Source organism: Musa acuminata, chromosome BXJ2-6, assembly GCF_036884655.1.
Source record: "Musa acuminata AAA Group cultivar baxijiao chromosome BXJ2-6, Cavendish_Baxijiao_AAA, whole genome shotgun sequence".
In the NCBI taxonomy this organism is placed as follows: Eukaryota; Viridiplantae; Streptophyta; class Magnoliopsida; order Zingiberales; family Musaceae; genus Musa; species Musa acuminata.
In genome coordinates this window covers 10,677,578-10,738,525 of record NC_088343.1, presented here as the reverse complement: position 1 = coordinate 10,738,525, position 60,948 = coordinate 10,677,578, and the positions used below count along the sequence as shown (strand labels likewise).

General features: G+C 41.5%; 5 protein-coding genes across 6 annotated transcripts; 3 read left to right on the top strand and 2 right to left on the bottom strand.

Moving 5' to 3' along the window:
- Nucleotides 1–5,254: 5,254 nt before the first annotated feature.
- On the top strand, nt 5,255–7,273 carry LOC135613489 (beta-fructofuranosidase, insoluble isoenzyme 3-like). Its single transcript, XM_065110523.1, has 5 exons — nt 5,255–6,139; nt 6,215–6,373; nt 6,468–6,709; nt 6,901–6,994; nt 7,070–7,273. Exons 1-5 carry the CDS (start codon nt 5,378–5,380, stop codon nt 7,262–7,264), a joined length of 1,452 nt encoding a protein of 483 aa, XP_064966595.1. The 5' UTR covers nt 5,255–5,377; the 3' UTR covers nt 7,265–7,273.
- A 4,994-nt stretch (nt 7,274–12,267) lies between these two features.
- Nucleotides 12,268–21,882, bottom strand: LOC135614760 (isocitrate dehydrogenase [NAD] catalytic subunit 5, mitochondrial-like). 2 transcript variants are annotated; one of them, XM_065112463.1, is made up of 9 exons: nt 21,724–21,882; nt 21,264–21,460; nt 14,661–14,981; nt 14,398–14,559; nt 14,236–14,310; nt 13,645–13,754; nt 13,497–13,569; nt 13,039–13,260; nt 12,268–12,525 (listed from the first exon to the last, which is right to left on the bottom strand). In XM_065112463.1, exons 2-8 carry the CDS (start codon nt 21,432–21,434, stop codon nt 13,069–13,071), a joined length of 1,104 nt encoding a protein of 367 aa, XP_064968535.1. In that variant the 5' UTR covers nt 21,435–21,460; nt 21,724–21,882; the 3' UTR covers nt 12,268–12,525; nt 13,039–13,068. The 2 variants fall into 2 exon arrangements, with proteins under 2 accessions (XP_064968535.1, XP_064968534.1); XM_065112462.1 differs by lacking the exon at nt 12,268–12,525 and having other exon boundaries at nt 12,851–13,260.
- An 11,017-nt stretch (nt 21,883–32,899) lies between these two features.
- Nucleotides 32,900–34,317, top strand: LOC103974593 (1-aminocyclopropane-1-carboxylate oxidase). Its single transcript, XM_009389450.3, has 3 exons — nt 32,900–33,072; nt 33,149–33,384; nt 33,464–34,317. Exons 1-3 carry the CDS (start codon nt 32,974–32,976, stop codon nt 34,062–34,064), a joined length of 936 nt encoding a protein of 311 aa, XP_009387725.2. The 5' UTR covers nt 32,900–32,973; the 3' UTR covers nt 34,065–34,317.
- Nucleotides 34,318–34,833: 516 nt separating this feature from the next.
- Nucleotides 34,834–36,131, top strand: LOC135614759 (1-aminocyclopropane-1-carboxylate oxidase-like). The gene is made up of 3 exons (XM_065112461.1): nt 34,834–35,014; nt 35,115–35,350; nt 35,443–36,131. The coding sequence occupies exons 1-3, from the start codon at nt 34,913–34,915 to the stop codon at nt 36,026–36,028; spliced, it is 924 nt and encodes a 307-aa protein (XP_064968533.1). The 5' UTR covers nt 34,834–34,912; the 3' UTR covers nt 36,029–36,131.
- A 14,038-nt stretch (nt 36,132–50,169) lies between these two features.
- Nucleotides 50,170–51,813, bottom strand: LOC135613487 (1-aminocyclopropane-1-carboxylate oxidase-like). Its single transcript, XM_065110521.1, has 2 exons — nt 51,635–51,813; nt 50,170–51,534 (listed from the first exon to the last, which is right to left on the bottom strand). Exons 1-2 carry the CDS (start codon nt 51,734–51,736, stop codon nt 51,307–51,309), a joined length of 330 nt encoding a protein of 109 aa, XP_064966593.1. The 5' UTR covers nt 51,737–51,813; the 3' UTR covers nt 50,170–51,306.
- Nucleotides 51,814–60,948: the final 9,135 nt, after the last annotated feature.

Below are 60,948 nucleotides of genomic sequence, written 5' to 3'. Positions count from 1 at the left end.
TTAGGATGGTCATTAGTACTTTAGAAATAAAATTTTAATTTAAAAATTCAATCGATAAATTCGTATCAAAAATATATTTAATTTAGAATGTGAGTAAGAATAATGAGCAACCAAATCAGTTAGTAATAGTAAGAAAAAGTATAAAAAAATATAAATTGATTTAAATTAGTTTAATCGTCCTAACCTACGTCTACTCTCGATTCCTCTTTATCCTCGAGGCCACCAACTTTCACTACTGATCTTCTTTTTAAAGGATAAAAATCAACTACCCTTGTTACAACTCTTTTTTCTTTTCACGGGTTTAGGAAAGAACATTCACACATCTTTTTTACAAGAAGACCTCACACCTCCCTTAGAATTACTTCTAAACTTAAGAAGGAAGAGGCTCAACGCTTTTTAATAGAGTTTATATAGTTAAAATCATAAGTTTTCATACTTTGCCAAGTAGTCACCGGTGGAGTATTTATAGACTCCAAATGGTTTAAAAAATAAAGGCAAAATTTTAAATCCTCAGGTTTTCGAGTACTAGCGATACTACCGCCTGACAAAGCCTGAGAACTAGGGCTATGGCGGTACCATCACCTGCCTAAATGGTACTACCACTTGATAGTCTAGCGGTACTATCAGTTGATAGCCTGGGAACTCGGGCTCTAGCGGTACCATCACTTGGGCTTGGCGATACCACCGCCCAACCCAACCTCGTGTCACTAAATTAGCCTTTCAACTTGCCCAATTTGACCCTAGTTCAAGCCTAATAAACTCCTAATCAACTTGACATGGTTACACCCAAAACCAACTCAATTAAACTATAAACAACTCTAATTATGATCATGAAGCCTTCAACACGTTGTCTGGTATGTTATCTGTTCATGTGGCACTTCGTCCAAACCTCCGACACATCGTTCTTTCCTTTAACGTATTGCCCAATCCATCAATATATTGACCTCCCACAACATCTAATCTTCTTGGCGTAATACCCGATCCTTCCAACCCGATGTCCGAAATCATGGTACGAAGTCCATCTTTTGGCATATCGACCAATACTCCGGTATAACGTCCAATCTCTGACATGATGCTCTCCGGTCCAACGTCTAATTCTACTACTTCAACGATTTGTCATTCGATGGTTCCAGTCCATGATCGATGTTTTTCTTGCATCACTTATATTAAATGTTTATTAGTTTATAAATTTATCAATTGATTTCATCATCAAAATTCAGAATTCAACAATCTCTCCCTTTTTTATGATGATAACTAATTGATGCTTTAGTTTTAACTAAACTTCCCCTATCTATATGTCATTTTGAAATTAACTATTGAAAAATCTTGGGGAGTGACATCACATGCGCAGCGGAATAACAGAAGAATAAAATCCCCAAATTCCTAAAGTTGTGCTCATTGTCGTGCGAAGATTGATGCACAAAAATTACGAATTTAAAACTGCGTATAAGATAGATTATGTTACCTAGGGAGATCGTATATCTTTAAATCCCTGCAGATCTCTAGGAGAGGTTGAAGAAAGTCAAGTGTCATCCTCTCTAGCGGTGATCCACATAGCAGGGTTGTGACGATGCTCTTCAAAACTCTAGGCCTGCTTTGGGGTAGAGAGGGGGAGGAGAATAGGAGAGGCAACCAAAAAGCTCTAGCCTATGAACCACTAATTCTCTCATTTTTACAAAGGTCCCCTGTCAACTTAACCCCAATGGATTCAGCCCTATTGGGTATTGGATCTCTATCCAACTATCTAAGTCTCTTAAATTAGTGGATCTCTATCCAATAATCTCTCATGGGCTATTATTGGATCTCACTCATAGGATCCAATAATTCATGGGCTTATTGGATATCCAATAAGATAGGGGCTCCGGCGGATATCTCATATCCGAACTTCTACTCATCGTAATGCCTACAATATGTGTGTGACCCTCTAAGCCCAATATCGAGCTGGCTATGAGTCATACTTATCAGAACTCCTTTTGGCTCAGTGAATTATTATCTCGATAATAATTCACTTGACTCATCGACTACGGACATATTATGCCACTACGCCGCAGTTCCCAGAGGATACAAGGAATCCAATCCATTTGACCCGTCTGTCCTCAGTAACCGTGTTTCTATAGTCCCTTATCCATCTAATATCCTAGAGACCGTATACTGAGCATGGTGTTATCAGACTCATATGGTTTCTACTCGCATCTCGCTCTAATCGAATTCTCCCGGATAACTTTTTCTCTCTCAATCTGAATGACCCTAGCCAGAGATTTGTCTGAGCAAGAATACATGAGATATTGCTCTCATGACACTGAGAGTGGATAATCCTCTATCGATACTTAATAGTTCTCATAAGGTTGACTGCCACTCCCAATGACCAGTTGTGCTAGATCTGGGACATCCAAACCAATAAGTCCCGTATCGAAGAGTGGAGCACTCATACATGATATCCTTGGTGTCTCAAGTCTAAGAACCGGATATAGCACTGGGACTACAGAATTGTTGTCTGATAATAAAGTATCATCAACCATTCAACATTCTGTAAGCGGATCAGTTAGTGAACTCGTTCTCCAATGAGTACATGTTTTGTATCCCTAGTTTCCCCACATAAGCAGCTATGAGATTAGCTGCATCTATCATATGGATGGGTATACAACACACCAGTCTATTTGGTTATCTTGATGTCCCTCTCGAGTAATCTATTACCGGAGTTATTTATGATCTATGTTTAAAGGCAGATTGGTCTCATTATCGTAATCTCAAAATGATCCGATTTCCGTTGCACAGATCCAACGATATCACAATATATATGCATATATGCAACACGTAATATAAAGTGATAAATACCAAAATATAATAAGCAAAAAGACTGTGTCATCACTCACGTGATTGGCTTGCAGGACACCTATGACTAGCAATCTCCTACTTGACCTAAAGTTAATCACCTATGTATTTGATCCACATCAAACCCCTGTGACACTCAAAGATAATTTAAGATAACGACTTTGCCAATGGATCTGCAATGTTATCTTCGGATGGAACTCTTTCCACTCCTATATCTCTTCGGGTTATGATCTCTCTAATTAAGAGGCCCCTCCTCATAACACTTTTGACGAGACCTGGGTTCCTTCACTTGAGCAATCCCCCAATTATTGTCATAATATGAGAGAATCTGCTCCTCGTTGCTTGGCATGACTCCTAAATCTGTAATGAACTTCTTAATTCATACTCCATCTTTTGCTGCCTATATTGTAGCAATATACTCCGCCTCTATGGTCAAGCCAACAGTAGTATCTTGCTTGAAACTCTTTTAGCATACTGCTCCTCTATTTAAGGTGTACATATATCCCAAATTCGATTGGCTATCATCGAGATCGAATTGAAAACTCGAGTCTGTGTAGCCTTGAACCATGAGGCTACTACCTCCATATACTAGTAAAAGATCATTAGTCTTTCTCAAGTACTTATGGATATACTTTATTACTTTCTAGTTCTCCAAGCATGGATCTGCCTGATACCTGCTCGTGACATTTAAAGCATGCGCTATAACACGCTTGGTACATAGCATGACTTATATGATAGACCATATTGTTGAGGCATAGGGTATCCTATCCATGTTCGCCCTTTCTTCATGAGTCTTTGGGAATATACTCCTAGAAAGCGATAAATCATGTTTCATCAGTACGAGACCTCTCTTTGAATTTTTAATGCCAAACTTTTTGACAATGGTGTCTATGTACCTAGATTGACACGACGATCTTGTGTAGGGGGATAGTCGAGGGAGGTGGTTCATCGGGTACGGTCTAACTCTCATATGGTGGAGTTGGGTTGGAAAAATGGGTTGTCCTTGCTATTGGATGGTCTCTTGGTCGTATCTCCGGATGGCGTCGAGGGTTCTGCAAAACTGATTTGCGTCGGTGGCGTCCTGGCTCAACCTTATGATGCTTAAGTCAGAGAGACGAAGAGGGAGGTTAACAATGCAAGTGAGAGACCGAAGAGCTCTTGCTCGCTTGCCCTAGCTTGGCCCGGGACTTGACTTTTATACTTGGGCGCTGGATGGAGTAGACGGGACTTTGTTAAATCCCTCCTTACCCTACGTGGCAGAGGCATTTAATGCGGGCGACTTACCAGCATGTGTCACTAAGGGTGGCACTTGGGGATTGTCGAGGTGACACCTTTGATCTGGCTTCCTTGCTTCTTTGGGTCAAGTAGAGCATAATCCCTTCGTCATTCGTCTAGAAGGGAAGGTTGGTGAAGTCGAGTCACGTCGTCGACCATTAATACGGAGTCATGTTCTCTTTCTCATCTATGGGATCAAAGAGGAGTGGGTCTCATGGGCTTATTTCGGGAAGTTAAGGCAGGCTACGTGATATCTTACTCGCGACCGTAGGGAATAGGTGGTTTCCAAACTTTTACTTAGGTGTTACTTCCCGTGGTGGTGAGGGGAGTTAGGGAGTGCCGGGAGTATCCTTGAAAATGCTAGATTTTTGGTGAAGCTGCACATATTTCTGAATCATCAAGTCCTAAACATGGAAAATGATGGAACGTCCGTACCTTATTTTATGGAAGGAACTCTATATTTATAAACAGACAACTCCTGCTACCAAAAAAAGGCCACACCACTTTTAATCATGATTATATTATCCGTTTCCATAACTGATAAGATTAGGAAGATAATTTTCTTCCTCGAACATTTTGATCCACACAAGAAAAAGTAGTTATCCTTTTTCATCTGCCTATATAAACTCCTTTGCATCCTCCTATCGGTCATATTCTTTTATCGGCGTTTTCTTTTTTCACTTGGTTTTAATAATGGGATCTTCAGGTATATCGCTGGCTGTGGCTTGTGTGGTTTGTTGGTGCTTCTGTTCCATGGAGGCATCTCATGTGGTGTATGAAGACCTGCAATCCATATCACCTACCTTGGTCAACGATGAACTGAAGCCCGTATACCATTTCCGTCCCCCAAGACATTGGATCAACGGTAGTTTCTCAACTCTTCACGTCGTTTTGTCGCTCTCCGATGAAACAAACCGTCCTTCGTATAAAAAAAAAGAAAATATTTCAGCATTATTGTTTTGCACCGTTTACTCACCACGTTTCTTTTCCTTTCCGAACGTCGTCACCATCGACACCTTCACCGGCCGTGGCAAGCAGATCCAAATGGTAAGTTCCTCCTATAACCCCATCCGCGTTCGACGTGCAAAATACAACTTCTCCTCCTCCCCCTCCCCCTTCCCGTTCCCGTAATGAAGGCTCAAACCAACCCTACTCCACGATTGTTTCAGGGCCTCTGTACTACAAGGGCATCTACCACCTGTTCTACCAGTACAACCCCTACGGCTCGGTGTGGGGCAACATCGTGTGGGCCCACTCGGTCTCGGCCGACATGATCAACTGGAAGGCGCTCGACCCTGCGATCTACCCGTCCCAGCCATTCGACATCTACGGGTGCTGGTCCGGCTCCGCAACCATCCTCCCCGGCGACAAGCCCGTGATAGTGTACACCGGCATCGACCCTCAGAAACGACAGATCCAAAACATCGCCTTCCCCAGCAACTTATCCGATCCCTACCTGCGCGAATGGACTAAGCCGGACCACAACCCCGTGATCGACCCGTCGGATTCCGCCGTCAACGCGAGCGCGTTCCGTGATCCGACCACGGCGTGGTATACGCCCCACGACCAGCACTGGTCTCTGGTGATAGGCACCAGGAGAGGGAGCAGGGGCGTGGCCGTCTTGTACAAGAGCAAGGATTTCGTCAAGTGGACCAAGGCGCGCCACCCGCTGCACTCGGCCAAGGGCACCGGGATGTGGGAGTGCCCGGACGTGTACCCGGTGGCCTTGGAGGGGAACCAAGGGTTGGACACCGGCGAAGTGGGTGCTGGGGTCAAGCACGTCTTTAAGGTTAGCCTGGACGAGACGCGATTCGACTACTACACGTTGGGCACGTACTACCCTAAGGCCGATAAGTACATACCGGATGCTAACTCTACGGATAATCGTAATGGGCTGAGGTATGACTATGGCAACTTTTATGCGTCCAAGTCGTTCTACGATCCTGCGAAGAAACGGAGGATTTTGTGGGGGTGGGCCAATGAATCGGACAGTGCTAATGCCGACAAGGACAAGGGTTGGGCGGGAGTTCAGGTGAGTCTTCTTCTAACATTCGAGTTCAGGTGGTTCGTGCTTACTCGTCCTACGATGACCGACTTTTGCACGTAGGCGATTCCAAGAGCTGTGTGGCTCGATAGCAACGGTAGGCAACTCGTTCAATGGCCGATCGAGGAGTTGGAAACGCTCAGACACAAGCACGGGTCCGTCAAGAACAGAAACATCCCGAGTGGTACTTCTTTTGAAGTCAAGAACATACTGACAGCGCAGGCAAGTTGGTGACTTGAGATTATTATAATCTCAATATACTTCCTTGTCAGATTTGAAGATTTTTCTATCTTAATTTCTTGACTCGCTACCACAGGCTGATGTGGAGGTAACATTCGAGGTTGGAAGCCTAGAAAATGCCGAGGCATTCGATCCACTTTATGCCACTGATGCTCAAGCACTGTGTGCCAAAATGACGGCAAAAACAAAGGGTGGGGTTGGCCCATTTGGACTCCTGGTTTTGGCTTCAGCCGACCAAGAAGAGGCTACTGCTGTCTTCTTCAGGATCTTCAAAGCTCAAGACAAGCACGTGGTCCTCATGTGCCATGATCCTACTAGGTTTGTTTCATTTATGCCGATAATTTTTCCATCTATTATGTGCCCACAAAAAAGATTTATACTAAACTCATCAATGTGTTTGCATATACCGTGGCATAAACTTATGAAGTTGAATCATATGATAGTAGTATCTGATCTTTGGTTGTCGGACACTGAATTCATTCATTCATTCATTCATTTTGTATGAACAGGTCATCTAAGAGGGAAATGATATACAAACCTACTTTTGCCGGCTTTGTCGATGTCGATATCGAAAAGACAAACAAGATATCTCTTAGAAGCTTGGTATGTTGGAATTTAGGCATCGCATTTTTCTTTTTCTTTTTATAGGTTTATTCATCTCGCTTTGTTCTGTTAAAGATTGATCACTCGGTGGTGGAGAGCTTTGGGGAAGGAGGCAAGACTTGCATCACGTCAAGAGTTTATCCCAGCATAGCCATCGGACAACAAGCTCATATGTTCGTGTTCAACAATGGTGCAGAAGACGTGAAGGTTTCAGAACTAAATGCATGGGAGATGAAAGCACCAGAAATGAATGACGACATTATCTTTTGAAATGACAACTTTCTCTTCTAATTAATTTGGCTCTCTTTACTCTCTCTTATAAGGAAGTAGTCGCTTTCTCTTACTCTCTCTTGCTATATATATATATATATATATATATATGGGCCTTGAAATAATCTCAAAGCCTGGTTTAGCTCGGCCCGGTCCAATAACCATTCCTGGGTCCCGTGTCGTCGACAGTTCCAATTTGTCATCGTGGTCCAAAGCAACGCGGATCGAGATTTGATTAAACATCAAATTAAGAAATGAGGAATAAGCAGTGACATTTAGGTTGCTATGAGGCAGTATAAATTTGATGAGCAAGCTGGAGACGCGTCATCGATAATTTATTCACCAACTGTATGATGTTATCCTGCGCGCACAGCACCCAACCATACTTTCATTCGTGACATCAATCATCAAACTACTGATTCTTGTGCGACCAAGAACTTCACATGTTTCCTCACGCCACCCTACGTGACATAAAGGCCTCAAATCGGATGTCATCAACTCTTACGCTATAGTATAAAATCGCTAGTCGGCCTCCGGTCAAAGGGGAGGCGCAAAAACAAAAAGGAAAAAGAAAAGCAATCCCTCTCATTACTAAGTTACTTGACGGAGTGGCCACAGTCGGGGACCACCCGACGAAGGCCATTTTTACAAGAAGACGACCCCTCGTTGACGGCGAGAGTCTCGGCACGAGGAGTGCCCGTCGCCCGACAGTGTGGAGTTGTTAATCAGTCCTGATCCCGACCAATGTCAACCAGCACTCTCTTCCGAGGGTCCGACCACCTCTTCATCCATATCATCCCACAATAGGCTCCCGACCTCGATCCGCGGACCTAGTCGTGCAGGCTCATCGACCATGGCATATTTGTTCACTGACAGGTTGCATGGCTGAAATCTAGCACATATTTCAACCAAACTGTTAATTATTCCTTCTCCACGGATTTGATTATAATCCGTATACATAAATATCATATGCGCATTTGATACGAACAAGTGAAGAATATATTCAGGCTAATAACTATCATATGCTCATTTCATAACATATAGCTTCATGAGTTAATGCATAACTCGGACCTACCACATCATGTATATATCTGACCGCTTGGAGAATTTGGCTTCGCCAGTGTACTCAGCATTGTTAATTTCTCAAACGAAGATCACCTGTCTCGCTCAGGTAAGGAACACAAGAAAGAGGGAGCGAGATCACTACACCTCTCCCATATAAATACCCACCTCCGTTACGATTTCTCATCTCTCTCTCTCTCCCTCGTCATTTGATCGCTGCCTCCTACGCTTCCTCTAGTCATTCTTTGTCAGCATCTCAAGACTCCTAGGTTCGATCCCCTCCTCATCTTTGTCGAATTTTTTCTTGCTTCGTTTGATGGATTCTCTTCTGATTTATGATTGTCGAGTCTTGGTCATGTTTGTGGATTCTATACATCAAAGTGAGTTTTCTTCTTTTTCTGGCTAGTTTACCGAGTTCAGGTTGAAGGTTGGGTGCAAAGGCAAAGGATCACATTGCTCGGTCTTGGAGGCCGACGACTTCGAATAGGAGGTCGTTCGACGATCGATCATTCGGTGAGATCTCGATGACGACAAATCTCAGGTCGGTCAGTAGCTATGGGAGCATGTACTCCTCTGGCGCAGGGCAATCATTGCTGGACATGCCAACCTCATCGGATCGGGATTCGTTGATGCCACAAGTGATGGTTTGATCGATAGTTTTCTTTCGGGCACTGCTTTGATGGAGGTTCTCGATTGTGATAAAGTACAACACGTTGCCCGCATGTTGCCCCTGTCATGATGGTGAGTAAGAAATAAAATTTTAATTTAAAAATTCAATCGATAAATTCGTATCGAAAATACATTTAATTTAGAATGTGAGTAAGAATAATGAATAATCAAATCAATTAGTATTAGTAAGAAAAAGTATAAAAAAATTTAAATCGATTTATATTAGTTTGATCGTCCTAACCTACGCCTACTCTCGATTCCTCTTTCCTCGAGGCCGTCAACTTTCACTACTAATCTTCTTTTCAACGGACAAAAATCAACTACCCTTGTTACAACACTTTTTTCTTTTCACAGGTTTAGGAAAGAACCTTCACATATCTTTTTTACAAGAAGACCTCACACTTCCCTTAGAATGACTTCTAAACTTAAGGAGGAAGAGGCTCAACACTTTTTAATAGAGTTTATACACTTAAAATCATAAGTTTTCATACTTTGCCAAGTAATCACGAGTGGAGTATTTATAGACTCCAAATGGTTTAAAAAATAAAGGTAAAATTTTAAATCCTCGGGTTTTCGAGTACTAGCGGTACTACCGCCTAACAAAGCCTGTGAACTAGGGTTATGGCGGTACCATCGCCTGCATAGATGGTACTACCACTTGACAGTCTAGTGATACCATCGCTTGATAGCTTGAGAACTCGGGCTCTAGTAGTACCATCATTTGGGCTTGACGGTACCACCGCTCAACCCAACCCCTTGTCACTAAATTAGCCTTTCAATTGGCCCAATTTGACCCTAGTTCAAGCCTACTAGACTCTTAATCAATTTGGCATGGTTACACCCAAAACCAACTCAATTAAACTATAAACAACTCTAATTACAATCATGAAGCCTTCAACACATTGTCCGTTATGTTATCTGTTCATCTGGCACTTCGTCCAAACCTCCGGCACATCGTTCTTTCCTTTAGCGTATTGCCCAATCCATCGATATATTGACCTCCCACAATATTCAATCTTCTTGGCGTAATACCCGATCCTTCCAGCCCGATGTCCGAACTCATGGTACGAAGTCCATCTTTTGGTATGTCGATCAATCCTCCGGCCTAACGTCCAATCTCTAACATGATGCTCTCCGATCTAACGTTTGATTCTCTTACTTCAACGATTTGTCATTCGATGGTTCAAGTCCGAAGTTTTTCCTGCATCACTTATCTTAAATGCTTATTAGTTTATAAATTCATCAATTGATTTCATTATCAAAATTCAGGATTCAACAATATCTCCCTTTTTTATGATGATAACCAATTGATGATGTAGTTTTAACTAAACTCCCCCTATCTATATGTCATTTTGTAATTAACTGTTGGGAAATCTTTGGGGGGCGATATCACATGCGCTGCGGAATAACAGAAGAATAAAGTCTCCAAATTCTCAAAGTTGTGTTCATTATCGTGCGAAGATTGGTACGCAAAAATCATGAATTTAAAATTGTGTATAAGAAAAATTATGTTACATAGGAAGATCGTATATCTTTAAATCTCTGCATATCTCTAGGAGAGGGTGAAGGAGGTTAAGCGCCCTCTTCTCTAGCGGTGATCCACGTAGCAATGATGAATCACTAGTTCTCTCCTATTTATAAAAGTCCACAACGACCATAAAATAAATCAAAAATTTAATACAAGATAGAGCGATCAATAAAGTAAATCAAGAATCCATCAAAGATAAAGCGATTCACAAAGTAAATCACCATGGTTAGATCGTTCATTTCATGAAAGGCAAAATTAATTCGAAGATAATAAAATTGCATTGCGTACCGGAATGGGATGACAGACGGTTGTCTTGAGAAGCTCCCCGTTGGCCTCTAAAGTTTCCCGCCAAAAATAAGTAAATCAAGATTATAAATCCAAGCGGAAGAGATAGAGAGAGGGAGAAGGCGGAGGAAGGAGGATCCGGTGGAGAGAAGTAAGAAATGGATTGAAAGGGAAAGAGACAGAATGACAATTACGGGGCACAAAAGCATGGCTATGGGCCTTGCTGCGTTATCGAAATGATCTCAAAGCCTCGCTTAACTCTGCCCGGCCCAATAACCATTCCTGGGTCTCAAAGTACGTGTCGTCGACAATGCCAGTTACGTGTAAGCTCCTACTCTTTGACGGCCTCATCATCGGAGAAGCATGGAGATGTCCGTATGCATACCTTCTGGATGACTTGGAACAATTCTTCAACGCGTTCGCAACAAGTATATGTTTTGACTTCGATCAGCTGATCCAAAGGAAAATGTTGCAAGTCAACATGAGACATTTGAGCTGGTTGACATGACTAATTAAAAAAGGTGTCAAAGTCAGATACCAACTTAAATCTCCACCTTATTCCTATTGACAGGTAACGTGCGTCTCGCTCCACTCATCTTTCTCTGCGCTTAGAACTCTCAAGCGCTAAGGTTACTAGCTTCGATCAATTTCCTATATGTTTCAATGACATTGGTGTTCGTCAAATCCACTTAAAAGTCAACCACCTGCTCGTTGAATCTACTGAGATCAAGCGTGTGGGCCCTCGGTTGCTTTGCTTCTCTCGTTTCCAGTACTGGTGTGGGTCAGCTCACTAGATTTGTATATCGTGGAGGGACCCTATCTCTCTATCTCTCTCTCTCCCTATATATATATATATATATATATATATATATACATTATGTATGTATGTTATCATGACTCTTCTTCACTCTCGTCTCCTCTGCTAAAACAGAGATGGCCGCAGAGAGAAGCTCTTCTTCATCCGAGACGAAGGAAAGGCAGAGATTACCGCCTCGAAGAGGGCAAATAAAGCGTCGGATTATTGCTTGGCTCCTTCATAGCATCATCTGCATCGCTAAACGTACGGTCCTCTATGCCTTCTGCCAAGGAGAGGCTTCCGTGAGCTCCGCTCTCTAGCTCTGTTTGCTCTGGCCGCAACACAACTTCCATCGGTCACCACTCTGTTTTAGTGTTTCTAGCTATATTACGATGTTTTCTCTGGTACAATTTGGTAATACTTTTGTTCCGATCGTAATGGATGTGCTTTTTTGCTTCGAGTGTTGGGCTCCATCTTGCCTCCAATTGTCAAGATGGAAGCACACTAAACTCTGCTAATCGATATGTTAATGGAAGCACACGAAGAAGAAGTCGAGTTCACCTGTAATGTCAATCTGGTGACAGAGAAAACATATCGATTAGCAGAGCATTTCCAAATCATGATGGCGCGTTAGGATGACGAAGATGTCAATTAACATGGAGATGGAAGAAAAATTCTCTGAAATAAACTCGTCAAAAGCACGTCTGTGGTTGAGCATATCCCTCACCATTCTAAACCAAAATGACTGTCGTTGTTTATTAGCTTGACAAACTCCCGGGACAGAAATCGACCCATATGCTCCTGTGATTCACCATTGGTCGTCGGGACAGAAATCGAACCATGGCGTGGAGGGAGTCGTCGCGAGAAGCCCCTCTATTGCTTTTCCACGCTTCAACAAACGCTATTTTGATTGGTACCATCCTGGCATCAACAAGAAAGACATTGTCAAAGAGGCATTGCTGCTCTTCCAACACACAGAATGCATCATGTATGCTAGTAGGAGCTATTCATATGCCCACATAATTTGGCATTGCACCATAATGAATTAAAAGTCATGTGAACCCAACATTCCTCAGTCTCATATATGTATCATCATAAAGGAATTGTTTCTCACGACAACGTAACTAATAGCAGTTCCTGTTGTCGAGCATACTCCATCTATCCACAAGAGAAAACACAGCTCAAGCTTTTAAAATGTAGTCACTTGCGCTTCATGCATAAAATGCAAAATGTGTTGACAAAAATATGTAGAAGTAGTCGCAAGTGCAACGTGCTGTATGCCTTTAGTTAATTATTACATGTATTGCTTCAATCGAAGAAATTGGGAATAAATAGACGAGGAAAAACTCCAAGAGCATTATTCATGTGATTGCAACTTAATATACTAGTGTGGGCAATCTACAACCGACTCAAACTAGCAATTACTATGTATACCAGTTATCCGGGTGTGCTGCCACAAACTTTCTAAAGATGATCGCATACTGCCTTTGTAAAATCTGTAGTTGACGAATTCCCACCAAGATCAACCGTTCGATACTTTCCTTCTGAAATGGTATTAAGTATAGCATTGTGGATTTGGTCAGCTTTGTCAGTAAGCCTCAAGTGGCGCAACATCATAACAGAACTCAGCAAGAGAGCAGTTGGGTTTGCAAGATTCTGGATACACAAATTCCAAAACAGATCAAACAAAAGCAGGAAGGCATCATACTGCAAAACAGGGCATAAAAATAACCTACGAGTTACCATGCAAAAATATACACACCAACAATAAACAAACCAAATCATATAAACTAATGAAAATAAATGCACGCTATATGATCTGTTGTTCAGAATTCTGATCGATTCACTAAAGGTCAGAATGCATACAACTGAATATAGAGAAAATCATTTACCTTTCCAGCTATATCAGGGGCTGACCCATGTACGGCTTCTGCTAGAGCGATGCCACCTTCACCAATGTTGCAACTAGAAATAAAAAGGTCATAGAGTTAATTATTTTACCTTGTGAATTATAAATTGTTAAAAGCAAATCACATTTACCTAGGAGTTAAGCCCAGCCCTCCAATCAGTCCTGCACAAAGGTCACTGATTATATCTCCATAGAGATTGGGCATCACCAGTACATCGAAGAGAGTAGGATTTTTCACAAGCTGTCACATTGATGCAGGAAAATGCTCATCAATTACAATATGGCATTACACTAAAATTACACAAGTTTTTAACTCTAAATATTTATTACATCTAACATGGATCATGAGGGATCTGAACCAATAGAATGTTGGCTAACATGTGATTTCCAGATAAGCGCTAGCCAAACTCATCATTTTTTACTTCTGAACTCTTGACTCACAGAATTAGAGAGGATTGTACTAAGGTAAGTTTAGTCACTTATATGATTAAATTTCAGGTTTTGGCAAATCCTATTGCTTTACTGAAAATTAGGCACTAAGATGTTTAAGGTCAGTAAACCAACTGGTCACAAGTCTCAAGTTACCCGTGAAATATGCTCGACTTTATGATGCTCTCTGGCTGACATATTTGATGAAAACATCTTGGAAGATGATGGTGATGATTTGATGATATGGTCATAAAAAATTTCAGTCAAAGATTTAAAGCCTAATCAAAACATACCATCATACAACAGTTGTCAATGATGACTTCCTCGTAAGTTATCTCAGGGTACTTCTCTGCAACCTCACGGCAACACTGCAGATATATCAACGAAGCTTATAAATTGTAGCATATACATTAAGGACATTTAACCACTATATGTGTATTTAGGTATAGATATACCTTCAGAAAAAGACCATCAGTCTTCCTCATGATGTTGGCCTTGTGTATGGCAGACACTCGCTGGCGGCCATTTGCTTTGGCATAATGGAAAGCATATTCTGCGACCCTTAAACTTGCTTGACGAGTAATGATCTTCAGACTTTCTACAACACCTCTCACCACCTGGAGTAATGTGCAGAAAACTACATCAGATAACCAATATATGCAAAACTTACCACGAAAAAAGGACAATGAATAACACACATTTCCTAGAAAAGGCTTACCTGGTGTTCAAGGCCACTATACTCTCCTTCTGTATTTTCACGAATTGTCACAAGATTTACATCATCATATCGAGTTTTATAGCCAGGAAGGCTGTAGCAAGGTCTAACATTGGCATAGAGACCAAGTTCTTTCCTCAAGGTAAGGTTCAGTGACCGGTGACCCTTTCCAATGGGAGTAGCCATAGGGCCTTTCAAGCCAACGCCGTTTCTTCGCACTGATTCCAGACTTTCCCATGTTAAAAAGCTCTCTGTTCTAGGATCGACCTTGTCACCCACAAAATGTTCCTCCCATTCTATTGGAACTTGTGCTGCATTGAACACCTGTACTAACAAAATTTATTAATATGATACTGAAAATGGTCATGAAACTTAAGCATCAAACTCATGCTTTCTTCCATTTATTGTCTTTTTCATTTTCCTCCCAAATTATCTTATTTGACATCAAGACGTTGCAAATGAAATGCTCACAACAAAAGGGTTGAAACTAACATCACAATAATTCATGTTTTGATCCAAATCATATCAATTTCTTTTTTATCAAATTCATATCAATTGCCTGCCCGAAATGTAGACGATCTCATCCATCTAGAATTCATGACAGGAAGTACAAAAGTTGGGAACATTATTTAGCTTCACCATCTAATTGTAGCATAGGGACATTTCAATATATTTCTGAAAAAACACACCTTGTGATGCAGAATGAAAACAAAATTAAAAATATCACTAGAAAGGATTCTAGCAAACTGACCTTAAAATGGAGGACTAGAGAAATCAATTCCTTATAGTGGAGAAGACCTTTACAATACTTGAAGATATTATTTCTTGATGATTCCATAAGCTTAAAGAAGGTTTTTATTTATACTAGTTCTAGGTCTTAAAAACTAGCTAACTAACAATGTGGGATAATTGAAAGAAACATAAAAATTTTCAATGTGGGATAATTGAAAAAAATAAAAATGATAAGTGAGCAACTTTAGGCTTTTTGAAAAAAGTCTTCTTTTGCTTGTTCCATATTAATCCTCGCCACTTAAGAAAAACTTGCCCTCGAGTTTATGTCAGGATACTATGGATTCTCATTTAGAAAGTAGTAATACAAATGTATAACATTGAAAATTTTTGAGATCCCCCAATTATCTGGTAAATCAATCACATAGGCATTGTTATTGATTTTCTTTAAGGCCTTCTAGGGACCAGACTTCTTCAGCTTCAATTTGTTGTAAGTGCCTATAGGAAATCTCTCTTTTGCAAGCTCACCATAACCATATCTCCTTCCTTGAATACCTTCTCTCTCCTATGCTTATCAGTTGCTTCCTTGTACCTGACATTAGTAACTTCCAACTTCTTCACTTCAGCTTGGGTTGATTGTACTTACTCAGCCATGTTGTTAGTTGTTACACTAATCCTAGGAGTCTTTGATAGGTGAACTAAATCCAAAGCATGCTTTGGCATTTTCTTGTAAACAACAGAAAATAATGACGCTTTGATAGAACTATGCACTGTTATAGGCAAATTCAACTTATGCGAGTGCGAAATCCCATTGTCTTGGTTTGTCACCACAAATACAACAAATCAAGTTTCCCAGAGTCCTATTAGTTACCTCTGTTTGACCATCAATTTGTGGGTCAGTTGTGCTACTGAACTTCAAACTTGCGTCAAATATTTTTCACAAGATCAGCTAAAAATGATATAGAAATTTAGAATCTCTATCAGAAGTGATTGATTTTGGTACCCCTTATAGGCATATGACTTCTTGAAAGAATAGCTTGGCAATTTATATCACATCGGGAGTCTTCTTACATGGTTTGAAATGGGCCATCTTGGAGAACCAATCCACAACCACAAACACAGAATCAAATCCCCTCTAAGTTCTTGGCAATCTCAATACAAAATCCATGGATAAATCCTTCCAAATATCTCCTGGAACTGGTAATGGCATATATAAACTAGTGTTCTACAACTAGCCTTTTGCAGTTTGACAAGTCAAATATTTTCTTCAAAATTACCAACATCCTTTTTTAATTGTGGCCAAAAGTACCTCTCCTCGACACTTGCTATTGTTTTGTCTCAAAGTCCTCTATGTAAATCTTGAATATTTTTTCTCATAAGGATATCCTCGGAATGCACAACTGGTCACCTTTGAATAAGTAATCATCATAGATATGATTGGACAAAACAAAAGGCATAACTAACCATTCATATGAGCCTTCTCTTGTCTTGAATGTAGTCTTCCATTCATCTCCAGAACTTATGCGAATTTGATAATATCCGCTACAGAGATCAATCTTTGAGAATATCTTGGAGCCTTGTAGTTAATCCAACACATCTTCTAGTTGAGGTATGGGAATACCTGACCTTGATTTTGTTGATGGCTCTAGTATCTACGCACATCCTTTAGCTTCCATCTTTTTTAGGTGTGAACAAAGCTCATACAGCGCATGGGCCCATACTTTCTCGAATATGTCCATCCACATCAACTCTTCTACCTTCTCCTTCAGCATCTCATTCTCTTTTGGGTTCATCGAATAGTGAGGTAAATTTGGTAGACATGCTCTTCGAGCCAAATCAATTTGGTGTTGAATATCTCTCACGGGTGGAAGTCCATCTGGTAATTCTTTAAATTTAGGGATGATCTCTTTAAATTCTTCCAATATCAATTTTAGTTCGTTTGGAATCTTTGATTCAGGCGGTTCTTCTCCCTTCACAATAAGAGCATAGTATACTCTTGTTTCTTTAGAACAAGCAATAAATTCTTGCACAAAGTTAAAGATAAATAAGAAAGACATCCCCTCCACTTCATAAGTGTTGGATTCATCTCCCTTTTTGTTAGTCAGTAGAATGCCAATTTTTTTCCCGTTATACTAGAATATGCAAATATTCTTTCTTCCAAATTGGGTTGCATTCACATTATACTGCCATAGCCTTCCAAGTAGCACATGGCATACATCCATGTCAACTATCTCATATAACTTCCTCCTTAAACCTTTTCCCAATTGAGAGAGGAACTATACAGATCTCAGTTACAATGATAGTTGGGCCTTCTTTAATACACCCTAGCTTGTATGGTGTTGGATGACCTTCCATCTGTAAATTTAAGTGTCTCATTAATGATTTGGATACAATATTGTCACAGCTTTTATTGTCTATGATCAATGCATAGACTTTGTTATTAACACTGCATCAAGAATAGAAGATTTTCTTATGCTGAGATGGATCTTCTTGCCTTAAGGTAATAATCTTTTTACAACACATGCCACATGTTCCTTTTTTTCCTCTGCTATTTCAGCACTATCAATATCATCAATCGCATCGTTTTGGGCATCTTCTTCTTAGGTCAATTTTGTGATCTGTAAGGTTGACAGTCTTATAAGCATGACACTCTTTGGTTGAAACACTTCCCAAATAAGGGTCGAGCATATGGACTGTTTGTGGTAATCGATATATGCTTCGATTGCCGTATTGTTTTTTCAATATTTGTGCCTTGATTTGTAGGTTATATTGACTCAGTCATAACTTGCTTTTCTTTGTTAAGAATAGGCTGCGTCGTCAAAGTAGAGAATTTCCAGGTAGCAATTGGAGGTCAAGTCAACAGCATTTCAGCCTTTAATGTCATATTGTGAGCTTCATCTACTGTTCAAATCGGAGTTAGAGACATTCCATCTTTAATTGCAAATTTCAGTCCGTTGACATACCTTGTTGTTTGCTGGTCTTGTGACTTTGACAAGTTATATCTAGCTGAAAGGCGTAAAAATTCATCAATATACCCGGTTCCAAATTGAGTGCCTTGGATGCAGTTTTGATACTGTTGAAACAACAGTTGTTTATAGTCTAAGGGTAGGAATCTTCCTTTGAGAAGTTGCTTCACCTTTCGCTATGTTTGTACTAGTGCCTTTCCTTATCCTTTTTTTGTCATTCTGTAATGTATCCCACCAAGCTGCTGTACTTCCTTTCATCTTGTATACAACAAACTTGACTAGTTTTTAATCAGGAACATCCATCACCTCGAAGTCCTCTAGTTCATAACTCTAGTCAAGAAAAACCTCAATGCTGAGGTGGCCATTAAAACTGAGGAGGTCTACTTTGAGGTGGTAATGCTCAAATATCCTATCTCGTCTGGGTGATGCTTGATGTTTATTATATCTTTTACTGTCATCTTCTGAGTCATCATCATATACTATTAGTTGTTATGGGTGGATAGTACCACGTTGGTTGAAGTGTCGAGATTGAGTTGCCCATGCACCTCTTCATTGGTTGGTTTTATGATAGTCCACAATTCCTTCTTTTTCGTCTGACTTATCTTCATAGGTCGGTTGCCTACGTTGGATTGGAGACCCGTTGATGATTAGGATGGTCATTAGCATCAACTCAAGCACAATTGATCCTACCATCATCACGAACCTCTATTGGCACCAAAACCCAAGTTAGTGAGCATGTCACAAATCTCTAAAAGTTCTCGGGTCATCCTTGCTTCTTGTGCTTTTAACGTCGCCCAGAGGGCTCGCATTCCCCGATCATTATTGTTAGGGTTGTTGCCATTGCTTCCATCATGAAGGTCGTCATTGTCGAAATTTCCATTGTCATCATCGATAATGTTGTCATCGTTGTTACCATTATTGCCACTAGACCTCATCTTGATGGGCTATAGGGTTATACTTAGCAAATTAAGTTTCTAATACATAAAATCCACTATAAGTGGCAAGTGTAGAGCATACTTTTTAATTTCCTACCTACAAACCTATTATGCTAACATCAAAAGCAAGACTCTAATACCGACGCAGAACAAAATCAAAATAAAAAAAATACTACTAGAAAGGATTTTAGCAAACTAACCTTATAAGGAAGGATGAGAGAAATCATCTCCTTCTAGTACATAAAACCTTTACAATACTTGAAGATATTGTTTCTTGATGATTCCATAGGTTTAGAGGAGGCCTTTATTTATACTAGTTCTAAGCATTAAAAACCAGATAGCTAAAAATGTGGGATAATTGAAAGAAACATAAAAATTAACAATGTAGGATAATTAAAAGAAAATTAAAAGTCATAAGTGGGCAACTTTAGGCTCTTTGAAAATAGTCTTCTTTTGCTTGTTCCACGTTACCTTGGCAATTCCAACAAGCTTCAAAGTGTACGGGATTTGGAGATCCATCAAGACATCCAAATAAGCAAAATTTCTTCACCAAAATATGAGCAAACCCTTAAAAACAAAATGAATTTACTATGAAACACATCTAAGGCTGGTGATTGCAGAACATACGAATTCTTAGACTCTTTACCCACATATTCCCTCCTTTAGGCTTCCTTCACTTTTCACCTAGCTCACAAATATAACCAAAAGATTGTAAATGGAATATTCTAATATGGCTCCAATAATTCACAATATTGCCAATCCTTGAGAAAGTTATACTTGTTGCGATTTCTGTTCCTAGGCCATATTTATGGTTCCCTATATTGAGCATCATCTATTCTCGATTATGATTTTACACTCAGGCATGTCATGGCCAGATTTGCGAATGAAGATAAATAACAGTCTGGGAGAGAACCAGATCAAATGTGTACATTGATAACTTCTTACTTGTCTTCCAATAGCTCTAGGGACATTATACATGTGGAATATCTTCAACTTATTCTTTAATAATCAACCAAATAAGTATTGACACTAAAATCATTGCACCTCAGTATGCTCAAGCATCTATTCTTGGTTTTCAGTATTGACATTAAGAAAGAATTTGCAAAACATGCTCAAGAAATTAAGAAAAATAAGGAAATGATAAATGAAAATTTGGAAAGTGTAATTTCTTCGTATCCTCCACCAACAGAATCATATCTTGAAGATATATCTTTTTCATTAGATTTATAATATTTTTCTCTATGTTGTAATCAAAACAAAAAAGTTTAATAATCAAAATTCACAAAAATAAAAGTTTAAAACTCAACAGAAGCATAGTGTCAGAAAGGCTAATACAGTTTGTGTCATATTGGAATATCTGACACAAAAAAGATTTATAGTTCTTGTTAGACAAATTATATGTACATATTACTTATTACAATTTCCGTTAATTCAATTAGCCAATGTATCGTATACTTCGGTGAAGTAATCACCCCAAGTCACTAAAAATAACATTTCATGTAACAGACAAATTCAAGCATAAAACATACATATCCAAGCATCCAACTCAATATCCATACTTATGCTACCACCATTTCTGGATCTTCATGTGGTTGTAAAAGTGACATACACTCATTTCCAGCTTAATTATATACATTGGAACCTACACCTCTTTCAACAGGAAATATTGCTTTTAAAATTACATTAAAAGAAAGAAGAAAAAAAAGATACTCTGCATAGCATCCGAAAAAATAGAACTGTTGTGGTGTTCCTTGTTTTTGTTTCCACCCAATCAATTTGGAAGGGAAACAATGCCAACTTAACTAAACGCAATACAACTTATCAATTTAGCGTAGACAAAGTAAAATAGATGTAAAAAATATAAATCAAGTAATGCTCGAAAAATGTGAGATTTAAAATAACGTAGAATTAAAGCATACGGTCCAAAAAGTGAAGTCAACAGAAGAAAAGGAATGGCAAGCTTCATAGAAACAGACATGCTTAACAGAGTCTGCGATCTCAGGCCCAATTCCATCACCGGGGAAGAGAGTGGCACGGATGGGTTCGCTGGGGGAAGCAGCAGCGGAGAAAGATCTTTCAAAAGCAGGAAAAATCCTGCTGGAAATCTGGTTGATCGAAGCCCTTTGAAGGAGGCGTCCAAGCGCCATTGACGAAGACGGCTCAGCAGCTCAATCTGCGACGACAAGCAACCATCGTTAGGACTCCACCAAGAATCAGATCAATAAGAAGAGAAGAAACGAATTCGAATCAAAAGCAAGTGGGGGTTTGGAGCAATGCGCCATCGGACGATGAAAGGGAACTCATGCGTACAAGAAAATTTCCAGATCAACACCAACCCGCAGCACATAAAACAAGAAACCAACAGAAACCCTAGACCTGAACTGATCGAAGAAAAAGAAATCAAGAAAATTGAGATAGGGTTCCTAGATGATTGACCGATCCGCAGCAGCTTTGCGTCCAAAGAAGGAATTTCGATGCCAGAAGATGGGACGAGAAATGAAAAGTGGGAAGGTTCTTTGTGCTCCAAGATTATTCTGCGCCGCTGCCACCTACGGGGAGGAGGAGAACTAGAAGGCCGGTAAAAAAAGAGGCCCATCGTCCATCCAACGGTCCCGATCGGTCGATCAAGCAGCTCTATTATTCTGGAATCAACTACAAATATAAATATACGTCAGATTGGCGTTTAGAAAGAACAGGCAACGTATTCCGTCCGTAAACAACTAAAAGACGATGCCATGTTAGGGTTGACTTTAATTGAGTGGCAAAATCGTATGCATCAATTAAATGCAAATAACGTTATATTTATCTTTCTGAATTATATATATATATATATATATATATATTCACAAGGCTCCAATAAACATTTTTTATAATTAATCTCTAAACATATTTTTTTTAATAAAAATAAAACTATTAAACATACATCAATATAATAAGAATAATAATAATAATAATAATAATAACAAGCCCATTAATCTGTGGATTTAACTTTGATTGTTGAGCCCATTAACAATACTTCAGTGAAGGACGTTCATTGGAATCGTCCACCAATTATTCCCTCATCTCGAATTGAGATCTTTCTTAGTTGATAAGACAAATATTATGGTCATCATGACGCATTCTGCTTGTCGAACAATTTTAGCTGTAGAAGCGTTCTATTTTTTGCATCAGCGACACCATATAATTTGTACACCTTTATATAAAATAAAATATTTTAAAAATTAAAAAAATTCATTACATCAAATACCGTATATCTTGTCAACTCGAACTAAAATCTATACGGATCTCTTATGCAACAATACATCAAATGGCCTATCACTTATGCAATAATATATTACAAAGTGTGAAATAGAATATTGCTTAAGTAAAATTCACCCATCTGGATCGGCTGGTTCTGGACCTGCATAGAAAGAAGGCTTGCTTTAAGCACCTGACAAAGACCATATATACATCACAAGCAGTTTCTTTATGGGACTTGATGATTATGTACAGCAACACTTAGTTCTAACTAAAGACGATGAACCTGTTAATGTCGCTACTTAGAATTCATGCAAAAAGATTTCAAGAACTAGGCAGATAAGGAATATCTTAGTAGCAACGGCAGATGTGATCGAACCATATAAAGGTTAAAGAAAATGCACAAATTGATATTTTAAATTTCAAAATTTAAAGACTGCAGGAGAACTTCCAGGTGGAAAGAATTCAAAGATAAACATATTAACTATAAATTCTTCAAAATAAAATGCACTCAAATATATAACTAGAGGTCATAAGATTGCCATGAATTATTTTCACCTTTAAAGAAGATGTGAACAATAAGGAGAAGATAATAACTCACTGCCTGTTTGCTAAACTCGATTGATCTTCCATGTTCAAATCTTTGCCAACAGAACTAGGCTACAACAATTTACATTCACTTTTATGGTCATCCCAAAACCACCAAACTCATGATGTTAGGGTCATTGGTCACACATTCAAGATTTTATCAGAAACACCTAAATTTATATCTACAACCAGGCTGTTAACTCTGCATCTATTTTTAGCCTCCTCCCTAGATTATCATTATGCTACAGACTTGTTTAATTTTTCTTTTGCCAAAACCTACTTGGGATTCGTAATGTCTGATTGTGTGAATATCAAGACTCCATTTCATATGCTCAACCTTTACTATAAAATCAACCACTTATAAACAATATACTATTAGTATCATTATGTAATCCTTATAAGAAATCAACAAGAAGACATGTAAAATCTTTATAGACCTACAACCATATGCTCATTGTTGTTAAAATTCAACTGGTTTATTGACGTGGCACTGATACTAGGTGATGTCAGGTACAGAATTTTCAAAAGAGACAAGTCAAAATAATTATACTTTGTTTGACTGATTTCTATAACAGAATCTAGATTTCAGAAAAGTTGTCATTGACCAAATTATCAATCAGGCATAGCATGTATTTCTACAGACCATCAACTCCGTAGATACCCGAAAATGCTCTTCGATCCTGTAGCAGATTTTATGTACCAAGGCAGGAGTCTCTTCTGTTCCAGTGTTGTATCTAAAAGATCAACAGGCCTTGTTTCTGTTGTGGAATTGCATGGAATCGTGTGGTAACCTGGACTGGAATGGTTGGATTTTGAATCTGCCTTCAATCTACCAAATTTGTTGCCGTTCAGCCCCAAGTATTATTCTTGCTGAACGGTCTAGGTTGTAATATCCAGACCTTGTTATGAAAGGACCAAGTGATTCTTCCATACATCTCAATGCATACAGAACAAGAGAACTGCACAAGTCTTTTAGGAAAAGGCACTTATTGTGAACATTAACCCACCTTTTGGAATAGTTCTACATCAAATTCTTTCACCCAATCGAACTGACAACATGTTTTTTTCATTCACAGGACTGTCTAACTACCACATCAGGCAAATCATAAGAGGTAAAGTGCTTTCTAGCAACATCTGGATGTTAGTCAATGATAAGTTTTACAAGGAAGCATAAATATATACCCTACCTGCAGCTAATAGATGGAGTTCAGAAGTAACCTCTCTAGAATGTATAAAAGCCTAAAGCACAACGGTCGCAGAAAAAGGGAACACTTAGATAAGGTCTAAGAGCCCAAAACATGTGAGCTGTCAGTTTGAAAGATATCTGTATGAACATAAACAACCAATCCTCCATAATTTATTCAAGAAGATAATCAAGCATATGATAGGTGGATGTTCATCCATGTTTGAACTTGGTCTGAATTGTTCCGGTACAGTCAACTAAACTAGAACATAGGACATTACGAGTCATGGAAATGTAAATGATATATTTGAAAACATTTAACATGGAAAACATATTTATATATACACATGTAAGTGTGTACATTCATATATCAGGATGTGTGAATATGCAAGGAATCAAATTCAGTTGCATCAGTATATACAAACAGGTATCTATTGGTCTGACCTAGTAGGTCTGGCCACAGACCATATAGGTTTATACTTGTCAATATTCATTTTTTTCTTTTTTTCTTAGTGATACTGAATGACATCGGTCAGTATACCACCTTACCAAAGCTGAAATCAAGGGGAGATCTAAATACCTTTGTATATGTATATGTACATATTATGACCAAGGGTGTCAGGTCAACTCACAAGGATGGCCAGCTCACAACATCTGTTGAATGTGTATAAATGCAATCAGAATTTGGAGGAGCACAATGCAAATATCTGGAAATATTTAGGTAAATTAAGGCAGAGCTAATATTGAAAAGATCAAACAGATAAGTAAATACTGATTCCATGATGTGTCACTAGACAAACTTCCCGATTTGATCATTCTCCATCCAGGTTGGAAGGCAGGACTAAGCAACAAAATGAAGAAAAGGAATTATGATAGTGAATCATGAACCTGATGAAGGAAAGGCTCGAACATAATCACAAGTCTTGGTGACAGCTATCACACAGGGTGTTCTAGGGCAACAAAGTTTCCATAAAAATGAAGTTATTGCATCAAAACAATGAAGTATATTAAACAATACGAAAGTAGAAAAGCTAAAAGGAGTAGTGTTGAACTAGATAGGGAGAAGAGATAGAGCTATCACACAAAGGAAGAGTAGGATAAGACAAAATATTCAAAGTTTCACTCAAAAACTCTCTATAATTCCAAAAACTCTCTATATCTTCAAAAGCTCTCTATGTTTCATGACCCAACACATGGGTTTATATAGTCCTCATAGATACATTACATTCATTACATTTAATATGAATCACTCTTTTCCAAATGACTTTTTAAGAACCAATAGTCGATTTGGTTTATCCTTCTATAAGCATTTAATACGTTTCATCTCTTGATACAATGAACCTCTTTATGATACCTTGACAAGTTTACTTCCAACATTCTCCCCCCTTAAACTTGTTTCATCTTGCCAAGTTTCTTTCGAAGATGTTGAAATATTTCAAATTTAAGACATTTTGTGAGTATATTAGTCATTTATTCACTTGTCTTGATAATCTAGCTCTAACTTTAACCTCGTCATTACCTTCCACGAGTTCAGCATTATTGATGCCTTCAGCACATGCAACAACATTATCATGGGTGTCAAAAGTAACAAATCCAAAATCTTTCCTCTCTGCAGCTGGCATATTACGAGCAAGCTCTACTTTCTCGATTATGTCATATTTCTTCAGGTAATCCTTTACAAGAACCTCATCCCATACAGCAGGCAATCTAAGCAATGCCATGATTTCATCATCTGGCTCAATAAAAGAATCTGCAAGGGCAATCTTAGCAATGCTATCAACTCCAAATACTACATCTATCTTCTGCAAGCACATATAATCATCCATTGCTTTAGAGCATGATAAGAAATCCAGAAACGCAAAACCACGGTTCATTCCTATATTGTTGGTATCTTCAACCAAGGTCAAATCTTTCATATTTTTAACCAAGAATTGAAATTTCATATCGTACCGGAGTTTCGAGATTCGCTCAATATTGTACGGTACTATATACCAAGCGGTATATTTCAATATACTACTCGGTATATATATATATATATATATATATATATATATATATATATTAAAAAAAAACGTTTTCGCTGTGACGTCACCTCTCTTCTCCTCGCGACGCCGAGGAACGCCGAGGACTCTTCTCCCACACGGATGAGAAGTCGCCGACAGACAAGGAGGGAGAGCGACGCCGATCTCCAGGTTCTCCTCTTCTTCTCCCTTTTCTTTCTTCCCCTTCTCCCTCTTCTTTCTTCTCCCTTGGTCACCGCCCGATTTAAGACAATAACGGGGCGGAAACAGCCCCAATTAAAGGTATCACCCGGTAACATGCGGTCCGTGTACGGACCGGTACGTATCGCCCGGTACAAGTAGTTTATTCGAAATTAAAAACCTTGTTTTTAACTCCATAGTTTTTTAGTTTCTCCATAAAATGTTCCCTTGTCCATGACTTGCAAATATTACCCACAAAGAGTGCCACTGTCTTGACTTGGAGCAACACCACACTACTAACCTCTCACCGCAGGATTCTTGAGCTTTGAAATAGCACGATTTTTTTCATTCATAGCTTGTCATCATTTTTCTTCTCTACAAGCTTCTTTGAAGGTTAATGAATCATGTCCTGCAAAAAGACAAAATAAAGAAAGCTCATCATTGTTAGTATCAATCCTTCAAGTCATATCATATAGCTCTTGAATCGTTCTTGTCCTTCTTACAATCGGAATTCTTGAATCATGTGACCTAGCCAATCTAGGTGATAATTCAGGCAAAGACTCTTTGGTGCTTGCTTGTATTCTATCATCCTCTTCTGAAGCTATAGCTTTCTTATACTACTCATCATTTTTTAAGTTCAAAATCTGTTGTTCATCAAATTAAACATCTCTTAATATCACAATCTTATTTGTGTCAGGATTGTAGCGTTTATAACCATTGGAATTCTTAACATTAACTAACAAGATGCATTTCTGACTTTTATCCTTATGTTTAGTTCTCTTTTCTTCTGGTATCTTGACAAATGCAACATTTCCGAAAATTCTCAAAAGATCGACTCTTGATTTCTGTAAGCTCTATACTTCTTGTGGTGTAACATTACCAAATTACTTTGTCGGAAACCTATTAAGCAAATAAATTGCATAAGCAACAACATCTCCCCAAAATTCTTTACGAATTCTTCTTTCCTTTAACATGTATCGAACATATTAAGTATAGTCCTATTTTTTCTTTTCGAGACACCATTTTGTTGAGGTGTATATGACATGGTGAATTGATGTAAAATTTTATTATTTCTACAAAAACTTTCAAATTCATTTGATATATATTCACCACTCCTATCTATTCTTACAATCACTTTGTCTTTGAACCAAATTCTAAAATTCTTTGAATTTATTTAAAGCTTCTTTCTTTTCCTTTAACTCGTAAACCCAAGTTTTGCCAATATAATCATCAGTGAAGGTAAGAAAATACATATTTCCTCCAAGTGAAACTAGACTGATAGGGCCACAAACATTCGAGTGTACTATATTTAATCGATGTTATGCTCTTCTTGTTTTTCTTAATTTGAATGACTTTCTTTCTTGCTTGCCCATGGCACATACTTCACATAACTTTGATGGACAATCAATTCTTGGTAATTCTGTCACTATATTATTTCTATAAAAGTTTTAAAGTCTCAAAATTTGAGTGAGCATATCTAAAATGCCATAATGTAGAATTGTCCTCAATATTAGTTTTAAAACAATTTGACTTATCAAAAATGCATAAATGTAAAGGAAACAATCTATTCTCCATCATTTTCACGTGTGAGATTACTGTTTTATCCTTATCATGAATTGAAAGAGTCCTATCTTTCATCTTAATATCATAACATTTTTTCAAGCAATTGCCCTAAGATCATAATATTATTTTTTATATTAAGAACATAATATACATCTAATGCATAATTCTTTGTCATTATTAAGTCCAAGAAAAAATTTACCTTTACCTCTTACTAGTTTTTGAGACAGATCACTAAATGTAATGTTGCCGAAATAACATATTTATTTCGGAAAATAGTTCTTTGATGCCACACAAGTGATTTGAAGCTACTGTATCTAGATACTATGTCATAGACTAATCTTTGTTCAAATTATCATAAGTCATTAACAAAATATGATTTTTGTTCTTCTCTTTTTTTTCAACAAAATTTATCTTATCACCTTGATTGTTCGGATTATACTAACATTCAAAGTTGTAGTGCCCATACCTTCTGTAAACATAATATTGTATTTCAGATCTTTTATAATTTTTGTCACATCCATTGCCTCGATCATGTCCTGGATCATAATCTCGGCCTCTTTAACTATAATTTTCTCCATCACCTTCATTGTTTGAGATTCTTGATTGGTCTGATTTCTGCCACCTCTTCTTCTTTGTCCACGACCTTTTCCTCTTTGAGATTTTGATTCACATTTGTTTTCAAGAGTAAGTTTGGATTGTAGTGCTTGCTCTGTAAATTTTTCTTCTCTTTTTGTAAGCTGTTGTTCAAGAACTTGAAGAGAACTCATTAGTTGTTCTGAAGATATTTGTTCTAAATATTTAGACTCTTCAATTGCTACAGCAATAAAATCAAACTTTGGATCTAGAGATCTTAGTTTCACCATTTAGTCTCATTTGATGAATAAAAGAAACGATTTTTGATAAGTAATCATGAATAAATTCAAAAGTACCTTGCTGTAATTTTTCAAACTCAGCTCGTAAAACTTGTAGACGAAGTTTTTTTACCTTGTCCACACTACTGAATACTTTTTAAAATATTTCTCAAGCCTCTTTTAAATTATTTGTTGGAGCGATGATCTCGAATATTATATCATTAAGCCCTTGATAAATCATGAACAAAGCTTTTTTCTCCTTCTTTCTTTTATCTTTGAGTTGATTTCTTACTTCTGCATTCATTGCTCCTTCTGTTGGACTTGGTTCAACAAATCCATATTCTACAAACTTTTATACATCTTAAGAGCCTAAAAGAACCTTCATTTGGATGCACCATATATCATAATTTTCTTTTATCAATATAGGGATCTAGAGTTGGATGTTGCTTGAGGAAGAGGTCATAACTTAACTTGAGCTCTGATACTAATGTTCAATTAGATAGAGAGAAGAGATAGAGCTATCACACAAAGGAAGAGTAGCACAAGACAAAATATTTTATGTTTAACTCAAAAACTCTCTACAACTTCAAAAACTCTCTATATATTCAAAAACTCTCTATGTTTCATGACCCAACACACGGGGTTTTTACAATTCTCATAGATACATTGCATTCATTATATTTAATATAAATCACTCTTTTCCAAGAGACTCTTTTAAGAACCAATAGTCAATTTGGTTTATCCTTCTATAGGCATTTAATGTGTTTCGTCTCCTAATACAATAAACCTCTTTATGATATCTTGACAAGTTTAATTCCAATAAGTAGTCTGTTCCATCATGAGTATCTCAGTCTGCTTGGTAATTGGAGGACATTTTTTTTGTTTCTCTTCTCCATCCAGATTCGAGCCCTTTGCCTACCACGATGTAGGTAGTAACACTTCTAACAAGGTGGAGGAATCCAGATGATTTGGAGTACACTTGACACCTCCAACAATAAGATGAAATTTTGCCATTGCATGATGATATTGCACACCACCATAATGATGCAATCCAACATCATGAGAAGAATATGTCATCAGGAAATGACTTGTGGAAGTCAAGTGAAGCTATAACGAAGCAACATATCAGAATACTATTACAGATAAACTTACATACCGATGGTATTGAGTTCCGGATGAAGTAAATGGTAATACCTTTAAAGGCTAGTAGTGCTAGTCAGCTCTAGTCAGATTTCACCCTGCATGGAGAGCTTACATGCCTGTGAAACATACACTAAGCAACCCAGTTTGAAATCCATCTAGTATAAAAATTACCAAAAAGTTGTGACTCCACACACATTTAAATATATATTAAGGGTAGCATATAAAGGATCAGAATTTTAAAACCCCAGCATCCATCTCCTATCTTTCCCTCTCCTCTGCCCCCATTTCACCTCCTTTCTATCAGCATGCATGTCTGATTTTGCATACTCATACTGAATGCATCTTACTATACTTATCTGTTGAAGAATTAATAGCAGACAAGATGTTAACATTAGTAACTACTTATGTTACTTCATTTACATAAAGGTTTCAAATACTAAGGATCATTACCAGTTCATATCAGTACCAATAGGTATCTATTCTTTTGTCTGATGATACCAAATGGCGCATATAGGAATTCCGTTCCGTACAACAATAATGTATCATTCCAACCAAAACTATTATCAGGCAGAGATTTAAACCTTTAATTTAATGTACATATTAAAGGTATCGTCTCGCTTTCTCTATCTTTTCGTAAAGAAGGAACGAGGAAATCTTACTCATCGTTGATGGCGATGAATGTTGAGACGATCTCGACCCTGGAGTGGTGCACTCGATCATATCGAGGGCTTTCTTTGGGTTCTTGGAGGTCTTAGTGTCCCCTTATCCGTATTCACAGAAGATCGAGCGAAAAATCTTCCTTCTTATGGACGGCCGTGGCGAACGTTGCGGAAATCCCCGGAACGCTGCAATTGATCGTTGCGGGTTTCCTTCCGATTCTTGGAGGCCTTCGTCTTCTTCCATCTCCAAAAGAACGAGCGACCAATCGACCGATGGTGGTGGAGAATCTCGTGGCGGTGGCGTCCCATGGAGTGGTGCCATCGATCATTAAGGTCTCTGCGTCTCTCTATCTCACTTCTCTTCTCTAAATGAACCAGCGAGGAATCTTGCAATCTCGATCCGGAAGAGATGCAGTTGATCGAAATGGGTTTTCTTTCGGTGCTTGGAGGTCTTCCTCTCCTTTCCCCTCCCTCCCTGCAGAAGGACGAGCGAGAAATGTTGTCGATTGACGCGGTGGTGACCCAACCCAATCCGAACCAACTCGAGTCTACTTGAACAAGCCCAACCCAGCCTCAATCATCTCAACTCGGATTGGGTTCGCCTCCAAATTGGCCCAACAATATTATAATGCCCACCAAATCATGTGTTGCAATTGCAATGCTGCGTGGCTGACTTCAACAAACAAATGTTTGACCAGAGAGGCATGTGAAGTATTAGGAAAACCGCACATTAATTAAGTATACGAACGGCTCAGAAGAAAGCTACTCCTTCAGTCCCCCTACAATGTACTACTTGCCGTAGGAGTGACAACTACACTACAAAGCATTAATTGATGAACAACCAATCTGATCTCCAAATCCCACAGCAGATGATGTCCCATTAATATGATGTAGAATATCGCCATGATGTCGTAAAAAATAGATGCTCTGGTCTCTTCTTTCACGTATGATGGGAAAAATATCTATCTGATGGATTGAGTTCATTAAAGAATTCCTGTCCTCAATCTATTATGAGTTCTTGAACGAGAGATTGGGCATTTTTTTAATCCATTCCTGCCTTTTATTTTCATGAATGAATCATTACGGAAGACACTGAACCTAAACCATGGGGCAGTGAAGACATTGAACTCAGAGCAGCAACTGCACACTGCATCGGAGGAAGAGCTGCAGTGGACTAATGAATGATACACTCCAAGCCTAGAAGGTGTTTGCTTGTGGTTGGGATTTTCTAGTTTACTGTCTCTTCAGCTGTTCTAGTTTCTTTTCGTGGCTTCTTGGATCCCAGTCTTCAATGAAGCACAAAGAATGAGTTCACGACGATGGAGACAGCAACCAAGGTGATGGGCACTTGGACCCACCGGCAGAACTGGTGGCTGTTTGCAGGATTAGGTAAGAGTTACTGTAGATACATCCATTTGGCTTTCTTCTCTCCGTCAGATAATAAATGCATTGAGGTAAGAGTAATGTATCTTTCTCTTCTCTGTTGGCTGCAGCTGTTCTTCAGAGGATGAGCTGTTTTGTGTGTGTATTCTGAAGACGTGTTACCAGTTTTGTGTGTCAGAAGCCTTATTTGACGTAGAAATTAATGATTTGTTCTTTAATCCACCGAAGTCATCTCTGCAGAAGATGGAAGGGATATCATTGTTTGGAAGCGGAACAAGTCAAGAGGGCCGGGGGGGGGGGTTTTGGGACACATGAGAAGTCGGCAGCGGGATGCTCGGACAACTGCCAACGTGAACACCGAATGCAGCAACCTCAAGATGCTGTGAATGATCAAATGTTACGTTTCGATGAGGGCCTCAGAAGCACCAATAATTAATGGTCTATCTCATGTGACCACTGCAGATGTGCAGCTACCTTTCAGATGGCTACAACAAGCAACAACACTTGTTCCCATGCAGGGTGGAGAAGAGACGTGAGGGGCTGTCAGCGGTGTCACTGATGCGTAGGACAGAGCGGCATGGATGTGCATGACAAAGGGAATGGTCCAGCTCTGTTAGTGTTCGTGAGTTATGGGGGTGATGATGATGGAGTCTGTGACATGATCAGACGACCAGTGCACGTTCAATGAATTCATTCACTTGCCGACTCATGGAGCAGATTAAGAACAGCGGCCGAAATGATGATCGGGTTTCCTTTAGATATAAACTAGTAGTTGACATCCACGATGTTTGCACTATAAACCCCCCCCCATAGGCCTTCCATTCCTTCACATCCATTGCAGAAAGGTGTTTCCCAGTCTTCTGTAGCTTTGAGGCATCATGATTCCAGTCATTGATTTCTCGAAGGTGGATGGCGAGGAGAGGGCTGAAACCCTGGCCCAGATTGCTAATGGATGTGAAGAGTGGGGCTTCTTTCAGGTTCGTTAACTTGCAGTTGGTGAGTGTAATGGTTTCTTCTCTTGGACGTCTTCTAACCAGTGTTTTGCATCTGCAGCTGGCGAACCATGGCATTCCAGTGGAGCTTCTTGAACGTGTGAAGAAGGTATGTTCTGCGTGCTACAAGTTGCGACAGGAGAGCTTCAAGGAATCAAACCCCGTGCAGCTGCTGAACAAGTTGGTCGAGGAAGAAAGTGAGGGAGGGAATGTGGAGCGGCTGAACGACGTCGATTGGGAGGATGTGTTCGTCCTCCAAGATGATAAGCCCTGGCCATCTAATCCCCCTGAGTTCAAGTAAGAACACAAGGACGAGGAATCAAAGGAGAGAAGTTCAATGGATCGAATCACTGATGCTTCTTGGCTAACTTTTCAGGGAGACGATGAGGGAGTACAGGAAAGAGCTGAGGAAGTTAGCCGAGAGAGTAATGGAAGCCATGGACGAGAACCTGGGCCTGGAGAGGGGCTACATAAGCAGAGCATTCTCCGCAAACGGCGAGCACGAGCCCTTCTTCGGGACCAAAGTGAGTCACTACCCTCCCTGCCCGCGGCTCGACCTCGTCGACGGCCTCCGCGCCCACACCGACGCCGGCGGAGTCATCCTCCTCTTCCAGGACGACGAGGTCGGCGGCCTCCAGATCCTGAAGGACGGCAAGTGGGTCGACGTGCAGCCGGTGAAGCACTCCATCGTGATCAACACCGGGGATCAGATCGAGGTGCTCAGCAACGGGCGGTACAAAAGCGTGTGGCACCGCGTGCTCGTCTCCTCCCACGGCAACCGCCGCTCCATCGCCTCCTTCTACAACCCTTCGCTCAAGGCCACCATTGCTCCCGCCACCAAGCTTGTCGCAAGCCAGCCCCGGGAGGTTGGTGCTTCGTACCCCGAGTTCGTGTTCGGGGACTACATGGACGTGTATGTGAAACAGAAGTTCCACCCCAAGGAGCCAAGGTTTCAGGCGGTGGCAGCAGCTCTGTGAAAATGCAGGAAGGAGATGATACACTCGAGGGTAGTTTAATGTGTGACCATCTAAGTATATCAGTGTCGTATATTTATAGGTCGGTATCAGCGACAGATGCTTGCTTGCTTGGACATGTGCAGCACATCTGTATGATACAAGTACTGCGTACTGAGTCTGTTGTCGAGTCTGTGTGCTTTGCTTCGTACATTACCCGGAGCCTGTATTCCAAGTTGTGTCAAGTATTATAAGCTCTTCCGTGCGTTCTCCATGATGCTCGTGGTTCCCCTCCAACTTTGATGTTCTCCATTAAAAGCCCAGCCATAGAACTCACAGGGACTTGTATGCCAGTTTGCCATCTTGAAGCCCGTTTCCAGCCCAGCTAAGATTCTACACGTACGTGTTCGCTGAAGATTGTTGAACTTGTAAACAATGTAAAGAAGAAACGAAATATGTCGTACAGCCATGATGGAAACCAGGAAGCCTCGTGTATGCTTCGTAGTCAAAGCCAGTCAAGGTTTGGTATGGTGGGGGCGGGGTTGGGTAGACATCTTATCAACGTGATCTAAGATTTTCCAAGTCGAGCTGCGTCATAACGTTTTGGTCGTTCATTTCATGAGCTGATCTCCTTGTGAAATGTACTTCGAGATGGGATAAGACGGCAGCTTCGTTGACCATGGAGAAAAGGTTTGACCAGGAACACGGCTTAGTTCCCGGTTATTTCCTCTGATTGGTATGTGAGATCTGATATGGAAGCTTGATGCAGTATAAAAGGTCCCAGTTGGTTCCATTTCTCTTCATCCGATCCATTCGAGAAGCAATACAGAAGCATAATTTGCAACCAGAGCATCATCTCCTCCTCGCTAGAAATGGCCATTCCAGTCATCGATTTCTCGAAGTTGGAGGGGAAGGAAAGAGCTGAAACCTTGGCACGGATTGCCAATGGATGCCAAGAATGGGGATTCTTTCAGGTTTGCATCCCATTTGACCGGTTCCTTCTTTGTCCTTACTGGGATCTTTTCGAGTTGACGCTGGTACTAAAGCAGAGGAATCTACCTGACCTGTTTGCAGCTGGTGAACCATGGGATTCCGGTGGAGCTCTTGGAACGCGTGAAGAAGGTGTGCTCCGAGTGCTACAGGCTCAGAGCGGAGGGCTTCAAGGCGTCCAAACCTGTGCAGCTGTTGAACAAGCTGGTGGAAGAAGAAAGCGACGCCGCCGATGCTAAGCCCTTGGATAACGTGGATTGGGAGGATGTCTTCCTTCTCCAGGATGACAACGAGTGGCCGGTCAACCCTCCAGAGTTCAGGTGATCATCAACTTCCACGCAGGGCTCGTCAGGCTAATTGATATGTAGTTATAAGTGCCTAACGTATGCGCTCTTCATGCGCAATCTTGCAGGGAGACCATGAAGGAGTACAGGGAAGAGCTGAGGAAGCTGGCTGAGAAGGTGATGGAAGTAATGGATGAGAATCTGGGGTTCGAGAAGGGCTCCATCAGGAACTCATTCTCCGGAAACGGCGAGCATCAACCCTTCTTCGGCACCAAGGTGAGCCACTACCCACCGTGCCCGCGCCTGGACATGGTGAACGGCCTTCGCGCCCACACCGACGCAGGCGGCGTCATCCTCCTCTTCCAAGACGACCAAGTGGGCGGCCTGCAGATCCTTAAAGACGGGCAGTGGATCGACGTGCAGCCAGTGGCCAATGCCATCGTCATCAACACGGGAGACCAGATCGAAGTCCTCAGCAACGGGCGGTACAAGAGCGTGTGGCACCGCGTGCTGACGACCAACGACGGCAACCGCCGCTCCATCGCTTCCTTCTACAACCCCTCCTTGAAGGCCACCATCGCTCCAGGGACCAACAAGGACGACTCTGCTACAGCGCTGTACCCCAAGTACGTTTTCGGGGACTACATGGATGTGTACGTGAAGCAAAAGTTCTTGGCCAAGGAACCGCGGTTCGCGGCAGTGACAGCAGTGTGAGGATAGCAAAAGTGCACGTTGTTCATTACAATGTATTGTTCCTTCGATTTAATTCTTCGCATGTAATGGATAAAACGAGTCGTCAGCCTCTCGACTTTGATCACATATGTTCTGATTTCTACGGTTCTTTCATGTTAATAGAAATAATGACAAAGGTAAATATAAAATGATATTATTTAAATCACGATAGAGATAAATATAAAATGATATTTTTGTATTTCTTATATCTTAAATAAATCTATAATTTAAAGATCAATCTGTATATTTTAATTGAGTAATTTTGAGTATATAATTAAGAAAAAAAATTCTTAAAATTTGTATAAATACACAACACCTTAATGAAAAAAATCATGACTCTTTACAAGTTCTTCAATTAATCATGATATTAAACCTTTTCGACTTCTCCTTCCTCGTTGTTTGATGATCATAGTCTCTCTTCTTTATTGACCTACCAATTTTTTCATTTGTCTAAATGTCACGGACAAAATTATAAATAGAATGTTTGATATAATGTTTATGTATGTTTGTGTCTTTTGGTTTGTTTATGCTATGTACATGTAGAGAAATGGTCAAAGGGTTAATAACCTTATTTTAGTTGGGTTTAGTAGCCGTTTTAAGTTTGTAAATAAAGGTTAGTGTCATGTAGACACTTGTGAGAGATTTTAGTATGTAGTGGACCATTTTAACCCTTTGTTGTGCAACCATTCAGAGCTTGTAAAGTTTGTTTGTAATTTGCATTGGCTATGAAGTGTTTTTTGAGATGTTTGCTTGTGGATCCCGAGTGAGACGATTTCTTTAACCCGTTTTCTCTTTTGTACGTCTTAAGGGACTATGGGAGGTTTCGAGGAGGCTGACCTTTGCGGACGGACACGCAATGGTGCCACACGACTTAGGCATGTTGGGAAAAACCTGTGAAAATGGAATAATTTTTTTCCCTCTTTGTGTATCAAAATGGGTTCCTCATCAAAATACCAACTTGATATCAAAATGCTAATATCAACCAAAACAATATAAACAATATTACCAATAAATCAATCACACAGTAAGACCAAATTTTAACGTGTAAAACCCAATGCGGGAAAAACCATGGGACCGTAGTCCACCTCAAACTTCCACTATCAATAGTAATGATAACAGGTTTATAATAAATCTTCTCTAGAATAACTAGAGGATTACAATAACATCAAGAACATAGATCTTGGCTTAAGAATAGCAAATCATCATCTTATGGGATGGATCTCATCAACAGATAATTCTAAGTCTCACAAAGTGGATATAGCAGGAAAGTATCTCAGAGAGAGTAAACTATATATCAATACTATTAAGATTATAGAGCTTGTTGCAAGGATTCTCTGCATAAAATTTGGGTCAAAACTGACAATGTTTGGCCACTAATCGTCAAGCAGAAAACTCCTAATCTTTTTCTCTCTCTCCACGTCGTTGTTGCTGCACACGTTCGTTGAACTCTGTCGCTGCCCTCACACTGCCCATTCATAGCCCTATCTCTCTCTCTTTTTAATTTCTTTGATTTGGGCTCAAAAGACCTAATTGACCAAGCCCACATATGGGTTGGACCCAACAATTCTCCCCCTCCAGCTCATATGGTGGGCTGTACCAAGCCCGCTCTTCGCTTACATGCTTCAAGCTTCTCCTTAGGCAAAGACTTTGTCAACATATCTGAACCATTCTCATTAGTATGCACTTTTTCCAACTGTAATTCTTTCATCTCAAGCACATAACGAATCCAGTGATATCTCACATCAATGTGCTTGGATCTAGAATGATATGTTGAATTCTTAGAGAGGTGAATGACACTCTAACTATCATAGTAAACAATATATCCTTCCTGTTTCAAACCCAATTCTTGTAGAAACTTTTTCATCCATAAAGCTTCCTTGCAGGCTTCAGTAACTGCTATGTATTCTGCTTCTGTGGTTGATAGAGCAACACAATTCTGTAACTTTGATTGCCAAGATACTACTCCCCCTACAAATGTCATCAAGAACCCCAAAGTGGATTTCTTGGAATCAGTATCACCTGCTATGTTTGCAACTGTGTGCCCTTCTAACACAGGTTCATCATTGCCAAAACATAAATATCTTAATATCTTAATATCTACTTCACTGTTGCCTAATGTTCCTTTCTAGGATTAGAGAGAAATCGGCTAACAACTCCAACTGCATGAGCTATATCTGACCTAGTACAAACCATAGCATACATCAAACTGCCTACTGTAGATGAGTAAGGTACTCTAGACATTTCTTATTTTTCTTTCTCACTTGTAGGACATTGTTTCGAACTAAGCTTGAAATGACCAGCAAATGGAGAACAAACTACTTTAGCTTTACTCATGTTGAATCTTTCAAGAACCTTTTCAATGTAAGTCTCCTAAGATAGCTAAATCTTCCTTTTCTTCCTATCACGAAGAATCTTCATGCCAAGAGGCATTCGTGCAAGAGGCATCACGAGAACAAGTAAGCTAGGAAGAAAGTGTAGCGCACAAAAGTTATGATGGCTGAGTTTTAGCTATGGCTTAATGTTGGCAAGTATACTTGATGGTGCTCAAGGCAAGCGTGGCACTTGGTAAAGAATGAGACAATGCAAGGCGGAATGGGTTGTTTAGCGATCGAAAGAGTTGTGTAAAGCTCACAAAGGTGAGGGGAATTGCTACCTTAAAGAATTCGGTACTCATGTAAGGTCTTGTATACGAATGATGGAATGTTCATGGCCATCCCAAGGCAGCCGAAGCTCGATGCCATGGAGCATTGAAACTTTTTCTTCGGTATGAGAAGGATACGTCTGTATGAGGTTGAAGTGTGCAGTAAGTTCAGCATGTTGCTAGGCCTTGAAGGGTGTAGCAGGGACTGTATTTGCTAGTCATATGTGCCCAGTAAGCCAATCACGTGAGTGATGACACGTGTGACTTGATACAGAATCTTTTTGCTTATTATATTTTGGCATATATCACTTTATATTAACTATTGCATATATGCATATAGGTGCCCAATAAGCCAATCACGTGAGTGATGACACGTGCGGTACTCTTTTGTAGGTCCTAAGGGACCATGGGAGGTTTCGAGGAGGTTGACCTTTGTGGACAGACATGTAAGGGGACCACACGACTTAGTCAAAACCAGCTAAGTCCATAACAGATGATATCAGAGCGGGACAAACACTTATAGAAACACTTGGCATGCAAATGTGGGGGATCTAGCGAGGCTGCATTGAGGGCTGCTAGCACGCATGACCATTTTGGGAAAAACGAGCGTGGAGATATAGGGAAATAGAGTCGCTCAGAGGAGCAAACATCTGAGCTTGGCATTCAGAGGAATGACCAACCCTTCGTGCAAGAGGCACCACGAGAACAAGCAAGTTGGGAAGAAAGTGTAGCATACAAAAGTTAGGATGGCTGAGTTTGAGCTATGGCTCAATGTTGGCAACTATACTTGATGGTGCTCAAGGCAAGCATGGCGCTTGATAAAGAATGAGACAATGTAAGGCGGAATGTGTTGTTTATTAATCGAAAGAGTTGTGCAAAGCTCACAGAGATGAGGGGAATTGCTAACTTGAAGAATTCGGTACTCATCCAAGGTCTTGTATACGAACGATGGAATGTTCATGGCCATCCCAAGGCAATCGAAGCTCGAAGCTATGGAGCATTGAAACTTTCTCTTCGGTATGAGAAGGATACGTCTATAGGAGGTTGAAGTGTGTAGTAAGTTTAGTATGTTGCTAGGCCTTGAGGGGTGTAGCAGGGACTGTATTTGCTAGTCATAGGTGCCTAGTAAGCCAATCACGTGAGTGATGACACGTGTGACTTGATACAGAATCTTTTTGCTTATTATATTTTGGCATATATCACTTTATATTAACTATTACATATATGCATATATATATATATATATATATATATATATATATATATATATATATATATATATATATATATATATATATATATATATATATATATATATATATATATATTGTTATGTCCTTGGATTTGTGCAATGGGAATCGGATCGTGATGAGATCACGATAGTGAGACCGATTCACCTTTAAACACATATCCTAAATAATCTCGGTCATAGGTTACTCGAGAGGGACATCAAGATAACCGGACAGACTGGTGTGCTTTATACCCATCCATATGATGGATGCAACTGGTCTCATAGCTGCTCGTATGGGGACACTAGGGATACAGTACAGGTGCTCATTGGAGAATGAGTTCACTGATTGATCCGCTTACGGAATGTTGGATGGTTGATGATGCCTTATTGTCAAATAGCGATTCTGTAGTCCTAGTGGTGTATCTGGTCCTTAGACTTGAGATACCAAGGATATCCTGTATGAGTACACTCTTTGATACCAGACTTATATGTTTGGCTATCTCAGATCTAGTACAGCTGGTCATTGGGAGTGGTAGTCGACCTTACGAGGGCTATTGAGTGTCGATAGTGGATCATCCACTCTCGGCATCATGAGAGGAATATCCCATGTGTTCTTGCTCAGACAAATCCCTGACTAGGGTCATTCGGGTTGAAAGAGAAAGAGTTCTCCGTGAGAATTCGATTAGAGCGAGACTCGAGTAGAAACCATATGGGTCTGACGACACCATGCTCGATATATGGTCTTTGGGATATTAGATGGATGAGAGACTATAGGTACACAGTAACTAAGGACAAATAGGTCCAATGGATTGGATTCCCCTGTATCGTCTAAGGACTACGGTGTAGTGGCCTAGTACGTCCGTAGTCAATGAGTCGAGTGAATTATTACAGAGATAATAATTCACTAAGTTAGAAGGAGTTCTGATAGGTATGACGAATGGCCAGCTCGATATTGAGCCTAGAGGGTCACACACATATGGTAGGCATTGCGATGAGTTGAGGTTCGGATATGAGATATCCGCCAGACCCCTTATCTTATTGGATATCCAATAAGCCCATAAATTATTGGATCCCATGGACGAGATCCAATAAGAGCCCATGAGAGATTATTGGATAGAGATCCACTAATCTAAAAGGCTTGGGTAATTGGATGCAGATCCGATACCCACTAGGGGAGGATCCATTAGGGTTTGATAGGGGACCTCTATAAATAGGAGGGATTCAGAGCCTCATAGGCCAGAGCCTTTGCTTGCCTCTCATATTCTCCTCCCCCTCTCCACCTCAGAGCAGGCCTGGAGTTTTGAGGAGCATCGTCGCAGCCCTATCGTGTGGATCACCGCTAGAGAGGAGGACGCTTGACCTCCTTCACCCTCTCCTAAAGATCTGCAAGGAAACAGGGATATACGATCTCCCTAGGTAATACAATATACTCTATACGTAGTTTTAAGTTTCACGGATTTTGTGCACTAATTTTTGCACGACGACGAACATCTCTTTGGGAATAGGGGATTTTATTTTCTTGTTCTTCCACTGCACATGTGATATCGCTCCCAAGATTTCCCAATAGTGGTATCAGAGCCATGTTGTTCATGCGATAAATTGGTTTCGAACTACGTGTGTTGTGTTTTTGAGAAGCTTTTGACGTCAAAATCGTTGACGCAAAAGCGAGAAAGGGCAGCAACTGTTGCTACCCTCGCTGCCGTCGCAGATGGCAGCACATCTGTGTGCAAGCAGGCCGCTTGCAGCGGCAGCCGCAAGACAAGACGCGTGCGACCAGGCCCCTGCATGCGGGCACTGCGCCCGCACGCAACAGCGGTGCTTGCGGGTGTTGGACCCGCGGGCAGAGGCGCCGCAGGGCAACGGCACCTGCGGTCGTTGCTCCTACGGGGTGACACGCCACAAGGCAGCGGCACTTGTGGCCGCTGCTCCCGCGGGCAAAACCCAGTCGCCTGCGGGTGTTGGACCCACGAGCAGAGGCATCGTAGTGTCACGAACGGTCATCGCGCACCCGCAACAACTCCGTTCAACGAACCGTTCGTCGCTCACACCCGCATGTACTGCTGCTTGACAGCATGTTTTCTCATGGTTTTGGGTCATTTTGCTGTAAATATGTAAGTTCGAATAAGCTGCAGCGTTGCAAAGCGATCGCTCACCGAACCGAACAAAACAGCCCCAAAACAGCCCAAAACGGCTCCGTTTTCGCGTGCCGCGGGAGGTGAGCGGAGTGCTGCCTCCGCTCACCAAAATGTCAGCCATCTTAGCACCCAGGAACCCCCCAGGTGGCACATGGCTGGATGGGGCTTCGGTTATATACCGGGCGTTGAACACTCTTTCGCAAGTTCGCACGTGACCTTTACGGGAACTTGGTTTTGCGCCCGGGACCAGGTGAGCGGCTGTTTGTGGGCTTGCAGCTGTTCGTTCATCCTTGAAAGCCTTGTTTTCCTCCCTCTCCCTCTTTTCTCTTGTGCACACAAGGTGTTCGACGATTTTCTTGTAAAGCTTCCCTTTTCGCGAGACTTCGGGACTTGTCCGTTGCTCGTTCTTTCGATCTAACTTTCTTTCTCTTTTACAGGTCCTTCGGGACCTGCGAGAGGTTACAAAGTGGCTGATCCTTGCGGAGCAAGATCGCAAGGGCGAAGCGCGACTTAGGCAACGCAAGCTAAGTTCGCGTCTTTGCCGCACGGGTGACCCGCGACTTTGGCAACGCACGCTAGCTTCGAGTCTTTGGCCGCAAGGGTGCCTCACGCCTTAGGCAATTCCAACTAAGGTCGTGACATTGTGGTATCAGAGCGGGCAAGCTCTTCGATCGAACAACGAACGAACTTCGCAACTTCGCCATGGCAAAGCATCGTGGCGAATCAAGCAAGACGGGGCAAGCCGGAACCTTGCCCCAAGCAGCCGCAGGTGGGCTGCATGTGCACACTCGCTCTCATGCTGTTTGGAGCCGCTCACGAGGATCGCGGCAGCGAACAGGATGAGCGAGAAGTTGGCAACTCTCCGCAAGCGGAGGAAGCGCAATCTGGTGCGCTAACTGGGAAAAAGAGTCATAAGGAGAGACTTACGACGGCGGAAACCCGCCTGGATGTTCTGGAAGCGAGCATGGAGGAACTCTACCATGGCCAACAAAGGCTTGTTGGGGTAGAGAGCTCGCAAGAGGAAGCGGAGTCCAGGATCGACAAGGTCGAGGCCCTAGTCGACCGACTGTCTGATGACACCAAGGACTCCGTGCTGCACTTACAGGATGTTGTGGCGGAACTCATGGCAAAGGTGGCTATGCTCACAAGAACGCTAAATGCGGGAGGAGGCAACACCCGCGTTGCACCGCCACAAAACTTGAGGGCACCTGAGCCCCATGGATACGGAGGGGCTAGAGATGCCAAGGAGCTCGAGAACTTTCTGTTTGACATGGAGCAATACTTCCGAGCTACGAGGCCCGATTCTGAAGATACCAAAGTTTCTATAGCAACCATGTATCTGAACGGAGATGCGAAACTTTGGTGGCGAACTCGTTGGGAGGAGATCCAACAAGGTCGGTGTCGAGTCGACACATGGGAAGACTTGAAGCGGGAGTTGAGAACTCAGTTCCTACCGGAGAACACAGAGTTCGTCGCAAGAAGGAAGTTGAGACAACTCCGCCAAAGTACCACCATCCGAGACTACGTGAAGCAATTTTCTACACTAATGCTGGACATACAGGACATGTCTGAGAAAGACAAGTTGTTCAGCTTCCTTGATGGTTTGAAACCATGGGCTCAACAAGAGCTGAAACGAAGGAATGTTACCGATGTGGTCGGAGCAATTGCAGCTGCAAAAAGGCTCACCGACTTTGTTTCCTCTGAAGACCCGGCGAGAAGGAAACAATCTTCAAGCAATCGCCCTCCAAAACATTCTCGAGGGAAGGAGCTCGGGGGCGAACAAAAGAAGAAGAGCTCCCACAAAGGGCCGAACCCTAAAGGCAAGGCCTCAAAACCTGGAGGATGCTTCTTGTGCGGAGGACCGCACATGGTAAGGGAGTGCCCACAGAAACAGGCACTCAATGCTTTGACGGCTTCCATCCACCCTCCCCGATCGGACAAGGGCAAAGCTGTTGCTCTTAGTTCGAGCAGTTCAGAATCCAGCAGCGATGACGAAGAGTCGCAAGGACCCCGAATGGGAGCAATGCGTTTGTTGAACGCTATGCGGGGTCAAGTGGGGGAGAACAACAAGACAAAGCAACAGAAAGCAGGAAGTGGTGAGTTGATGTACGTAGACATCAAGCTGAATGGCTAAATGACCCGTGCAATGGTGGACACGGGCGCTACCCACAACTTCATAGCCGATCGTGAAGCACAGCGACTTGGGTTGATCTTGGAGAAGAGCCCAAGCCGAATGAAAGCGGTGAACTCGGAGGCCAGGCGAATCTCCGGGTTGGCGAAGGGAGTTCCTATCAAAATCGGGACTTGGAGCGGAAACACCAACATGATGGCCGTGCCACTGGACGACTTCTAAGTGATTCTTGGAATGGAGTTTATGCACGCGGCGAAGTTGGTGTCGATGCCGTTCTTGAACTCCCTATATATGATGGGAGGCGATGACCCCTGCGTGGTTCCCGTCTCTCGGAGAGGAACCAAGGAGCCCCAACATATTTCGGCGTTACAATTGAAGAAAGGGGTGCGAAAGGGCGAACTGACATTCGTGGCTGCTATGAAGCTAGAGCCACTCAACGAAGAGGCCATTCAAGAACCTGCTGTGGTGGCGAACGTCCTGAAGGAGTTCAAAGACGTTATGCCACCCGAGTTGCCGAAGACTCTTCCACCACGCAGAGGCGTGGATCACAATATCGAGCTGGAGCCAGGAGTGAAGCCTCCAGCGAGACCACCCTACCGCATGCCCTTGCTAGAGTTGGCAGAACTCAGAAAGCAGTTAGGTGAACTACTAAGCGGTGGTCTCATCCGCAGCTCAAAAGCACATTTCGGAGCTCCAGTTCTCTTCCAGAAGAAACAAGATGGGAGCCTTCGATTATGCGTCGACTACCGAGCCCTCAACAAAGTAACAGTGAAGAACAAGTATCCCATCCCGCTCATTGCGGACTTGTTCGATCAATTGGGCAAGGCAAAGTATTTCTCAAAACTCGACCTTCGGTCGGGATATTGGCAGGTGCGCATTGCTGAAGGCGACGAAGCAAAGACTACTTGTGTGACCAGATATGGAGCGTTTGAGTTCTTGGTGATGCCTTTTGGCTTAACCAACGCTCCGGCCACATTCTGTACTCTCATGAACCAGCTATTCAAGGAGTATTTGGATAAGTTCGTGGTCGTCTACTTGGACAATATCGTCGTCTACAGCCAAACGCTCGAGGAGCATGTCAAGCACCTTCGGACGATTTTCAAGGTTCTCAGGGAGAACACGTTGTTCGTAAAAAGGGAGAAATGCTACTTTGCTCAAACTGAGATCCTATTCTTGGGGCATCGAATCGGTGATGGCTCCATTCGGATGGACAAGTCGAAGGTGCAAGCAGTTGCGGAATGGCGAACTCCAAAGAAGGTGCCAGAGTTGAGATCCTTCCTTGGTTTCGTCAACTACTATCGACGCTTCATTGCCGGGTATTCGAAGCGGGCAACCACACTGACGGAGTTGCTGAAGAAGGAGCAGCCTTGGAAGTGGTCGGACAAATGTGTGATAGCATTCCAAGACCTGAAAGCTGCTGTCCTAGAAGAACCAGTGCTCAAATTGCCAAACTATGGAGAGCCCTTTGAAGTCCACACAGATGCTTCGGACTTCGCTATTGGAGGAGTACTCATGCAGGAAGGTCATCCGGTGGCCTACGAGAGCCGCAAACTCAACGAGACCGAGAGGCGGTATCCAGTGCATGAGAAGGAGATGATAGCAGTGATTCACTGTCTACGAGTTTGGCGACACTACCTTCTCGGGTCGCGATTTGTGCTGAGGACAGACAACATCGCCCTGAGTTATTTCCAAACTCAGAAGAAGCTCTCCCCAAAGCAAGCACGGTGGCAGGACTTCCTGGCTGAATTTGATATGGCAATGGAATACAAGCCCGGGAAGGCGAATGTCGTGGCCGTTGCGCTAAGTCGGAAAGTGGAATGCGTGAATGCTGCACAACTGGAGGGCAGAGGCCAAGCAAGTCAGTTACACTCCAACTTCCTTTCCCGAATCAGAGATGGACTGTATAGTAATCCCCAGGCAGTTATCCTGATGCAGCTTATCAAAGAAGGCAAGGCACGACGATTTTGGGTCCAGGAGGGACTTGTTTACACAAAAGGGAATAGGGTTTATGTTCCCCGAGTGGACAATTTAAGGCGTGAACTCTTAAAAGAGTGTCACGATTCCCTTTGGACTGGACACCCCGGCATTCACAAAACGTTGGCTCTCGTGGAGAGGGCCTTCTACTGGCCAAAGATGGGGATTGATGTGGAGGAGTATGTTCGAACCTGCCTTACTTGCCAACAAGACAAGGCGGAGCAGCGAAAGCCGGTGGGACTTTTGGAGCCGTTGCCCATACCAGAAAGGCCATGGGAGAGCATTTCCTTAGACTTCATATCAAGTTTGCCACCTGTAGGGGGACTTGGATCGATACTCGTGGTGGTCGATCGGTTTTCAAAGTATACAACTTTCATTGCCGCCCCCCTACATTGTTCAGCTGAAGAGGCGGCCAGACTGATGATGAAGGGTGTAGTGAAGTATTGGGGAGTCCCACACAATATCATTAGTGATCGGGATGCTCGGTTCCTGGGACGATTCTGGACCGAGTTATTCAAATTGTTGGGGTCAAAGTTATACTTCTCTACAAGCCTCCACCCCCAGACGGATGGTCAGACTGAAAGAATAAATTCGCTCTTGGAGCAGTATCTCCGGCACTACATGAGTGCCAACCAACGAGATTGGGTGAAGCTGTTGGACATCGCCCAATTCTCCTACAACTTGCAGCGGAGCTCTGCATCCAACAAGAGCCCCTTCGAAATTATCACAGGACAACAACCGTCGACTCCACACACTATGGCAATTGGGTATACGGGGAGTAGTCCATCAGCCTATCATTTCGCAAAGGAGTGGCATCGAAATGCCGATATTGCGCGAGCTTACTTGGAGAAGGCGGCAAAACGGATGAAGAAGTGGGCAGACTTGGGAAGGCGACCACAAGAGTTCAAAGTTGGCGATTTGGTGTTGGTAAAGCTCCAACTAGCATCACTCCAATTCTTCAGGAACAGAGTTCACAAAGGATTGGTGCGTAAGTATGAAGGGCCCTTCCCAATTATCAGCAGAGTAGGCAATGTTTCTTACAAGTTACAGCTACCGGCGTGGTTCAAAATTCACAACGTTCTTCACGCCAGCAACCTGAAGGCCTACCATTCGGATCCGCAAGATGCTTCTCGAAGTGTTCCAACTCGGCTTCCTCCCATCACAGCCTCCTACGAGAAGCGAGTGGAAACCATTCTGGCGGATCGTAAGATAAAGCTACCCAGCGGAGCGGAACAGATAGAGTACTTGGTGAAGTGGCGAAAGCTTCCCCGAACTGAAGCCAGTTGGGAGCCTGAAGACGCCCTGCGACATGAAGAAGAAGTCATCAACAACTACCAACAAGCGTCGACGAGGGCGTCGACAGTTTAAGTAGGGGAGAATGTCACGAACGGTCGTCGCGCACCCGCAACAACTCCGTTCAACGAACCGTTCGTCGCTCACACCCGCATGTACAGCTGCTTGACAGCATGTTTTCTCATGGTTTTGGGTCATTTTGCTGTAAATATGAAAGTTCGAACAAGCTGCAGCGTTGCAAAGCGATCGCTCACCGAACCGAGCAAAACAGCCCCAAAACAGCCCAAAACGGCTCCGTTTTCGCGTGCCGCGGGAGGTGAGCGGAGTGCTGCCTCCGCTCACCAAAATGTCAGCCATCTCAGCACCCAGGAACCCCCCGGGTGGCACATGGCTGGATGGGGCTTCGGTTATATACCGGGCGTTGAACACTCTTTCGCAAGTTCGCACGTGACCTTTACGGGAACTTGGTTTTGCGCCCGGGACCAGGTGAGCGGCTGTTTGTGGGCTTGCAACTGTTCGTTCATCCTTGAAAGCCTTGTTTTCCTCCCTCTCCCTCTTTTCTCTTGTGCACACAAGGTGTTCGACGATTTGCTTGTAAAGCTTCCCTTTTCGCGAGACTTCGGGACTTATCCGTTGCTCGTTCTTTCGATCTAACTTTCTTTCTCTTTTACAGGTCCTTCGGGACCTGCGAGAGGTTACAAAGTGGCTGATCCTTGCGGAGCAAGATCGCAAGGGCGAAGCGCGACTTAGGCAACGCAAGCTAAGTTCGCGTCTTTGCCGCACGAGTGACCCGCGACTTTGGTAACGCACGCTAGCTTCGAGTCTTTGGCCGCAAGGGTGCCTCACGCCTTAGGCAATTCCAGCTAAGGTCGTGACGCAGGGCAGCGGCGCCTGCGGCCGCTACTCCCACGGGCAAAAACCTCGTAGGGGCGGCCGCCCGGCGAGGCAGCACCACCTGCGGGCACTGCCTCGAGGGCAAAACCACCCGCGGAGGGGTCGGCGCCCACTAGGGCGCTTGCCCGTGGGAGGCAGCGGTACCCACGGGGGCGCCCCAGCTCCGCTACACAGCCCGCCGCCGGTAGGGTGGCGGCGGCGGCGGCGATAGCAGCAGTAGTAAGAGAAAGGGGCTTAGGGTTTTCTAGGCAAAAGATAGTTTTGCTCCTTAGAATTTGAGAAATTCCAGTTTCTATCTTTTATTTAAATTATGTAAATACCCCTAAAAATTCAAAAATTCCCTATATGTCCCTAATTTCAAAAAATATTAATTAATTAAAAAGTTTAGTTGATTATTATTTTTATTATTATCTAGTAGTCCTACATGATAATGATTATTTATACATGTGATGTATGATGTATGGACGGATGATCATGGACCGTGTGATGTGTGTACTTGTGATTATTATTATTAGGGTCTGCGAACATCTATTATATTTCTCATTTATTGTCAAGCCTACGTGCCTATGATTAAGTTGTAATCACATGAGGAGGCGCAGTGGGAGCGTCAATGCGATAGCGGGACCCACGAGACGGACGATCGCAATGCATGAAGATGCATCGAGATGTCGACGGAATCGACGAGGACGAGATGGACAATCACAGGGCATGAAGATGCACGGTTGCACACATAGATCTTGATGTGAGTGATTAGGCCTATTGGCTCGGGCTTGATCACATTAAGTTGTGGTACATGATCATCTGGTGTGATTGCTTATAGACATACTAGACATGTATATATATTTGTATGCGATGTAGATATATATTAAATATGTATATGTGTGACATGTCATATTAGGAGACCAAATCATAGAAACAACTCTCTCGATAATATTAAGTCGGTAAACGTAAGGCAATTAGATTGACCCACGTGGCCTTCCATCATTATAGGTAGGAACCAATTCTCGATATAAGTTGAATTGGTCGAGTCCCTCGAGACTCACTTATATCGCGATTCGCTATCTTGCTTATGACATAGAGATGTCACCAGTGACCTGAGGACATGGTATGCTTGGTCGAGTCCCTCGAGGGTATATCATCAAATCAGACTCATCTTGTAACGAAGGTGTTGACTTAACTGAACATCATGGTTTGTCGAGTCCCTCGAGATCATGGTGATTCGGAGGTCGAACAGCGGCGGTTGCCGTTGCTGGTCGTCAGCACGCGGTGCAACATGCTCTTGTACTGGCCGTTACTGAGGACTTCGATCTGGTCTCCCGTGTTGATGACGATGGCATTGGCCACTAGCTGCACGTCGATCCACTGCCCGTCTTTAAGGATCTGCAGGCCGCCCACTTAATCGTCTTGGAAGAGGAGGATGATGCCGCCTGCGTCGGTGTGGGCGCGAAGGCCGTTCACCATGTCCAGGCGCGGGCACGGTGGGTAGTGGCTCACCTTGGTGCCGAAGAAGGGTTGATGCTCGCCGTTTCCGAAGAATGAGTTCCTGATGGAGCCCTTCTCGAACCCCAGATTCTCATCCATAAGTAGATAAGATTTCCTCAAGGCAGTTGAGGAAATCTCTAAGCAGTTGAGAAAATTTCTCCCTGCTGAATGTGTATAACCTCCCTGTTGAGTGTGTATAAATAGCTATCAAGAGCTCACTATCAAATGAATAAGTCAATTACATCTTATACATTTCATAGTTTCTTCTACAATTTCTATCTTTCTATCTTCTTCGTTTAATTCTTATCATGGTATCAGAGCAGTTTGCCTAGAGCAAGCCCTCTTCTCGCTTCCCGACCGGAGTCCATCGCCTCCTCTTGGGTCACAGCCGCAGCCGCTCGACCATCCCTCTCGCGGCGACGTCTCTGCCCCTCAGCCGTAGCCATTCGCTACAGCCTACTGCAGCACTTGCGGTTGCAGCACTTCTTCCGTGGGCAACTCTCCTAAAGGAAGAATAGTCACGACTTTTGTTTCTACCGCTGGCTGCTGCTCCCTTGCCAACCGAAGTCTTCTGCTGAAAACTCCGCCGTTCTTTCGGCCACCAAACTCCAACACTGCATTACTGCAACTATCTCCAACCTTGCAGATTTCTCCAGCATCGCTGTAGAAATCGCTGCAAGCTGCAGAGATTTCTTCCACCTCGCTACAACAATCTCTCCTTTGCAGTGCATCGCTGCAGCCTTCTCTGTAGTTCATCGCGCTACAGCCTCCTCTGCAATTCATCGCTGTAGCCTCCTCTACAGTTCATCGATCTGCTTTTCTCTGCAGTTCGTCGCTGCAGCCTCCTCTACAGCACATCGATCTGCTTTTCTCCTCCTCCCTCCCTCCTATATCTTTACATCTTTTGTAAAGATCACTTCAACCGCTACAAAATATCTGGGATGTCTTCATTTTCCTCTTCCGATATTTCTATCCCTGTTTCTGTAGGGACTCTGAGCACTTCTCAAAGTCTTATCACCATCAATGCTGCAGCACTCATTCCCTTCAAATTATCCAAAGGCGGCAACTATGCATCTTGGCGGGCACAACTTTCTAATCTTCTATTTGGCTATGATCTCTTAAGTTATGTTGATGGCTCTCTTCAATGTCCACCTGAAATGGTCAACATCCCAGGCGAACCCAGTCTAGTGCCAGTTGAGGAAATCTCTAAGCAGTTGAGAAAAATCCTCTCTGCTGAATGTGTATAACCTTCCTGTTGAGTGTGTATAAATAGTTATCAAGAGCTCATTATCAAATAAATAAGTCAATTACATCTTATACATTTCATAGTTTTTTTCTACAATTTTTATCTTTCTATCTTTTTCGTTTAATTCTTATCACATGGTCTCTCTGCATGATCGTGCAAACTTTCAGCACTTGGACAGACGGAGTACGGCCACATATCAATCAGCCTAACAAGTCCCGATAGGAAGCTGATGATTACCTGAACTCCGGTGGGTTGGACGGCCACTCATTGTCGTCCTGGAGTAGGAAGACATCCTCCCAGTCCACGTCGTCCAAGCGTTTAGCGTCGGCAGCTTCGTCTTCTTCTTCCACCAGCTGCACAGGCTTCGACCCCTTGAAGCCCTCGGCTCTGAGCCTGTAGCACTCGGAGCACACCTTCTTCACGCGTTCCAAGAGCTCCACCGGAATCCCATGGTTCACCAGCTGCAAACAGGTCAGGTAGATTCCTCTGCTTTAGTACCAGCGTCAACTCGAAAAGATCCCAGTAAGGACAAAGAAGGAACCGGTCAAATGGGATGCAAACCTGAAAGAATCCCCATTCTTGGCATCCATTGGCAATCCGTGCCAAGATTTCAGCTTTTTCCTTCCCCTCCAACTTTGAGAAATCGATGACTGGAATGGCCATTTCTAGCGAGGAGGAGATGATGCTCTGGTTGCAAATTATGCTTCTGTATTGCTTCTCGAATGGATCGAATGAAGAGAAATGGAGCCAACTGGGACCTTTTATACTGCATCAAGCTTCCATATCAGATCTCACATACCAATCAGAGGAAATAACCGGGAACTAAGCCGTGTTCCTGGTCAAACCTTTTCTCCATGGTCAACTAAACCGCCATCTTGTCCCATCTACGAGGAGATCAGCTCATGAAATAAACGACCAAAACGTTACGATGCAGCTCGACTTTGGAAAATGTGAGGTCACGTCAATAAGATGTCTACCCAAAAATCCCCTACTATACCGAATGTTGACCGGCTTTGACTAGGAACGCTACTCGAGTCTTCCTAGTTTCCATCGTGGCTATACGACATAGTTCGTTTCTTCAGTACATTGCTCACAAGCTCATTCCATGTTTTAAGTCTTAGAGATCAATTACTTAAATTATTTAATCAAATTTATATTTAAATATAAGATTGATTGAGGATGAAACAAATATATGAATGTCTTTGTATGTTTACCTTTATTATGATCTTCGATCATACTCTCGCAAGATTGAACTTTCGTCAATGATATCAATCTTAGACCGACATTTCAAAAGGTAGTCGGTGACTTTTATTGCTAATACAATCATCACAATTAATTAAAATTATACTTGATTTGAAATTTGGAAGAAAGTAAGGAGAGATTAACTATTATTGATTGCATGATGACAAATGACCAAGACGACGATGTCACACATTGATTGAAGCAGTAATTGAAGCAAAAATGATTGGTTTGATGATTTGTGAAATTGATGATCGTTCATAAATGTTATCTTTATTTTGACATTCGATTAAACTTGCCCTTATGCTCAGATCCTTTATAATGAATAAGTCAAGAAAAAATCCAATAGTATAATGGAGTTATTTCCTAAGTTGTGTGGTTGAATTTATTTTTCGAGCTATTTGAGTTGAACTTACCATCATGGTTGGAGAGTTAATTGTATAATATGGGATGATGTCTCTATTTATTACCCACGAGACTTCTTGTTCAGTCATTTATTAAAGTTCTTGCTATTTTAATTATCTCTTCCTTTGGATTTTTGATTGAATTAAGTTGTGATAGTTGGTCCTATCTTCATTTCTTCTTATTTCAAATACATTTCATAATCAATCATCTTATCATATAGTTTTTCAAATAATATTGATGAGTCACGTGCACAAATTATTGTTACTAGTTTTTTATATAACTTTGATGAGTCACGTGCATGAATTGTTATCATCAGTTTTTTATATTCGTCTCTTAGGCTATTGAGAGTGTGAATAGTGATTATCTATAATAATTGTTAGATTTTATATATAATCAATAATAGTACCTTTCTCTTGGGGTTACTTTCATTAAAGTAGAAAAAGACTTAGCATTACGAGTGCGAGAGCGATTCACAAAGATGGTTTATAACTTGGACCATGCTTCTATCATAATATTGTATGAAAGAGATTAGTGACATTATTGAGCTAGTAGCTGAGGCTTGAATGACTTGTAGAATAAGACGGTCTTGACATAACCATAATTTATGATTTGAATTTGCCATTAGGATTGGTTCTCATTGTACATGGATATCTTTGGGTTGGCAATCGAAGGAGCCATCGTTATAACTTCGCAAATCATATCTAAAAAGAAGGTTGATAAATCAAAGTTACCAAGATATATTTTTATCACCTTTGGAGAGTTCGAAGGGAATCAATGTTGTTGCATTAATAGAGATGAGTCTTGTAGGTGAAGAGCAAATATTGTTTCTTAAGGGAACAATCACCACATTATCTAAATTAGAAGAGGAAGAAGACATAATTGTTAAATAGTCAAAGGAAAGGACACACCAAAGTAGTGGACAGTAGCAAATGATGCAAAGTTTGCCACATTGTGAAATGTGAATGATGGCCTTGGATCAAATTAGATTATCAGAGAGGGGAACGATCTATCGTAGATTGCCAGAGGACTAGTTAAATCAGTGTGGTGGATGACTAATTAGATCAGTAATGGAGAGGGGAACAATTGTCGAAGGTGGCAGATCAGAACAGTGCCACTAGAGGATTGATAAAATGATCGAGGTGGTGGAGCAAATCTGTTGCACAGATTATGAAGGGGAGATCACATTGTCATTATTGCTACAAGGAGGCAGTGTCATTGTTGCAGACTAAAGATGACTGGTGTTGCTATTGCTACATAATATATCACGAAGGGGAGATCGCATTGTCATTGTTGCTGCGACAAGGAGGTAGTGTTGTTGTTGTAGAAACAACAATATTTATGGGTGTAGAGGAGCAACAGAGGAAGCTATGCTGAGCACGTTAGTGAGATGAGAAAATCAATGATGGAGGGCAATGGTAAGAGAGAAGAACAAATCTGCGATAGATATGGCGTTGGAGAAGGACCGTTGGGCAAAAGAGGAAATCGGTAGCGTGGTAATCGGTAGGTCAACGAAGAAGAGAGATTATTATCACCAGACAATGAGGAGAGGGAAGTCTTGAGGTTAGAAGAGCTATGATATCATGATTAATTGAAGAACTTGTAAAGAGTTATGATTTTTTTTATTAAGGTGATGCGTATATATATAGATTTTAAGAAAGAAATTTTTCTTAGGACCAACAAAATAGAAAACGGGTTAGAGAAAGCGCCTCACTTAGGATCCATAAGCTAACATTTCATAAAACACTTCATAGCCAATGCAAATTACAAACAGACTTTACAAACTCTGAACGGTTGCACAACAATGGGTCAAAATGGTCCACTATAGACCGAAATATCTCACAAGTGTCCACATGATATAACATTTATTTACAAGCCTAAAACGACCACCAAACCCAACTAAAATGAGGCTATCAAGCCTTTGACCGTCCCTCTAAAAGTTGTGCAAAGCATGAACAAACCAAAAGACACGGACATACATAAACATTACATCTAATATTTTATTTATAATTTTGTCCGTAACATTCTCCCTCGCTTATTCCTTCGACATCCTTGTCGAATCCTTTGCCTACACTACAACTCTTCGCCTTTGCTGAGTCTTTAATCTTCTGCTCTAGCTATAATGTGTCTCTTGGCTCCCAACAGCTCTCCGCTGCTGTTGTTGAGTAGTTGAACTCTTGCTCCGCCATGTTGCTTCAACTCGTCAATGACTTTGACTCTAGTGTGGGGTTGAATGAGTTGTGTTGATCCCTGTTGGTTTCTATGAATCCTTCAAATGAAGGAAAAGACCATCCTTATTATGCACCAGTCTCTCAAATGCCTCATGCTGCTTGAACTGGGTGGATGCTGGTTGGAGCTTTGATGAGCATCGCCTCCCAAACTTTTAAAGTTTTTAGGCCTTTCCTCCATAAAATTTGCCCATCGACTCTTCTTTTACTTAGTTGTCCCTTCTAAGTTAGTTCGCATCACTTCCACTTTTGATTGACATTTAGAAATGAAGCGGACAATCTACTCTCAGTAGCACTGATCATCAATAGTGAGGATTTGACAACTATTGTTTTCTATTATCTTCAAAGGGTCTTTGAACCTGTGTAGAGCTCCTTTGTTGGATAGATAAGAGAATTGGGGTACTCGGTTTCGTCCATTCTCTTAAGAGTTGAGAAGACAAAGTTTACTTGACTTCGCCCGTCTCCTCGAGGGTTCTACTCCATGCATCGAGCTGGTTACTGGCCTTTGCCTGCTCTTTGCTCATACTTCTGAAGCACTTGAAGTGTTTGCACTCATTGTGTTGAGTTAGTTATGGTGATTCACTTTCTCATTGCCATCGAACTTCTCGAATGCAGGAAGTTTTTCACCCTAACTTGGAGTAAGTCTCTAGTAGCTTTGGTCACTTCTGGGATTGTACCGTCTTCTCCATCAACTCTGCCGCCTACTCCATAAAGTAGCAAAGGTATAACTGTTGAATCTCGGATTTTGATGATGAAACTAATTGATTGTGTTTAGATATTTAACTGCATTTTGAGTGATGCAGGTCTACTCGATCAGGATTAGACAATTAACGCAGGAGGAATTGACGTTGCGCCGGAAGAGATCACGTCAGGGTATTGGACGACAGAAGGCTTCGGACGTCGGGCATCGGGCCAAGGAGAGCAGAATTGCGCCAAGGATATCGGGGTTGCGGAGGTCAACCACCGATTGGGCAACAAGCCACAAGAGAGGACGATGCGCTGAAGAATCGGACGAAGCGCCAACCAATGACGTGCCATGCAACAGAATGTCAATTCGCGTTGTAATAATTGTCTAGATCGGAGTAGAGTTTTGGCTTGTGTGTGCAGGATTAACTACGATAACGATGAAGACATAAAGCGAAACAAAGTGTCAAAGTCAAGCGCGAAGGATTTGTTGTGAGTTCGAGAGTTCGACGGAAGTCCGAAGGTTCATTGGGAATGCTGCCGGAACTAGCCGAGAATGAGTAGGGAGCTTACTGAAGGGTTTTTCGGAAGCTCGCTGGAAGGTTCGTTAGAAGTTCGCGGAGCTCACCGAGAAAGATCGGAGCTTGCCGAAGAAGCTCATTGGAACTCGCCAAGATCAAATCGTGAAGTCTAGGAGCTTGCCGGGAGTCCGCAGAATGGTTTCCGAGAGTTTATCGGAAGACCGCCGGAAGTTCGCCGGAAGCTCGTCGGAAGAAGTCTTGACTCGTGGACTTTGTAATAGCTTAAGAAATGTCTTTAAATTCGTAGTTAGCACGTTAATTAGGGCTAGGATTAGGTGTTAATCCTATGACCCAAGTAGGGGCCAATTGGGCCCAAGTTCGGACTGGTTTGGGCCAAGTTTGGAGCCCAACCAGTGAGCTGAAATAGTGTAGGCGGTGGCACCGCCCAGCACCCGAGAAGTCGGGCGGTGGCACCGCTAGTGCAATGGTCAATAGGCGGTGGCACCGCTAGCCTCGGGAACTCAAGAGAATTCAAATTTTGGAGCCCAAATTTGAATCCTCTTGGGGTCTATAAATACCCCCCTAATTCTCAACAGAGAAGATAACCTTTTGAGAAGCTAGAAGTTGAGAAAAGCTTTAGGAAAAGTCTTGTTTTCAATAGCTTGAGTGTTCACTCCTTTCTTTTCATTGAAATCTTTGTAAAAGGGTGAACCACTTATAAGAGGTTGTAAGAGGGGTGTAAGAAGGAGGTTGATCTTCGCCTAGTAAAGGAAGATCATTAATGGATGCCGGTGGCCTCGACGGAAGAGGAATCGGAGGAGTGGATGTAGGTCGCATGACCGAACCACTGTAAATCGGTTTGCGTTTATCTTATTGTCATTTACATTACTGCAAACCATCTTCACTTTGATGCTCTACTTCTTTGTCTCCTTCTTACGTATTATGCCTTTCAGTTAAAATGCAATCGAAACAGTTTCAAGCAAAACGTTGCTTTTATCGTACGAAGTTTCTAAAAGTGTTTAACTCGTCGAAAGTTTATTGTTCTTTACCGCTGCACTAATTCACCCCCCCTCTCTTAGTGCCGCACCGGTCCTAACAATTGGTATCAGAGCCCGGTATTTCTCATTTCGGATTTACACCCAAGAGAAATGACTCTTCATGGCTTTCAAGAGGGCTTTTCGGTTGTTCGTCCACCGTTGTTTAACGGATTGGACTATACTTATTGGAAAACTCGAATGAGAGTTTTCTTGATTTCTATGAATTTGGATATATGGAATATTATTGAAAATGGTTTTCAACTTCCCTCTAAATCGATGAACAAATGGTCGGATTTGGAGAAGAAGTATTTTTCTTTAAACGCAAAAGCTATGAATGCCTTATTTTGCGCTTTGGACAAAAATGAGTTCAATCGGATTTCTATGTGTGAAACGACTTTTGATATTTGGCGAACACTTGAAATCACGCACGAGGGAACTAGTAGAGTCAAAGACTCGAAAGTTAACATTTTATTGCATGATTTTGAGCTTTTTCAAATGCAACCAAGCAAGACTATAGGCGATATGTACACCCGTTTCACGGATGTCGTCAATAATCTAAGAGTTCTTGGTAAATCTTTTTCGAATTTTGATCTCGTAAGCAAGATCTTAAGATCCCTTCCAAAAAGGTGGGATCCTAAAATAACCGCAATACAAGAAACAAGAGATTTAAATATTTTTCCACTTGAAGAACTAATTGGTTCGTTGATGACATATGAAATGGTGCACAATACACATGATGAACAAAATCACCTTCCAAAGAATAGGAAGGATTTGGAATTCCGGACAAATGAATACCACTTGAGCGATGACTCAAGTGATGAGGACAATGATGAACTTGAACTTCGAACACTAAATCTTAATAAGTATATTAAACAAAAATTTAAAATAAACAATGAACTTGAACGGAGGAAGAGGCCAAAGAAGAGGAAAGCAACCAAGGATGAATCAAGAACTTCCATAGGTGAAACGGCGAATTGGGCTTTGACGGGCTTCGACTATAAGGTAAGTAACTCAACTCTCTTGAATTATTTTGAAATTACATAATACTTTTCATGAGTTGTTTTTAATTTAGTTTAGGATTAATTACATGAAAATAAAAAATTAGAAATCATGCTTATCATTCTAGTAATTTTGAAAATAATCATGAAAATTGTATGTTTATGATAAACAAAATGATTTTGATTAAAAATGCCTTATGAAATATGATATCATGCCTAATAAATTTATTTTTTGAAGCTATGCATGATGATGATGAGTTTTGGGTAATTTATAGTTTATTAATTATTGATGATTTCCATAATGATCTTTTATCGATTTATACCATGATGAAAGTTGCTTTCGAAAATGATGCACGACAGATAGATTCACCTAAAAAGAAAAATGTATGACTACAACAAATAACAAATGATTTTGGTTGAAAATACTTTATACTCAATGAAACCATCATTGATGAATATGCTTTATGTTTAATAGTTTCTTTGGCTTATATGCTCTATCATGATAAATATTTTAAAAATAAATGAAATCATGTTTGATTTGAAGTAATACATAATGATGAAATTGTGTAATAAAAATATTAAACATTTTGAAACCATGTTTTAGTGTCATGCATATTGATCATGCTTAATAAATCTCGAAATTATGCATGATGAATCTTACGATTTATGGATTATTGATTTTTACCATAATGAAAGTACCTTATTGATCCTTGTTGTAATAAATCTTACTCCTTAGGTTTTAAACATGATACATGTTTTTATTTGACATAAATGAAACAAAATCATATGTTACTTGCAAAGAAAAGCAAAATGCAATCTTGCACGAAAATTCAAGTGTTGAATTGCCATGCTTTTGTGCTTATATGTTGTGATGAAAATCTAGCTTCATGTTGCAAAAATTTGCATATCTTTTAAAATAGCTAGTGCTACTTCTCCTTTTTGTTGATGACATAGGGGGAGAAGTATATTGATGACTTCATGCATTGAATTGAATATTTTATATATATTTGCATGATGGTTTAAATATTTTTCATAACATGTGATGAATGTTACTTGGATTTGGGATAATCCAAGTGTTCTATCAATGGCATATTGATAGGGGGAGTTTGGTTAAACTTCAGGGAGTTAAGGTTAACTCCGGTAGTCATCAATTAGTTGCCATCATAAAAAAGGGGGAGATTGTTGAATCTCGGATTTTGATGATTAAACTAATTGATTGTGTTTAGATGTTTAACTGCATTTTGAGTGATGCAGGTCTACTCGATCAGGATTAGACAATTAACGCAGGAGGAATTGACGTTGCGCCGGAGGAGATCACGTCAGGGTATTGGACGGCAGAAGGCTTCGGACGTCGGGCATCGGGCCAAGGAGAGCGGAATTGCGCCAAGGATATCGGGGTTGCGGAGGTCAACCACCGATTGGGCAACAAGCCACAAGAGAGGACGATGCGCTGAAGAATCGGACGAAGCGCCAACCAATGACGTGCCGTGCAACAGAATGTCAATTCGCGTTGTAATAATTGTCTAGATCGGAGTAGAGTTTTGGCTTGTGTGTCACCTTTGGAATCGGACGAAGATACATAGTTGTCACCTTTGGAGAGTTCGAAGGGAATCAATGTTGTTGCATTAATAGAGATGAGTCTTGTAGGTGAAGAGCAAATATTGTTCCTTAAGGGAACAATCACCACAGTATCTAAATTAGAAGAGGAAGAAGACATAATTGTTAAATAGTTAAAGGAAAGGACACACTAGAGTAGTGGACAGTAGCAAATGATGCAAAGTTTGCCACATTGTGAAATGTCAATGATGGCCTTGGATCAAATCAGATAATCAGAGAGAGGAACGATCTATCGTAGATTTCCAGAGGACTAGTTAAATCTATGTGGTGGATGACTAATCAGATCAGTAATAGAGAGGGGAACAATTGTCGAAGGCGGCAGATCAGATCAGTGTCACCGGAGGATTGATAAAATGATCGAGGTGGTGGAGCAAATCTGTTGTACGGATCATGAAGGGGAGATCACATTGTCATTATTGCTACGACGAGGCGGTAGTGTCGTTGTTGCAGACCAACGATGACTAGTGATGATATTGCTACATAACATATCACGAAGGGGAGATCGCATTGTCATTGTTGCTGCGACGAGGAGGCAGTGTTGTTGTTGCTGTAGCAACAACAATATTTATGGTTGAAGAGGAGCAACAGAGGAAGCTATGCCGAGCACGTTAGTGAGATGAGAAAATCAATGATGGAGGGTGATGGTAAGAGAGAAGAACAAATCTACGATAGATTTGGCGTTGGAGAAGGACTATTGGGCAAAAGAGAAAATCGGTAGTAAGGTAATCAATAGGTCAACGAAGAAGAGAGACTACAATCACCAGACAATGAGGAAAGGGAAGTCTTGAGGTAAGAAGAGCTATGATATCATGATTAATTGAAGAACTTGTAAAGAGTTATGATTTTTTTTTATTAAGGTGATGTGTATATATATAGATTTTAAGAAATTTTTTTTTTTAGGACCTACAAAATAGAAAATGGGTTAGAGAAAGCGCCTAACTCGGGATACACAAGCTAACATCTCAGAAAACACTTCATAGTCAATGCAAATTACAAACAGACTTTACAAGTTTTGAACGGTTGCATAACAATGGGTCAAAATGGTCCACTATAGACCGAAATCTCTCACAAGTGTCCACATGACACAACCTTTATTTACAAGCCTAAAACAGCCACCAAACCCAACTAAAATGAGGCTATCAAGCCTTT

Coding starts and splice junctions, on each gene's coding strand:
- LOC135613489 (XM_065110523.1), top strand. CDS start 5,378: ATGATCAACTGGAAGGCGCTCGACCCTGCGATCTACCCGTCCCAGCCA. Junction 6,140..6,214: donor AGGGTTGGGCGGGAGTTCAG/GTGAGTCTTCTT, acceptor TTTTGCACGTAG/GCGATTCCAAGAGCTGTGTG. Junction 6,710..6,900: donor ATGTGCCATGATCCTACTAG/GTTTGTTTCATT, acceptor TTGTATGAACAG/GTCATCTAAGAGGGAAATGA.
- LOC135614760 (XM_065112463.1), bottom strand. CDS start 21,434: ATGGCGCTTGGACGCCTCCTTCAAAGGGCTTCGATCAACCAGATTTCC. Junction 14,982..21,263: donor TCGCAGACTCTGTTAAGCAT/GTCTGTTTCTAT, acceptor TTGTTAGTACAG/GTGTTCAATGCAGCACAAGT. Junction 13,755..14,235: donor TTGACAACTGTTGTATGATG/GTATGTTTTGAT, acceptor TCAATGTGACAG/CTTGTGAAAAATCCTACTCT.
- LOC103974593 (XM_009389450.3), top strand. CDS start 32,974: ATGATTCCAGTCATTGATTTCTCGAAGGTGGATGGCGAGGAGAGGGCT. Junction 33,073..33,148: donor AAGAGTGGGGCTTCTTTCAG/GTTCGTTAACTT, acceptor TTGCATCTGCAG/CTGGCGAACCATGGCATTCC. Junction 33,385..33,463: donor TCTAATCCCCCTGAGTTCAA/GTAAGAACACAA, acceptor CTAACTTTTCAG/GGAGACGATGAGGGAGTACA.
- LOC135614759 (XM_065112461.1), top strand. CDS start 34,913: ATGGCCATTCCAGTCATCGATTTCTCGAAGTTGGAGGGGAAGGAAAGA. Junction 35,015..35,114: donor AAGAATGGGGATTCTTTCAG/GTTTGCATCCCA, acceptor ACCTGTTTGCAG/CTGGTGAACCATGGGATTCC. Junction 35,351..35,442: donor GTCAACCCTCCAGAGTTCAG/GTGATCATCAAC, acceptor GCAATCTTGCAG/GGAGACCATGAAGGAGTACA.
- LOC135613487 (XM_065110521.1), bottom strand. CDS start 51,736: ATGGCCATTCCAGTCATCGATTTCTCAAAGTTGGAGGGGAAGGAAAAA. Junction 51,535..51,634: donor AAGAATGGGGATTCTTTCAG/GTTTGCATCCCA, acceptor ACCTGTTTGCAG/CTGGTGAACCATGGGATTCC.